Source organism: Bactrocera oleae, chromosome 2 (assembly GCF_042242935.1).
Source record: "Bactrocera oleae isolate idBacOlea1 chromosome 2, idBacOlea1, whole genome shotgun sequence".
NCBI classification, from domain to species: domain Eukaryota; kingdom Metazoa; phylum Arthropoda; class Insecta; order Diptera; family Tephritidae; genus Bactrocera; species Bactrocera oleae.
In genome coordinates, this window is record NC_091536.1 from 6088658 (window position 1) to 6145151 (window position 56494).

The 56494-nt window shown below is 33.4% G+C and overlaps 1 protein-coding gene across 1 annotated transcript; it reads left to right on the forward strand.

Annotated features, from left to right (window-relative positions):
* Positions 1-298: 298 nt before the first annotated feature.
* ich (zinc finger protein ichor) lies at positions 299-35164 on the forward strand. The gene is made up of 3 exons (XM_036373409.2): positions 299-998; positions 2958-3149; positions 30233-35164. Exon 3 carries the CDS (start codon positions 30443-30445, stop codon positions 32180-32182), a length of 1740 nt encoding a protein of 579 aa, XP_036229302.2. The 5' UTR covers positions 299-998; positions 2958-3149; positions 30233-30442; the 3' UTR covers positions 32183-35164.
* The last annotated feature ends 21330 nt before the right edge of the window (positions 35165-56494 follow it).

A 56494-nucleotide genomic window follows, 5' to 3' on the forward strand; every position in this document is an offset into this window, starting at 1 on the left:
GGTGCTATCAAACAAAAAACCAGAAAAACGTTTAAAGATAGCAATAAAAACACAAAATACAGCCGCAAACGGGATACCCAACGAGTGAAGAAATAAGTGCAAATAAAGCAACACCAGAGCAAAGCAGGAAATACAATTTTGAAAAAAGTTTAAAAACTTAAAAACCTAAAGCCAACTAATCAAACGCAAAACGAGTGAAATTACAAAACAAAAAAAAATACGAAATTGGCGAAGAAAAAAAAATTATTTAAAAAAAAATTATATAAAAAATTTGTATACAAAAAATATAATACATATATTTAAATAAAATACAAACAAATTTTTTTTATTTTTAAATTTGCAATCAAACTAAATTAAGCCCGTAACTCGCTCTATAATCAGCACAGGATCTGTCATAGAAACTGTTGTAAATATTTCCATGCATCAAAAATCCACAAGACAAACAATAAAAATAAAATTGAAATCAAACAAAAAATCTCAGCGACATTTTTTTCGGCAAATCCCGGGTGTTGGCGATAATACCTCAAATATATAAACACAAAACAAAAGTATCCAACCGTACCAAAACTCTACACCCCAGCTCTCCAACCAACTGCCTGCAAGCAACCAGTCCAACAATAATAGCAATATCGCTATAAAACGTTAATTGCTGTCATTTATTTTGAATTGTAAATATTTTTACTTCCATTTCCTATTTCGCTACTCACACTAACACACATATTGACATATTGACACACTAGTACCGAAATTTTGCACCCACTAACAAAACCCTAAAGTATTAAAGAACAAATAATAATATAATATAATTATTAAATAATTTTCAAAGAAAGTTGTAAAAATATTTAAACACTTTAATATTAAATTTTTTGGCGTTTATGAAAATTTCGTCGTTTTGCGTGCTGTGCTCCTTAATTTTTTTTGTTATGAATGCTGTCGCTGTATTTATATTTTTAACAAGTATTTTTTCTACATACACACAAAACGTACACATATTATTTGTGAGTATAGTATATTTTTAAAATTATATATTTTTTTGTGCTTACCCAATTTACATGTCTGTTTTATATAATTGAGATTAAGCGAAGTTTTGCACAAACATTTGAATTTATTATTTAACACAAAAGCCATTCTTTCTATCTTTTTAATTTTTTCACAAAGAGAGTATATACAATTTTTAAAACAATTTTTTAAAAGTTAAGTATTTACATATAGAAAAAAACAAACAAAAATTATTTAAGTTAAATTTTTACTAAAAAAATTTAAAATAAACTATTTTCAAAATTAAAAATTTATAAAAAAATAACCTTATTTAATTCTAAAAACACTTCAACTTTGCACATTTAAAAATAAAAAACATTCCAAGTTATTAATTTTTTTTTATTTCATGCGTTAGTGTAAATAAAATTCTTACAAAGACAAAATTTAAAAAAATATTTTCAAAACTAAAAATTTATTTACAAAAAAAATTTCTTTCTTTGATGGTTTTATATAATTTTACATTCTATTCTATATACTTAGATTAATTCGTAAAAAATTAACCGATATTAAAATATTTCAAACTATAAATTTTCATTTATTAGATTTACGTAGTGTATATAACATCTAAAAAAAAACAATAAATGTATACATTCATAAAAATTCATTTAAACAAATTTTAAACAAAAAAAAATTTAAATTGATTTTCAAGTATTGCTTCAAAAAATGTTTATTTATTAACATTTTATCTAATTTTTTATTCTATTCATCATGTATCATGTTTATTTATTTGCAAAAAATATTTAAGCCATCACATTATAATAAATTTCAAAAAAATGTATAATAGAATGAATAAATGATTTATAGAATATTTATATACATACATACGTAACATATAAGTATAAGTCAGATAAAATTTTCATTAAAAATTAAAAATTAATACTTCTTAATTTTTTTCAATATAATTTTTTAAATTTTTCTGTTATTATTATTTTTTTAAATTTGAATGTAATGATTATTTCTGTTCTATCTATTCCAAAAAAATATGTATACCATTATGTACATATATATATATATCATTTTTTTTACAACTTATATGATTAAAAAAATTTCAAAATTTTTTCCAAAATACATATGTATGTATTATTGCTTTCTCTAAAGCTGTTGTTTTCTGTTTTTTTATAATTTTTTTTTTTAATTTTTTTGTTAAAAAAAATATTAAGTGTCAAATATTAATGCAATTATTTAAGCAATATGAAAGAATATGAAAAAAATTGTGAAATTATTTTATAGTTGTAGAATATTAATGCAAATACTTAATGAAAAAATAGTGAAAATATACAAAATTTAAAATTATTTTAAAATTTGAGAATTTTTTTCAAATAGTAAATACGTTTTTATCATTATTTTAGTATTGATTTTATCTATCATGATATTCATCATTTGAAATGAAAAAAATTGAGATTACTGATATAATTTTGATAGGCAGTTTTCTTATTCATGAAAAATATTTTACTCATTTAAAGCTCTTTTATTATTTACGTAGTTGAGTTTTAATTCGATTAAACGTTTCGTTAAAAAATATATTCACTTGACCCAAAATTTAATATTCTGTTTTAATTTTATTAATTTTTTGGGTTTTTTTAAATTTTTTTTTTTAAATTAAGTTTATCACAAATTTTATATTTTAGTCATTTGCTTCTTTCTCTTTGCTATTTCCTTCAATGTCTGTGACTTCTTACCATAACCCATTCGCATGACCACAATTATTCAGCTATCCTTATTTATGTTTCAATATTTATTTCATTTCATATTTGGGCTTCCCCTGACTCTTTCTATGTTTATCTCCTCTACTACACTCACTTTTTGTATTTCTTTTCCTGTTTTTCGCGCAAAAAACATAATTAAAAAATATTCCACGGAAAAATTGGCAAATCATGAAAATTTCCTGCAAACCAAAAAAAACAAAACAATATTTAAAGTGTTGCCTGCACGCCAAGGACACATACAAACAAACACATACATTTGTTGGGATATAACAAATAATTGAATAAGAACAGCAGCAGCAAAGCATTAGCGCGGCGTTAAAAAAACCCACTAAAGCTACAACAACAACATCTAACACGGATTACAAGGATATTTGAAAATGTTGTGATTTCTTCAATGCAACACGTGTAAGAAATTATTATTGTTATTGAAAAAATACCATATTTTATTTATTTCTTAAAATACTTGCTTTATAAAGTGCATACTTGTGCTCAGATTATATAAAACAAACACTTACATTTTCTTGGAGAATTTAATTTTCATTTTTTACACCTCTTAATAAGGCTCGTGCGCTAATTTTATTGCACTCATTATTGCTAATAGGAGGCAACTCTGTGCCAATATATTAAAACTACAGCCTCTTTAAGTACTTTATTGGCAACACTACTAAATAATTATTTATTTTCTTTTATGCCTCAACATATGTTTTGCAATTTTTTTAGTATTTTTATCAGTTTAGATTTTTTAAATTTAGAGCTAACTTTATATACTATATATATATATGTTAAACATATTTAGTTTATATAAATATATTTTATTTCCTCCCCCGCTATTGAATATACCAAAACATTTCTATGCATTACACTTTTCTCAGCACTCATACAAAAGAGCACCTGCTCACTAATTGTATGCTGCTTCCTGTAATCTTTAATTTGTCAAAATGACATTGGGGTTTTCTGCGAAATTCGAGACTCTGTCATTTCCATCATTTCGTTTTCGTTTTCGGTTTCATTTATGTTTTGTTGCTTTATATGATTTTCACTTTCATTGCATCGATTGCTTTGTTCGTGTCCCAGGTGTAAACAACAACATTTCAATGTAAACAAAATGAGTCATTGATTAACAACAACAATAGTAGAAGTATTTTGCATGGAATGCAAAAACACCGCTGACCCAAATAAGGTATTTGGATTTTGAATTAAGAAATTTTCGAAAATTGAAGTTTGGATCATCATTTTGAAATTTGTTAAGTTATTTGCAGAAGAGATGCTGAATTTGCCGAAGTGTTAATTTCACTTACCTAGTTTGATTATTTTGTGGTTAGACTGTAAAAAGGCGCAATAATCAATAGTGCAGAATTTAGCAGAGAAGAGAAAACGTTTTTTGTTATTTTTTTGTTATTTAAGGGACTTAAAGTAAGTTACTCGATGCCAACTGAGTTAGGTGCAATTATTGTCTTCTTTATTCAAATATGGTATATAATGCAATGAATATTATCGTCGCAGGAGAAAGTTTGAAAGGTATATCTCAAAGTTTTTATTTTTTTGTTGTTCCTGACCAAATTTTTTATGTTTTTTACATGTATAAGAAAAACCAATAGGTTTTTTCTTTTGAAGCAAGAATGGGTAGAAATAATATGAATTATCAGGTGTCGGTTGAATTCGGAGCTGATGGTTGAAGCAGGGATTATACGTTGAAATTACAAAACAACCGTTAAAAACTCCCTCCGCATTAAATATTTAATTTTCCACGTTTCGAGTCCGCGATTGTTCGTATACTATCGCTGCGAAGCATGTTTGATGCCGCATGCCGCTACTTCTCATCCTGCACGCGTGGAAAGAAGCCCACTGTGCTAGCCGCAAACACGAGAAATATAGTTTCAAAACCTGAATTCCTCTCTGAAATTTATAAATTAGTCATTAAAGAAATGTACATTCTTCATTAAAAAAAAAAACGGAATAAAAATAGAAAAAAAAAAATGTGGAAAACGGTTGGCCTCAAGGGCCATCCCTGCAACTTCCCTCTAATTTCATACGCTAACGTTCAAATTTCGCTTTTTTCACAGCTTTTGAGCTCTTCGAAATTTTTCGTTTTCGATATCTAGCAAGTAAATCAACCGATTTCGACCCGGTTTGCGGCAAACGATGTGTTTCTTCAAGGTTTAGAACTGATTAGTTTTTGGTGTCGATCGGTCAAGTCGTTTGGAAAAAATTCGAAAACGATTTTTCAAAATTTTTATTTTTGAGATTTCTCGAAATCTACTGGTCCGATTGGGTCCAAACTTACACGAAATTCAAGTGCAATGAAACCCTTTGGAATGCCGTTTATTCAAATCGGTTGAGCAGTTTAATAGTTATAAGAGGGTCACATACATCCACACACACACACATACATCCACACATACATACAGACATACGGACATCATCGTAGAAATGTTCGGGGAAGCTTCCTCGACCCTCAGAACGTCGAGATCTGTTGAGAACTCGATTTTTGCAAAATGGGGTGAAACCAATATCTTCCCGATTTTTAGAAAATTTTCCATTTTCTTAGCGGGAAGTTAAAAATTATTTGTTCCATTCGAAAAAATTCAACATTTATCTCATTGGAAAGCAGAGAAGAAATCGTAAAGAATAGGCCGGTTAGTTATTTTTCTATAGAAATATGTTACTTTTCTTCGTATATGCAAATGTTTATAGGTACTTTTTCCCAAAGTTGAAATCTTGAAAATTCATAACTTCAAATATTTCATATTGAGTCGAAGAATACAAAAAACACGAAAAAACGTTAACTTCGGTTACACTGAAGCTATAATACCCTTCACAGATACAAAAGATTCCATACAAAAACTTGATTCCGATCTAATTTCGTGAAGATGCCTCGTCAAATAAAAAAAGTTTTCCATGCAGGCACTTTACTCCGATCGTTCAGTTAATATGACAGCTATATGTTATAGTCATCCGATCTGTACAATTTCTTCGGAGATTACACTATTGCTTTAAATAATAATCTATGACAAATTTCGTGAAGATACCTCGTCAACTGAAAGAGCTTTTCATACAAGCACTTGCTTCCGATTGTTCAATTTGTATGGCAGCTATATGCTATAGTGGTCCGGTACCGTTTCAACAAATGAGCAGCTCCTTAGTAAGAAAAGGACCGGTGCAAAATTTGCATATATACAGACGGATAGACGGACGGACGGTCAAACAGACGGACATGGCTAAATCAACTCAGCTCATCATGCTGATCATTTATGTATATATTTTATAGGGTCTCCGACGTTTCCTTTTTGGTGTGGCAAACTCAATAAACCCTGTTTAGGGTATAAAAAAATGTTAAATGTAAATTTTCGATGGAATGACCCATATGTGTGTATGGTACTTCCCATAATTGAACTTACTGATGACAGAAAAAAAATTATCATTAAATTTAATTCTTTACATATACATAGTATATACATACATATTGGTGTATTGGCAGGAGAAACCATATTAAATTCCAAATAGATATTGATACCAAATTTGCAAATATTTAGAAACAACAATTTATAGCTTTAGACATTTTATCACTTAACTGTTTTAAAAACACGCGCTTTTATATACCTACACACATATGCATACACATACTTGTACACTCCAAAAGTTTCCTTTCAAATTAGTAGCACCTTTTAAGTTACTCATATATCTGCAGATTCTGCTATAACGGCACGTGTAGTTAGCTACTAACGCCTCCTTAATAAGTAAATGCGCGGCTAGCGAATATACTTGTACAAACATGTGTATGTATATATGTATGTATGTGTGTAAGTCCATTGGGTCAATGCACTGCGGACTGACTGACTGGAGATTGAATGAAGCGCTGCGTCATCGCATCATCGTTAATTCTCGACTAACTGTATTCTAGCAGCGACCAATATTACGTCACTTCATGGCATCCAACTTTTTACCGCTTTTGCCAAAAATTGCGAAATACATTTGACTACGTGATTTCGGTCAATGGGTGTGTCATGCACAGCATATTTTTTTACTGGTTAGTGGCTTTGAAAGAGAATGGCTTGGAAAAAGTGTTTAATGGCTAATTAAAACGTATATTTGGGGGTTAAAAGCTAATTACAAATTGCAAAATTTCGGATACATACATATGTGTATATAGTTAGTTGTGCTACAAATATCTAGGCGCTTGATACATATTCTTATGCTTATTAAGCTGTACGCTTTGATTTCAATAGAAAGTGGGGGATCGTACAAGCTTTAAGTTAGATCCAAAAGGTTTATGGATTTTATGAGAGGATTTTTTTCCAAAAAATATAATATTCTCGGATAAACGTTTTCGCCTGCTGAGAGAAGATCTATATTTGTAAGGTCTCAATCATCTTTCAAAAGACTAAACTTGATTCAAACAAGATTAAAATCTAATTTTGAACTATTTTGGTAAGAAACATTTTTGTTTAAAAACAAACTCCTAACTGAATGTGTTATGAGCAAAAATATAACGTAATTTTTACTTTTTCGCGGCACAAAAACAATAAAATTTGTTATTCGGATATCCGAATATTAATAAATAATTTGTTTATATTTAGGGGGCATATCTAAAGTAACAGCTGTATCAGCTGTTTTAATATTTATACATATTTTTACAATGCACAGTAAAAATGTTGAAGAAAAAGATTAAACATTTTTCGAATTACACGCGACCTCTGACAGCGCTAAAAAAGCATTTCCTGCTGCAGTAATTCCTATCCCAAAAGAATTCTTTACTAGATATAAAAATTGAAGCTATCAGTTAATTAATTTCAAAAGTTTTTCGGCTTTTTTATGAATAAAAGGATTCTAGGAAATCTTCCAAAAAATTAAAAGTCCAAATGAAATATTTAAAAAAATCAAACACCGTTAAATGACATAGTAAATTGCTTACATAGTCTTGCCATTACTCATGTGGCGGGCTTAGTAACTAAAAGTAAATGAGCCAACAACAACAATGACAGCAGTACATACAGAAGCAGTTAAGCGCAGAGCAAAATACACGCTAGTAACTCCAAAATGGGGAACACAAAGCAATAGGCAGACAGGCAGACAGACAGACATTAAAATAAAAATTATTAAACTAACCGAAAAGAAGGCAACTACAGTGCTAACTTTGCCTGGAAAAAGTGGCAAAAAATAGTATTTTATTCACTTTTCTAACATTAATTAATTTGATGTTCATGTTGTAGTTATTGCTGTAATTTACAGCTGCTGCCGCTGTATTTTAGTCAAAAGCGCATGCGATTAATACTCGAGCATGTGTGTGTTTTTTTCAGCTGCATACAGACTAAAATGCAACAACAGCAATAAATACTACTGTTAGTAGTGTCTTAAAAGAGTAACAACTAGTCTACAGAACGCCAGCGCAGCCTCGAAGCGAGCAGCGACTAGCGAGTGAGCGGATTGAGTGCGCTACAGAGGCGCGCAAAATCAGTCAAGTGTACGAAATTCAAGCGGTAGCGGCGGCAAAAAGCTAAACACACAATCTATAAGCATAGTTAGACTAAATTGCTTCAAACAACAACAAAAAACAGCAAAGAAAAAATGAAAAATTTAGCAACGTCGCGCCGTCGCAGCGGCTGCGTTTGTTGAAAAAGGAACAAAATACATTAAAATAAATATTCGAAACTCAGCCGAAGAGAGTTCGCTGACCCGCTGCTACTCGCCTAACGTTTATTTGGCTGTCTAATAATATTTGCCGCTATATTTGTTGTGTATAGTCAAGCGTAGTGACCAAAAACGTATTAAAAAAATGCAAATAAATAAATAATCGCAAAACAAAGACGCTAAAAGCCTGAAATATGACTAAAAGGCGATAAATTCGCGCAGCACTCGTCAGTCGCTTGACTATGCAGGTTGTCAGTGGGCACTACAGGTATTGTGTTTGTAGATAAAAGTTATGTTTTTGTATTAAATTTGTTATATAGTGGCCGATGACCGCTGGCCTGAGAGCGTTGGGCATGTGAAGGTGTGCAAAATATTTTTTTATACTTATATTTATATGATAATAAAAATAATATATATATTTTTTAATTGACTGTCAAATATATTAAGGGTCACACCTAGTGTGACAGCCTAAAAACGTAGATTTTTGGGAATTAAAAAAAAATACTGTATCGATTTTCAGGATGTATTTATACATGTTTCAAGAACACACAATATAATAAAAAAAAGATAATATTAATTAATTTAATTAATTTAAATTAAAATTTTTTTAGTTATACGAGATCTCCGACGGCGCTAAAAATAAATACTTCTCCACTGCTGCAATGGTTCCGGCATGTGTTTTTTTTTTCAGCTTTATAAAATTTTTTTTTTTTGAATGTTAGCCCAGTTTTTTAGGCGATTTTGGCCTGACCAATAGATCATTATATGCAGAATTATACTATGCAGAACAGGTAGAAATAAATTTCATGATGATCGGCTCATTTGTCTTCGAGTTATCACCTTTAATAAAAGCAAATATAATCAAAATGAATGAGTAAAATGTCACACAAGTATATGTATATAAAAAGGTGAAGGTAGGTAGGTAGGTAGAGTGGCTGTCTGACGACGCAGCTAGGCTCTTAGCTATCTTCTTGTGCAACCTCTGAAACATCATCAAGAAACCCTTTTTTCGATTCTTTTCCTGTAAAAAGGCTTGCATTCGCATAGAAGATGTTTTTTCGTCTCCTCTTCTTCTACCTTCTGACAGCTTCTACAATAGTCTAAAAGTGGCCAAATGCATATGTAGTCCTTCTTTTCCGGAGCCCCATTGTAGGGTGGTGGCTGTTCCGGGTACTTCATCTATTTTACAGTTACCAGGAATGTCAGCAAGCACTGGAACCAATTGCAGGTTTATCGTGAAATAGGATGTTAAATCCACTAAGAGCTCTAAGCATTCTTTCACTATCTTTGGCGGAACCCTAGGAGACTGTAGGGATTTCAAAGTTGCTTGGCTATCTGTATATATAAATATATTCCTTGTTGTGATCACACTGCTTGTCAGAACAACAAGACTTTCGTTGATTGCTGTGCTCTCCGCTTGGCAGACACTGCAGTGTTCTGGTAAACGGAAAGCGATTTTTGTATCTAATTTGGCTGAAAAAACACCATTTTCCACCTTATCCAGCTTGAACCCATCTGCACAGATGCTTATTCCTTCGTCTTTGTCCACCTTGCCTCTTTCCCTTTCTTATCTGGAAGGGAAGCCTCTATTCTGTAGGATTTCGAAAATGAGTGGTAATGAATTGAGAATTGGGAACTTACTAAGTATCATAGAATGTGCCTTATTACAGACGTCCAATTGAGAGGATTCCCTTAGTCTTAGAGCTGACTTCGCTGCCAGTTGCTTACAGAAGAAATTTGTTGGCGCTGTGCTAAGAGCTCCACTGATGCAAGTACTAGCTGCACTTTGTATGCTTTCCATACGCCCTACTGCGTATTTCTTGTCCATTATTGGCCACCATACCAATGTACCATATGTCATATTCAGTCTAACAACTGCTGTGTAGAGCCAATAAGCTACTCGAGGCGTTTATTCGCGTTACCTTTTGCAGGTATAAAGTGCTGTAACTGCTTTCTTCACCCTTGCCTCTAAGTTTGGCAATCAGCCTTTAGAGGGCTGACGCTATGTATACTGAAAGGCGTGCTGAAATTTTTTTGTGTGACTAAATTTCGTTGCAATTGTCCCCTTTTACAATAGTATCTACAAATTATGTTTCATTTCAAAAGAAAAAAAATGTTAAACATGAGGTACTTTTGTTTAAATTTTAATGAAAAAGTTTGGTTACCAATTTTGTTGAAATAGTGTTGTCATACATGATTTTAAAATGGCAAACATATTCATTTGTTCGACAACTACTATCATTGAATTTGACATAATGAAATTCACACATACATATGTAAGTGCTCGCTGTGGATTTTTTAAAATTGCATGTATAATATACATATATTTTCTTCTATATACTGTTATATATCTCAAAATAGCGTTGCATTATTGCAAACAACCGTTAGATTAACAAAAGGAGCACAGTTTTATATACACTGTAGTACTCAGGCATAAAAGTACCAAATATCGTCAGTGACGACAGGAATTAAGCACACAAAAAAAAACTACAAAAACAAAAGCAATTACAGCATATTGTAGCGTAATAACTGCCAATGAGAACGACAAACGCAATTAAGTCACAACAAATAATGCGACTGTGACGCTTTGCTAGCTTTATTGTTATTGTTGCTTGATTTTCGTAGCGTCCAGAAGCATATACACACATACACACAACTACATCTACTATATTTGGTATGTGTGTGCACGTGTGGTGAGATCTGCATGTGCGCGCAAAAATGCCATTCACACAATTCGTAATTCGAATATTTTATGAGCCGGGCAAATAAAAAATAGCGCACAGTAATATACATACATACATACATATATTGAAGCAGTTTATGGTGTGCTCAGCGCTGCTCCTGGATGCGCGCCGTTTCATGCATAAAATCTGTGTCGTTATTCAAATCTGTTACTACTTGAAATACTATCCGCAGTCAGTTTTAGAGTTTATTGAACTGTGCTGAGTGGTGCTGTTGTCTTTATTATTATTGTTGTTGCTGCCCGGTTTTTTTCTCTACAAAAGAGCTGAAAATGCAAATAGGATTCATTTGTTTCCGCAAACAAATCGGAAATGAATGTTTTTTGAGCCAATTGCTTAAATTTAGAAAAAATTTATGCGAATTTTGTGTTGTTGTTGCAATTTTTCAAGATTTTAGTTGTGTGAATTGCTGAGAAAGACAGATTAATGTATATATTTTTTAACTGCACCATAATTTTTTTTTAACGTAGAAGGCTAACATACTTTCGGGATTGCATTCATCAGAAAAGCCTAAAGCAACTCCGCTCAATGGTCTTAAATAAACACTGAACATTTAATGATATTTAGAATGCCATTAACATTTCGATTTCCATTTTTTTTTTTTTTTTGTATTGAGTATATGTGTTCTCTTTCTTTGATGAAAAAAATGCGAATGAATAAACAAATTAAAATGTTAAAATGTTCATCGTTCTTAAATTAGTATGAAATAATTTAGTTTCAATTATGTACTGTATCGTGGATCCGATGAAAGTTGTTTTAGATTATTGAGGATCTGTCTATATTAGCTAGAATTAGTATATAATAAAACACAGTCAAATTTAGCTGCTGCTGTATTTTCCTCGCAATTTTTTTTCATAAGTATCTCTATAAGAACTAAAACGAACGAGTTTTCAAAATAAAATTTTCCAGCCTATTTTTGGCTTAAACAATTGTCTAAACATTACGATAGAGCTGAAGAAAGGTATAGGTATATGTATAACGCAAATAAGTGTAATGAACGATTATCATTTATCATTTTATCAAGGATAAAGAAATCAGTAATAATAGATTTATTCTCTTTCAGAATCAAAGCGACATTTTTACAGCCTGAACAGCAAACGTCGGATATCCTATTAGGTATATACGAGTATGTAAATGATCAGTATGTCTGCCTATCTGTGCCTTTATACGAGTATATGCAAACTAGTCTCTCAGTTTTTGAGATATTGATTTGAAATTTTACGCATGTCTTTTTTTCGCAAGAAACTGCTCTTTTGTCGGAACCGACGATATTGGACCACTGAATTATAGCGGCCATGCAAACAGACCAATCAACTTCAAGACAAATATCCTTTTTCTTTATTAGGTAACCTTAATTCGGTTTGCAGATTGTTTGCATCAAACAACGTGGCTAGAAAAAACCAGAAAAACGTTTTTCGTTGGTTGTAAACCATTGGCCGGTAACCTTTTCAGATTTAGTTATACAAGGTGTGTCTTAAAAGTAACCGAACTTTGTGAATTATTATTTGTTCAAAATAGGTTGCATTAGAACGATCAACCAATGCATGCATACATTATTTTATGTCATTTATAGGAATATTTTTCTTCAGTTATGGCTGCTTGAATGGCTAGAATATCATCATAAACTGCTGCTTTTATGCTGAATTTCAGTTTTCTGTTTATTACAAGTATCTAAGGCAATGGTGCAATATCCAAAGAAATTGTTTAGATCGGATGACTATAGCATATAGCTGTCATACAAGCTGACGGATCAAAATTAAGTTTTTGTATGGAATCTTTTGTATTTATGAAGGGTAGCACAGCTTTGGTGCAACCGTAGTTAACGTTTCTTCTTGTTTCTTTATTTTGTTTCATTATGCTCAGCAACCAATAATAGTTTTTCAGTTCCTAAAGATTTGAAAGGAAAATAGAAGATTGAAGATAAGATAGAAGGTAAAGGAAAGAAGAAAATTTTCTATCGGTGTGATAACGTTTTAAGTTAAACTGAACTTAAATTCCATGCATTTGTACTGCTTCCATCCGATTGATGTAGATCAATTAAATATGAGTTCCTTCTTACTTTTATAAGCACATGTTACAGCAACTTCCATCTCATTCGATATAAGTATAATTCTGATCATCCAGCTCTTTTTACTGAGCCATTTGTAATTCAATAAATATGAATATTGTCCCTTAAAATGCGAGGTTTGCGATTTAAATTAATTTTGAAACTGTTCAACAGTTTGGAATATCATCTATCGATTATCGATAAATATTTTTCGGGAAAATTTCCGGTGTAGAAAATCGCAACCTTTCAGGAGACGATACAGAGTTAAATGCATCATAATGTAGACTTCCTTGGATTCGCTAATGATTCTTCAACACAAAACCAATATTACTTGATGTGAAAATTCTATTCAAAGTTTTCAAAACTCCTGATATTTTGATAGGCGGGATTAGCATTCAGCAAGACAACAGTATGCGGAATTTGAAAGACATACTGAAAAAATCGATAAATTATCAAACTGTATTTGTCGGTAGATAAATTCGCCCCAACCTTTTGTTGGATTTTGCTAGATAGGGAGGCAACTAATTACACGGCGTAAACAAGTGCAGTAAAAATTTACTTATATTTTATATGCACACACAAAAAATGCCCTCATTTACTAGTCATTGGTAGCCGGCTTATCAACACACATAGTAAATACTCAAAACGGTGGGCGCATTTATTATATGGGAATATGCGCAGGCGCATGACACGCGACCAAGCAGCGGCGACGGGGCCATAAATAACACACACAAGAGATAAGTAAGTCAATAAAGCACTAAGCACACGCGCTAAATGAAAAAGGTAAACCAAAAACAGCACAAAAAAAAACAAAAACATTTGCATGTGGCATACAACATTAACAACAAGTGTGACTGTGTGTGTGCGAATGGGAATGCATATATTAGCAAGTTTTTCTGCAAACTCATACTCACACACATATATATAAACACATACAACTTTTGTATTCATTGAGTTTTTGTGTTGCAGTTGTTGTTGTTGGCGTAAGACTTTTCGTTTTCCATTGACTTGGCCGAGTTTTCACATGAAACCGCGAAGAGATTCATTGAATGAAAATTCCAGCAAACAAAACACACACATGTACATATATGCGCCAATGAAGCTTTATGCATTTATGAGTGTATATATGCATACATACATATATGTAAATATATACATATGTATATGCACGGCGCTATAAAAATAGTCATCCAAGTCGTCGCGTTGCTGTGGCACGTGTGTCATTGGCAAGCAAGTGCGCGCATGCGCCAGGGCCACACTTATGACTATGTAAGTACGTATGTAGTATGTGGTACGCGTCGCGGAATTAGCATTGCTGCCACAGTCGCCGCTGCCGGCCAATACCTGTTGCTGCAAGTAAACAACTTTAGCCTCAATTTGTTGCTGGCTACTTGCAACAGCTGCACAACCTTGCCAAGTTTTTCGTAGTACAAGCAACAAACGCTACTTACCGCTATTGTTGTTGTTGTTTCAGTTTATTGCCGCCACACAGCTAAGTGTGGCCTCAATGTGGTCACATGTGTTCGTTTTCTTCTTTAGCCACTTTGTTTTTATTGCAATTGCATGCTTTATTGCCATGGTTTTTTTTTAATTTTTAATTTTGCTATGTTTTTCTGCTGCTGTCGCTTGCATCTTCTCACGTGCGCTGCATAAACATGCAACGTTCGCTAATTGCTATTGCTATTGTTGTTCGTGCGGTTGTTGCTGCCATCTGTTTTCGTATTCCGCACAGCATCCGCCACAAGCCATTCAATGCCATCTGTGTTGGGGCCAAGTCATGGTTGTTCTGGCCAATGACTGTCCTTAATTTCTACACTTGTGTTCGTAGCGGTAATATCTTCACTTTTTCTTTCTCGTTTCCGCACTTCCCGCTGTACACATGTTGGCGCATTAACTTCTTTGAACTAAACTCAAACGAACGGCTCTCAGTCTGTATCAAGTATTTGCTTAGAATATTATGAAGTAGCGAAAACACTGGATAGCGGTGGTAAAAACCTAAAAATAATAAAAGTTATGAATCCATCGAAAATATATTAAATATCGATAGCCCGGCGACTATTAGACTGCCTACATGTCCTAAGGCTTGGAATAACAACTTTCATTATCGATAATCGAAATTTTTTTTAAATCGATATAAATTACACAATATCAAACAATTAGGCTAATAAATCCCAATAACGAATGTTTTTTTATCTCTCTAAGTCTTCAAGAAACTCGTCTAAATTACTTTAAAATAATTTTGAGAACTTCGTCTAATTACTTAAAAACACAATTAAACCAAATTGCATTATTCCTTCAGTCGAATAAGTATTTTATTAAAACACTGTAACTACAGTAATTGGTCGAACAAAATTCGGTAAGTACGATCGGTAAACATTACAACTTTCTGTCCTGTCAGATAAATAGTCGAGCGCTTCGATGACAACTATTTAAAGGTTTCTTTGAAGCTGCCTCTGAAAAGCTAAACAATTTTATGAGATGCTTTTATGAAACTTTTTTAAAGCACTCTAATTAATAGTTTGGTCTTCCAAGCACTCGATTCCAGCAGCTCATTTCCAAAAATTAAAATAAAACGTAAGGTACTCTCTTAGTTGTGATACTTCGATGGAACTGTAATATATATATACAAATTTATATGGTCGAAAAAATGTCGAATATGCGGAAAACGTTCTATGATCCTTCTGATCAATCTCGTAGGCCATCTCAGAGTTGAGCATTATTTGTGTAGAATTCAGACGAATTAGTCTCTCTGTATCTGAAATGCACAAGTGCTTTCTCCCAAAGAAGCTGCTCATCTGTCGGAGCCGTTGATGTCGGGCCACTGTAGCATAAAGCTGTTATACAAACTGACCGATCAAAATCAAGTTCTTCTACTTTTTTATTTGTAAAGGGTATTATAGCTTCGGTGCATCGTATACCTTTTTTCTTATTTGTACCGATTTTATTTATCCGGAAATGTTTTCGGTTCTCATGCTATCGTCTTACAGTACGTTTGAAATCGTTATTCGCATCATTTGATCTCTTAAAGAAGACTAAAGAACTTAATGATTATCTTAATTATGAGCTTAATACGATAGTAAGTTAAATGATCATTTAAGAGTTGTTCTTTAAAACTAACTGACTCGGCTTTGTTCATTCCTAGGCAATTTAGACAATCCTTGGCGGTAGCGCATCCACCTAATATGAATATAATAATAAGAATTGTTGAAAAATGTTTAATAAAATACCCCTTTATCGCATATGTATTTATTTTTTATTGTTGTGTTGGATAATTTCAACCTTAGCGGAACGCTTGCATTAACTTAGTTTGATGAGAACTTTTTAGGCGCACAACAACAATGTGAAGCAAGAATTTTCCCAGCCTTGACATTCGGGCTAGTAGCTGCATTTTATGTTCTTAACTATATACATAAATATGTACATGTATACATACCCTTTTTATGTTCCACTTGCTCATTGTTTTTCACATAATTTTCCATTTTGATTAGCATATGTGACACGTTTTTGCTTTTATACTATATATTCTGCTTTTAAGTGTGTTTATCTTTTTACAACAACATTTAACTCGTTTGCTTTTCTTAAGCTGGCCTTTGCTTACTTTTTCTTTGCGGATCTTTAGCTGCTTTTATTGCGTTTGATATTCATCTGCATTTTTCTTGAACTCGACCCAGTTTCGCGTTTTCACCCCACTTCTCACACAAATTCAAGTACAAATGCACATATTAACATTCACATGCTTACTGGCTTTAGTGGGATAGTATGCAAATACTAAGTACATATGTATGTATATGCCAAGATTTTTTTTGCTTCGATCCTATAGTACTTGCAGACTTGCTTACTTACATATTTAATTACTTACGCGTACTTATACACATACTTGCTGACATATTTCCACAAACACACTTACAATTGTTTTACGAGTATTTAATTATCTCATTATAAAGTCGATATGCCAGCGGAAGTATAGTTTTGAACTTTATATACCACGAATAGGCAGAGAATAAAATCGGTCAAATATTTAGAAAAGCCTTTACGCGCTAACTTTATACATACATACTATATTTGTATAGATATTTAATATGTAGAAAACTAACATCTGCATTTCTGCTTGGCTATCCCCTAGAAAATTTAATCACTTGATCTCATATCAGTTATCAACAATTTTTATACTCTGAACAAAGTATGTTAAGTTTGCCATGAAGTTTGTAACAGTAGAATGAAAGAAAAGTTTATGTACCTATATGTATATAAATGATCAGCATGACGAGCTGAGTCGATTTAGCCATATCCGTTTGTCTGTGTGTCCGTTCGTCTGAATGTATATATGCAAACTAGTCCCTCAGTTTTTGAGATATCGATCTTAAATTTTCCTTTTCCTCCCAATAAACTGCTTATTTGTCGAAACCGTCGAAATCCGACCACTTTAGCTACATACCTATCATTCAAACTGACCGATTATAGTCAATATCAATTTTTATGTCGTTTTAAGGTATATGAAATGTTAAAACTTAAGATTTTTTATTGTTTTCACTTTACTTAAATTGCTTTTATGCAAACGGATTCGACGCCAGCAACATGTTAATTATTATTTTTGTGCATTTTATAGTAATTAAAGTTAGTGACTAATCTTAATTATAATTTTATGTAAAGTAATTATTGAGATCAATAAACCTTGTTTTTAAAATATTTTCTAAAAGAAAAAATTATGTAAGTATGTTTATTAAGTTTTACACTCAAAAATTTATAATATAATAAAAATTCACTCATAATGTCTGCTAAAAATCAAATAAAAAAGTCCCACACAATTTAGTACAATTAAAATGTAACAGTCCTCTAAAATATTACACTATTAGCCAGAACACAAATTGTTTCTAGTTAATTATTTTCTATTGCTTATAATACTTTTTTTTGCCATACTTTTTGTTATTGTTTGTCCGAACAATACATATGCAAACTGACCTGACGCACAAAGCACCTGTTCAACCCACGCACTTTTGCTGTGTTCATACCGCGTAAATTCATGCAAATACATGAACATTTTTGTTTTCTGTTAGAACATTGCGGTTGAGAGACGCCAACGCGCGCCACAAGCGATGCGCCGTTACAAATGAAATTGACCTCATTTTCGATTCTCTCACTCTATAACCATAAAATGACAATAAACATTCATAGGGCACAACCATAATACACATTAAAAATAATAACAATAAACAAGTAAGGAAGGGCTAAGTTCGGGTGAAACTGAACATTTTATACTTTTGTAACTTGCGTCACACACAATCTTTAAGAAAACTTGTTCATTTAATTTTATTAAAGTATCACATATTTTGTCAGGAGAAGTTATACTTGAGATCATATTTTCAAGCAATTTTATAAATATATAATACACACATTGAACAAAATATTCGGCATAAGGTTTGTTAGAATAACGAAAATCAATATGAGTAGTATTTGGGAGTTGGGTTATTCGTAGACTAAACTCGCATGCATTCAGTTAATTTTGCTAAGATATCTTACATATGGCACAAGGCCAAACGGATGTGTGACAATCTTGGTCCGATTTTGACAATTTTTAGATTTGAGAATTTGAGATATACCTCAAAAGCACTATTTTTGTAAAGTCTTGTCCTAATATATACTTTGGTGCTTGATTTGTATACTGGTAAGTGAAAAAATCATATAGAATTTAAAATTGGCGTGGTTATAGTCGTCGATTTCGTTTATTTTCTCATTGTGAATGCTTTTAGTAGTACCGTTATATAGGGAGTGGGCGAGGTTATCATCTGATTTAATCCATTTTCACACTGCCGAAGTAAGTGTCAAAAATATTTAATCTGTTACAATCTTCTGTACAAAATGTACAATGATATAAGTATTAATTTAGTGCTTAGTTATGGCGTTTTATAAGTTTTCGATTAATGGCGTTTTGTGAACGTGGCAGTGGTCCGATTACGCCCATCTACCAAACCAAACTTCTTATGGTGCCAACGAACATGTGTACCAAGTTTCAGCAAGATATCTGAATTTTTACTCAAATTACAGCTAGTATGGACGGACGTACGGAGAGACAAACAGACAACCGTGTTTCAACTCGTTTCGACATCCTGATCATTTATATATACATAACCCTACATCTAACTCGATTACTTTTAGGTGATACGCACAACCGTTAGGTGAACAAAACTATTGTACTCTGTAACAACATGTTGCAAGAGTATAAAAAGGTGACCGGAGACAACAACTACAAAATGCGTAAACAAAAACTAAGGGAGATTGTGTATATGTATGTAAGCATGTGCTGCAGCGCCATTGTCAAAGTCATATAGTGACGCGTTTATAATGCCAATTGAGTGAGGAGCAGATCAGAATAATTTTTATTGTTTTTATACACTAACTAAATTCGTTTGTATGTACGTATGTGGGTATTAATTTTATAATTTTAATGTTACATTTGTCGCGCATAAATCTCTTTGAATTGTAAACGTAACAGTAATTTTTTATTATTATTTGCTGCACTTACATATATGTACATATATACTGATCTGCTCTGTGCTCGTATAATGAGAAAAATTAAGTTGTATAAAAAAAATGGATTATAGTATATTTTGAGAGTATTATCTGCCTGAGCTATACATTTATAGTTGTAGTGTCTCCTGGAGAGCTCTTAGTAAAAATTTAAAGGTTAGTTTGTAAAAGATGTAGAGCGACAGGTGAATCATTAGGCAAGTAGATCTAAGTTGTTTAAGGAAAAAATTAAATATCTTAATGAAATTCGCTACCCATCTCAGAAAGCATATATTGAAATATTTTTCCAAGAATAAATTTTTATTCAAATAAAAATAAAAATTAAATAAAGAATTACAATATTATACCATCATCATTCATAAAATATTATAAATATGTACAATATAGTATTTCAAAATATTTTAATTGTAAATTTAAATGCAATATATTAATACAAATGATGGCTTGAAGGATTTCTCATTTTATTACCACTTTCTTTTACTTACATTTTTATATTTAGTTTGCCACGAAGTTTGTAACACCCAGAAGGAAACGTCGGCTCAGCATGCTGAGCTGAGTTGATTTAGCAATGTCCGTCTGTCTGTGTATTTGCAAACTAGTCCCTCAGTTTTTAAGCTATCGATCTGAAATATTGTACCTGTCCTTTCCTTACTAAGAAGCTGCTCATTTGTCGGAACAGCTGAACGATCGGAATGAAGTGCTTGCATGGAAAACTTTTTCATTTGACGAGGTATCTTCGCGAATTTAGGCTTGAGTTATTGACTAAGGCAACAATGTAATCGAAATAAGGTTCTTGTTTATTGTATTTGTGAAGGGTATTATAGTTAACGTTATTTCTTGTTATATTTTTTTCATTGCTTTATTTCTCCTCCTTTAACACATTGACTGCCAAGCCAATTTTTGTTAAATCTATATTATCCTCATAGTTTTTATCATAAAATCTGCGAAAATCATAGAAGTCACAGTGCCTTGAAAAATTAACCAAATTTTTAGCAGATATTGGTGTCCCGAGAAAACATTATAAAATTCATGTCGCGTCATGTTGCGTTGCACAAAAATCATGATAACTTTCAATGTCGAACAATTAATTGGCTTCAAAAATATTCAGAGCCTTAGCGTGAAGAAGTTTTGCAGAAACCTCTTTCTACTTTTGTCGGAAGGCTATAAAATTTGTTGTTAATAGATCTGAATCGACTCTGGTCTATTATCAACAATGTGTTTTATTTTTCATGTACCTTAAGGAATATACTTATTCTTAATAAATTCGGCATTTCTTTCAAAAACAGCAATTAAATTGTATTGAGCGCCGATGCATAAAGTTACTAAGAGTCTCTACTAACTTCTGGCTGAGAAGAGTTTCTTTAATAATTGATTTTACTTATTCTTTATGCTAGCGGTGTTAACAGAGGTGAAAAACTAGCATGAGATAAAAACAAAAGCGTGTCTCATAGAATGCCATGCTTTCATTTTTGAGAAAAAAGTACTTTTAAACTAGTTTTACAATATTAAAAAAAAAATTATTGTAATAAGTTATGAAAAAACATAATAAATTCTTTAAAGAAGTCTAGTTTCAGTGTCGAATATTATTTTTTTCTATAGTGAAAATGGCTCTAGTATACTTCTATCATAAGCTAAGTCTAATAACTCTCACACATGTGCAGTACATGTATTTGCTAAAGTGTTTAAATCCTAATTCAGACACGAGTTTGGTAAACAATTTTGTCGAATGGTATACATCCAGCTGCATTTCTTATTTCTTTCAAAACTCGGCAATAAAATCGATTATATAGAAAGCTTATTTATAGTAATTTTCAATAACAGTTTACAGCCTTGTATATTTTATGTATTATATATGTACCATATGTCTAACAAAGTCTTATCTACCTAAAGAACAGGGAATGGAATACTACAGTTAAAGGAAACTAAGCAGATTTTCAGAAAATATGCCATAAATTGTTCTAATTCATTTTTGCATATTGTTGGCAGACTTTTGAAATAAAATAATAATATTGTAAATCAAATTTTCATATTTTTCATTAATAATACACTTGTAATTATTTTTAATATGGATGGTTAGTAAAGACTGTTTTCGAAATTGAAATTTAGTAAGTAGTCTTGTTACTCTATGAATTTAAATCACAATACTTCCTTCCACGTTTTTTAGTATAAATATTTTGAAAATAACTACATATGTATATTGAAGGAGTCTAGTTTATTTTACACATATTCTTCCATTAGAAATTGTATGTGAAATATGAGCTCCCCTTTGAAATATTCGAATATCAGTTGCTTGCTTCACGTCTCTCAAAATCATACAACCATTATAGCACCTGTCAATATTCTGACACTCGGCAATAACGACACAAACATTATATTTACTATAAGCATAAAACTCTAACAAGTAAATCTTTCAAGTAATTGTAGGCCTGTAGTTCAAAAAATGGCAATAACTATAACATTTGAATGCCAAATAATACGCTAAAAGCATTTTCAATTGTTAGAAATTTTTTCAATAGTTGCCTTGCTACATATGTACATACATATATAGTATTCCATAATTACATATCCAGTAGTAATACCTACACTTATGCATATTCTATGTACTCACTGCTGGTATTTATAAGACATAAAAGAAATGGAAAGAGATGGAAAATATGTAATGAAATGCGAGTGAAAACAATGGCAAAAAACGTGCGTAGAAAAGAAATGAAAGCGTAATGGTGAAATAATTTTTTTAGCATTCAAAAAATCTATGCCAAACAGCAAAGTAATGACTAAAGACAGAAATGGCGTGAATGCAAAAAGAAGTTTTAGTTGTATATAACTAATAATGATGGTTGCCAGTAGTAGCAATTGTTGTTGTTGTGTTTTTTTTTTTTGTTATTGTAGTTTAAATGTTATTGTAATTTTTGTTATAGCAGTTTTAGGAGTAGTGGTAGACACACATACAGCAATGGTACAAGTGAGTTTATAACAGCACGCAAGCAAAACATATTCTTCATACGCACAGTGCGTTATTTCGATTATTATTTTATGGATTGTGCGAAACTTTAAAAAGGAAATAATTACTTGTAAATTGTGTGCAATAAAAAAACTATTGAACTAATTTGCAAAGTACTTTTTTACAGTTGTTTCAACGCTTAAAGCATTTCAAAGCTTGTAGCGTAATCAGCGTGACGAGCTGAGCCGATTTAACTATCTCCATCTGTCTATCTGTATATACGCAAAATATTCCTTCAGTTTATGAGATATCGAACTAAAATTTTGCACCCTCCTTTTCTCCACAAGATACTGCTAATTTGTCGGAACCACCGATATCTAAACACTATAGCATATAGCTACCATTAATCGGAATCAAGTCCTTGTGTGGAAACTTTTTAATTTGGTAGAATATCTTCACGAAATTTGGAATTGGTTATTTTCCAAGGCAACGGTACAATCTCCAAATAAACAGTTTAGAACGGAACACAATAATATATAGCTGCCATACAATCTGATCGATCAACATCAAGCCCTGGGATGGAAAATTGTTTTATTTGTAAATATTATTTTTTTTTTTTAAATTTTCGATGTATTATTTTTTTTATTTTTTGGAAAATATAACCAAATTTACTATGAATACATTTTTTTAGAAATATCTGAAAAACTTTTCTGCAAAAATTCATTATTCCTTTCGAAAAATATCAGCTTCGCTTTTATAAATATCAGTTAAAGTATCATAGTTTATTATACGAGTAAACCTACTCCCAAAACTTTAGACTACAATATGCACACGAATTGTGCACTCGTTACTTTGTCAAGCTTTTGATTTTATACCTGATTTGCTAGATATAGATTTTCATATAGTGATGTTCTTTCACATATAATTATAAATTTATCAATAACTTATTATTTTTTCACGCTATTCCTCTATTATATTCAAAACAACTATTCTACTGCCGAAACCGACCCACTGTACCCAATCGGCTGTGTTCGTTTATAGCGCTACAGTAAAAAGAGCGCACAGCAACAGCATCGCACTGGGCGAAATTAAAATCCAACAACCGTAATACGCATAGACATCGTGCATGTATGAATATTTGATACACTTACAACAAAATTATGACGCTTATAGCGGCCAATGTGGAGCTTATGCCGTGCTTATGCATCCAAACTCATACCCATTTGCCAATAAAGCTGCTCTCTATCACTGTACATTGCTCATGCATCAGCTACAGATGAGTCCAACAACTCAAAGCGCCGGCCAGCAAGCGACAGCTTCGGCTTCAACTCGAGCTCAGCCATGTTGTGTGCCCCAACTTGCTTTTGACTGTGACTTCAGTCTCGACTTCGTGTTTTCATTTATGCTCGGCACTCGTCGGCTTTAAATGTGGTTTGCCGATTGCGGAAGTATGTCAGCAGGTCTTTCGAATAACGGTACATTGGCTATATGTGTTATTGTTGTCGACAGACCATTGCTACAATGCTGATATTACTTATATGCCGTTGGATGTGTTGCTGTTGTTGGCAGACAATTCTGCTTGTGCTGACTGATGTTGCTGTTGTTATTGGTATAACGTGTTAATGACAGTCAACGTCGAGTTGCTTTAATGGATCCGCGTTCATTTCTCTAATAAAGTGTCTCTCATGAGGAGAATTGATGTTTTTATGCTCTTTTTCCGAAAAGAGTTCTTCCGCGTTGCTCTGTCTATACTTTTCTACCTGTCTCTCTTGCAATTTTTCTCTTTCAGTGCACCTTTCTTTCTTCTGTCACAAAAACTTCACCGACTTCGTAGCTTCGGAGACAATTTCTTCAACTTACAACATATTCACTACAATCAGCAACATTCCGACACTCTCGCTCTCCATTTAGTTTGCTCTCTGCTGAAAATTCTCCGCTTTTAGTATGGCGCAACATGTTGCTGCAACATTACCTAATTTTCCCAGCAACGTGTTTTTCACGTTCCTCAGTTGTAGTTTGTACATGCTAGTTGTTGTTGTTGTTATTATTTTTCTTTGTCTTCTTCTGTGCCATTTATTTGCCAAAGCTATTTTCGCATTTATGTGATTTATTTCTGTTGTTTTTGTTGTGGTTGTGGCCCATTCTCATTCTTGGCTAGCGTTTTGGTTTTACTTGATTTCCATGTTGCCAAGGCAAATCGTCCGAACGTCCGAACGTCCGGGGTCTGCCCGTGTCCGCGAACTTGTTGAAAGGGAAATTTATTATGATTTTACTGCTGGCAGCGTTTTTGTGCGATTTGCCTTATTTCCATCGTTTTTCCATACACATACCACATACATACATACATACATACATATGTGCATACTTAGGTTGTTTGTTGGCATATTTGTGCTGCAACGGACTGTGAATTTCTATGCAGCCTGCATACTTGGAATTACTATAAGCAAAGAGCACTTTCACACAGACACACATACTTACAAACACTTATGTACTTAGTTATTTATATATTGTAGATACATATATGTTTGCGTCTGTTCCCTTAATGTCAGCTATGCCGCAAGTGAATTGTTAAAATTTGTCACACTTTAAACTGAAAAGTAAAAATAAAGAACTGTAATGTTCAGGTCCTACAGTAAGGATATTTAATAGAAATGCTACAAACACCAAATACACAGTGAAAATTCAATAGTGATTATTATGCAAGATACACACACACAAAACTTAAGCCACAAACTTGGCGTAAGGAATTAACCGTCTAACTTCATAAACTAAAGACTTAAGGCACGAACCCGGTACCAAACTATTACAGTTGCGGTATGGTTATAAAAGATTTAAGGCACAAACTTGAGTCCACATGTTTAATGTATACAAAAGACTTCAGACACAAACTTCAAACAAATATTTACACATTTATACAGTGACGGTCAAATAAATAGCAAATATGCAATATAATATAAATTAATAATTCAGCTATTGCAAATTTTCCTTCAAAATAGTAAAAAGCATTTGCAATGCATTTTTAAACAACGCAAAATGTGTAATTTAAAAAAATATTTCAATCAATATTAAACTAATATTTTATAATAAATTACAGGAATGCTATATCTGCTTTTGGATTATCGAAATAAAACAAATTTTTTATTGTGAATATTGGTACGAAAATGTACTACCCAACAAAACACTTAAGACACAAGGTTCAAAGAAACAAACTATATACATTGACGGTCATAACAAAATTACTTATGATTGTGAATATCTAATATATAATAATATAATTAAAATTATTTCCTATTTTTCTGTAAATACAAATATTGCGTAGTAAAGTTCTCGGCATTTATTAAATATATATTATATGAATAGTTTAATTTAAAAAACTTTTGTTTTTCGAAATTTTCTTCGGAATAACAATTTATGACCAAAACTTAAGACACAAACTTGTTGTGAACGGTTCGAGATCAATTCAAAAAGATCTCAGACACGATCTTGGAAAGTAGTAGACTCAAACTTTATATAGACGCCCATATATATATCAGTGACGGCCGTCGTTTTGTTTATCTGGATATCAGAGCACTAGTCCCTCAGTTTTTGAGATGCGAACGTCTTTTTCTTCCAAAAAAGCGTTTTTTATCATATACATAGATGTCATACAAACTGAATGCTCAGAATCAAGTGTTTGTATAAAAATCTTTTTTATTTGGCAAGATATCTTCACGAAATATTGCACAGATTATTATCTAAGGCAACACCAAAATAGTGCAATATATTGTTCAAAAGCACTAATGAATGTAGCTGGCATTCAAACCGATCGATCAAGATAGCGATTTTTTTATGCTCTTTTATGCTATGCAAAATACACCTGTGAAAATTCCTGGCAATAAATCCATTGGAAAAGAGAACTATGTTTAAAACGCGACTTTAAAAGGTTCGCTTCTTTATCTATGCTTATATTTCTACTAGAGTTTTCAAATATTTCATGCCTACATCACCTGTCTTTTTGTACGCCCATCCGTCCACTTAAACTTAAAAACAAATAACAGTTTTCATTTAAAAATAAAAACAAAAAACAAAAGCAACTTCAAAGAATAAACACACCTACTTTTTGAACATATTTCGACTTGCCAAACCCAAAAAAAAGTTCATAGGAACAGGTCTATACGCATGAAAGTACATAACTGTAAACGTGTAAGTGTACACAAGGCTCAACTGTTTTTTTACCTGTTCAAATAACGTTTTCGCTTAAAATATTCTTCACATTTCTTTCCACGCTTTCTTCCGACTTCGTGTAAATCTTGGAGGTTTTTGAAGCTTTTGGCATTGCTTTGGCTTTCTTGCTTTTATTAAAGCCGCTTTTGATTTTCTGATATGCTCAAACACTTGTCCAACCACCTGTCAAACTGCAATGTATTGTGCATTGTTAATCCACCGATTATTAGTGGTAATGGTTGATGGTGATTTAACATCTTAAAAATATGCGCCGAATTGTGTGTGTATATGTATGTATTGTAGCACATAAATTGGTTATAGATGAATATATACTCAGGCATATACATACATATTTACATAAACTTTTATGTATAATTGTGGCTTAGCACTTTTGCTGAGCCAAATTCCTCTTCTCATTGCTTTCAATGTGTAATAACTATGCAAACATGAGTATATTGTATTGTTGTATAAGTAAAACAAAATATTATAAATTCTTGCAAAACAACTTAAGCTGAAAATACACGCATTTCCCAGCTTCACTTTGAAGCAACATCTTGGAATCTGAAGTCATCTGCACTAAAGGCGTATCTTCTTAACGCCGTTTGCCACTGAGCGCTTAAAATTTACTATAACTACCATTAGCGCTGTTTCATAGCGGTCTTTGCTGTTATTGGGTGATTTTTTTTTTGTATTTTGTTATTTTCCTGTTTAGTTTTTTGTGTTTTTAGTTAGTGATGTTTTAAGTTAGCTGTGTTTTCTATTTATATATTTCTTGCTGCTTATGCCCTAATCGATTTTATCTAAAGTTAACCTGTCTTTGTTATTGTAGCAATTAAAAAAATTATGTTCTTGCCTTAATAGCTAATCTTAATATATACTACTATTTTTGGATTTTTTTCTACAATTTATTTGCTTCCAATACGTTTCATATACACATATACGAGTTTCTATACTCGTAAATACATGCATGATTATATGTATCTACGAGTACATATACATGTATAAATTAAGCGAGGATTTTTCTAAGCTATTTGTATGCTAATTCTGGAGATTATTGATGTTTTAACCCAAATACCGCATTGAAGTTATTTCTTGTTGCTGTTGTTGATGCTGTCGCTGTTATTCCGCTGCAAACAGTGCAAGGCAAAGCATGCATATTTATGTACCTATATACACTAGGGTGCTTCAAAAATATTACATTTGTTTCAACTCTTTTTTTGTTATTGTAAAATAAATAAAATCTTCACTAAACAAGAGCCGTACGCACAACTAAGAGGTCGCTAATTTTATTTTATTAGTTTCTCTAATAATTAAAATTGGAAAAATTTCTTATTTAATTAGAATTGAACTTACCCATAAGTAGCGCAATTTTAAACAAAAATAAATTTGTATTCTTAACGTTGAGCCCTGAGCTGTACTAAGATCTGAGGTAAAGTGTGATTACTTTTTCAAGAAAAGTAGTTACAGCCATTTAAAAATTACTAAGTGTTTTTCAAAAATCAAACATTTGGATAAGAATTAAAAAAAAAAATATTTGAAGCACCCTAATATACACATATACATTTGTAAATATATACATACAATGCATGTTTTCATATACATAATGTAAAATAAGTTGTCTCTCCTTTTTGAAATTATTTTTGATTTTAAGTTTTATACATACATATACATATGTGTGCGTCTCAGGCACAGGAATTTTGCTGTTTTAATTCTAGAAACAGATTTTATTTTTTATCGGTATTTTAAGAGGTAGAAAATTCTTAATATAAATACTTTACGTAACTAGATTAAACGACGGATATGGGCTAACTATTAATTTTTCCATCCAAAGATCTTTGTAGAGAATTGTTGAGCTTCTGTTAAGGCGATTTTAGTCGACACTATGTAGACATATATTATAATATTCTCAGCTAGCTATTCTTTTAAAAATAAATATCCCTTTATTAATTCTGAGTTAAATTTAGTATGCACTGGTACTTTCGAAATTGTATTAACAAAACATACACAAAACTCCAAATATGAACCTGCGGCGTAATCGGCCCACTGCCACGCCCACAAAATGCCATTAATCGAAAACCTAAATGCCATAACTAAGCCCTAAGTTAAGATATAAACCTGTTATTTGGTACAGAGGATCGTAGTAGTAAGTAGCACCTGTGAACGAAAAATTTTGAAAAAATGGGCGTGGCCCCACCTTCTAATAGGTTTAATGTTCATATCTCTCAAACCACTGAAGCTATAATAACTAAGTTCGCTAAGGACAAATCCTATAAGAATTCCTACCGACAGTGTGAAAATTGATGAAATCGGATTATAATCCTGGCCTCTCCCCATATAACGGTTTTGTTAAAAACCACTTAAAGCGCGATATATCAATAACTAAATGCGTCAGAGACATTAAATTTTACAGGATGATTCAAGAGGGGTTTATAGGTGCTAGGGTCAAAATTGGACGATGGACATGACACCGCCCATATTTAGGTGAAATTACATATCTCGGGGCTTACTCCACCAATTTAACCAAATTCGGTTTATAACATTATCCTGACAATCTTATGTCACGTTGTAAAAATGGGCGAAATCGGACTGCAACAACACCTACTTCCTATATAGCACTATTTTAAATGCCTTTTAGGTATCAAGAGTATAAATTGTTCGGTTGACCCGAACTTAGCCCTTCCTTACTTGTTTAATTCGATTTAATCACATTTTTCAGTTTTTGTTCCGCCAAAAACTTGGCTCAGTTGACAATAAATGGTTTTCTAATATTGTATATTATTGTTGTTGTTCCCAAGACATTTGAAAAGACTCTTAGAATCAACAGACTATTACAATTAGTAGGCCATACACTCTCTCCTAGATCTGTTAGCTCGTGGATTTAATAAAAAGTTCTTAGGATTAACAGACTTCCTTTCGGTAGATTCTTTAGGAACTTACAAAATTTTTTCTTCAGTTATCAGTATTGATTTCAAATATGCCTTCATTACACTGGTGTTTGTCATAAATTGTAGAATTATTTCCAACTAACTGAAAGGTTCTAACATCAATTTAGATTCGAAAGTCTCTTAAACTAAGCTATCGAATAGACAAAGAAACTAGAACCTTGAAAACGATTCTTAATACAAAACATTCCTTGACGAGAGAAGAAAACCACTGAGAAAATTCCCTCTGGGATACAAAACATTCCTTGACGAGAGAAGAAAACCACTGAGAAAATTCCCTCTGGGGCCTCTCTTAAAATATTAGTAGTTTCTTAAGAGTTCGGAATAAGTCTCAATATTGAATTAGTTCGTATGTAGTCATATACATATATCGTAGTAAACTATTAAGTATTTTAGTAGAGAATTTTGCAATGCATAAACGAGCACATATTTCAAACCCATTTTTATTTCTATATTTCCAGTTAGCCACAACAGGAATCAACAATTTACTTAAAACCCAATTTTCATTATTGTCGTTGACTTATGGTCCTCCCAAGTTATCCAGCTGCATACCCGTCCAACTAAAATTATACTAGAATTTTCGAATATACACACCCAGTCCTCCTTGTTCATCATCTTGCGTTCACACGAACCGGAAGGAAAAAAATTACTCGTATGCACCGTAAAATACAATGAAGTTTTGCAGCATGAACGGACCAAGTGAATCTGAAGTTGAAAGCTTACTTATGAGTCCATGCTGGGGTCCCACACAGAACGGCAGCCAAGATCAATATCTGCTCGATGGCCATAAATTACTGCTGGAGCACGATCTGGATTCGCTGCCCAGCGACACGGAACAGAAAAATTCGCTAGATGTGCTCGATAATCTGCTCTTGAATACATCATCCCTGAATGCGCTCTCCGACCTGAAACCACTACCACCGTTCACTGGCTATACGGGACACTTGTCCATAAATGGCATCTCGGGACATCATTATCACGCGATCGCACAGAGGCTACCTGATGAGAGTAACAACAATTATATACAAAGTGCCTACCAGACGAGTCACACGTCACCGACCGGCAATGGCACCACGAGCATACAATTGGCGGCGGCGACGTCGGGTACATCACCGTTACCCTCGATGTCAAGTGGGGGTAATGGTGGTGGTGCCAACAGTCATTGCTCTTCGGGCGATCACAATATTGTTTCCTCGTCTACATGCTTGCCCGAGAGCGTTCTGAGTCCGGACGCGGACGCCTGCCTTAACGATGTGAAACTGTTCGCTGATAGTCAATTAGATAGTAAGCTGTACTCAATGGCCGATAGTTGTGTTATGTCTGTAGGTGGCGCGGCTGGTATTGGTGGTGGTGGTGGCAACGGTGGTGCTGGCGGTGGCATAGTCAACAATGGCAACGGTATGGTGGGTGGTGGCGACCAAGGCACGGATTCGTTGCACAGTAGTGTACGCATTTATACCGACGCAAAAGATCTGTCCGAATATGTAGATATGAACTCGATAGACGATATTGCGGCCATAATTGGTTCAGCGATAGCAGATACAACGGTGCCCAATCAACTAGATAAGGATGATGGTAATGATACGCGCGATTCCTGGATGGACTTAGATGCGTGGATCGATGGCAATTGCATACAGCAAGATGGTAAGCTGCTTGTATCACAACAGGATACGCTTAGCGAATTTATCTTGCCACACTCACCTGTGCATCCGAGCTCGACGCTGCAGAACTTGCTCACGCACGGCTACATGCCTTTCCTGCAGAACCGCCTACAAAATGGTCCACCACAGCAACAACAGCAAACGCAACAAGCAAATACAGCCACAATGAAAAGTGAAGCGCCCAGTTCTACCTCATATTGTAACGAGCTGCCCACAGCAACGTCCACCTCGAGTCCGCCAGGTTCCGTTGTCTCGACCACGGACAATCTGATGATTAATCCGCGCTATCTCACAAATCCACAGCAGTACCAAGTCTCCATGTCTTCAATGAAATCCGATGGTCTCTGCAGTCCCGACATGCTAGGAAATTATCCACATACGACGACCATTACACCCACCGGTACGCCGAAAACGAAACGTTCGCGCTCCCAAAAGAAATCCAGTCAACAACAACAAGCGAATGCCCAATCTAACAGTAGCGGACTTGGACCACAACAACTCAATGCAATTTCACCATCATCGGTCAACTTCAGCGCTAACGATCTGTCCGGTCTGCTAGGGAAAGAGAAGCCCGTGCATCGGTGTAGTATATGTAATCGGGGTTTTCTCAATAAGAGCAACATCAAGGTCCACCTGCGTACGCATACGGGCGAGAAACCGTTCCGTTGTGATGTTTGCGCCAAAGCGTTTCGACAGAAGGCGCACTTGCTCAAACATCAACAGATACATAAGAGAATTGGGCGTGACTGACACGATGCGCGCGAGGATCACGAACAACATAGCAGTGTTGTCATGATGCACGCCAATATGCGAGCGTTCAAGCCCAAATCTACAAAATCGTTGCGTCTGAGAGTGTCCTAAGTGTGTGCGTGTACGCGTTTGCGTCGAGAGCGTGTATTTGAATATCCTGTATAAATTCAAGTACTCCAAAGCTAGTAATAGAGTGGTTAGCTGTTTTGTGGCTATCTCCGGAGCTACTCCGACAAGTAGCCACATTAGGGCTACACCAAATCCGCCACACAACAACACTCTCAAAGGCAGCGTAATGTTTATTGAAGGCGTTGAAGTGCTGATATCATTGCGCTGAGCGTGAGAGTGGCTATTCAGTGAGAGCTTAAAGCTTACGCTCAACTACTCAACGACTCTGTGTAAGTGTTACTCAATTCAATGTTCTTCAATGAGCGAGTGCGTGTTTCGAATTCCTAAATGTATGCCTTTATATATATATAGTGTGGTGAGTATTTTCTATATATTAATTTGACTACATTCGAAAACCATTTATATTTCACGTAATGAGATAATCTTTTGTAGTTTAGTTGGTAACGAAAATACTTTAACATTGAAAAATCATATATTTTACTGGCTATTTTGGAATACGAGACACGCAGTCAATATTTGTTATTCGTTGTTGTTGGTTGCTTTTGATCTCTTTAGTTTTACTCAATGTAGGTTTTAGTGCCTTTTTTAACAAAGATGGTTTTAATAAATTAATTATAGGCATTTAACTTATCATTCCTTTATACAATTTCTCAAATACGTAATGTAGAAACAATTTCGTTACGAATTTACGAGATAATTTTTCGTTTAAGATTTCACCAGTTTTTGGAAACAAATTCAATTGGCTCTTAATACTAGATTAAGAAGCATACATTGCAATAATTTTATTGTAAGCTTAGTTTGCAAAATATATTATAATAAATAAATGAAAATTCGGAAAGTTTTCATGCAAGCTTTTACCATTTTGAAAGTTTAAAGCTCTTTATGTTCAAAATTGAATTTAGAAGAAGATGGAGTAGAAACAATTTCATCCATCCATCCATCTATTTCAAAGAATCATCCATGCAAGTTTTTTTTATTTTTTTTTGGGAAACAAATGTAATTGGCTTTTAGCAAATACATATTAACAAGCGTACATTGCAATATTTGTAATTGAATGAAAATTTGGAAAGCTTTCACTCTTTTGTATAATTAGCAGCTTTTATAAATTTCTATTTATTTCTCCCAATTTCATAACCAATTTACCTGAAACTAATAGTGAAAGTTATTAGATGTTTCTTTAAGCTCATGTTTGTTGTTTCGTGCTTCAGAATGTCTGAACTTTGGAAATATCTGCTTAAAAAAGCTTCTTATTGAAGCTCGCAAGCTTTCATCAAAAATTTGGTTAATTTTTACTTAGATAATGAAGCATAGAACATATAAAAATCGAATTCTCTTTAAAATATAGATACTTTTATAGACAATCGCAGTTGAGTGCAATTAATAATGATTAAACTCAATGTCTGGCATTTTTTCAAATGAGAAATCTACAAATCCGAATTCGTTAAAGAAATGGCATTGACATTTTGAATAATCTGTCAAAATACAGTAAACAAAAAATGTAGTTAGCGTGTGAGTGGTATTAGGCCAGCTTGTTAGAGCAACGCAAATGAGCGACTGTCGCAAGCGAAAACTCAAAGAGAGCACAAGCAATGTAAGAACAACGGAGCGTCCAATTGTCTTTTTGCAACTGTTGTTCCGTTTTGATGCAAGTGTGCGCTCTACCAACGAAACAAAGCTACAGTTATATATAAAACAATGTTTTTAATATTTTTCATATTTGGAAATTTAGGCAAAAACTTAAAACAATAAAAAATTATGAAAACTTTTTTAATTCTAATATCTATTTAAAATTAAGTTCAAAGAACAGCGTGTAAAAATAAAGTTAATATAATATAACGGTAAATTGAAACAAAACTGTGTGCAGCAAACTTTGTAAAATATGCATATGGCGTAAAAGAGAGCAGAGAAATTGTACCTCAAAGTGGAAAATTATTTCATACGTGTAATTTAGCAATACAAAACATTACAAAAAAAAATTTTAAGTAATGAAAAAATATTTTATTAAAAAAATCGTATATAAATAAGTTTAAAAGCAATAATGTACAAACGAATATGCAATAAAGTAGTGAGTTGAATAAGCGAAATGCAGTTGCAATAAATGGCGGAAATTAGTTTAATCAATTAGTTTAGTAAAAGTAAAAAGTAAATTTATTAGTATAAAAATAAAAATTATGTTTATGAAAAAAAAATTATGAAAATTTGTTGCAATCTCTAACAGCCCTGGCGGTGCGTTAAGCGTTTTTCTTAAATTCGAGAGATTTACTTCAATAAAATTATTCTAAATTGCTTAAACAAATATTTTTTTCTTTTAAATTTTAGCAATATATAATTAAAATTATTATTTTTTAATAAATAAGTTTATTCAAATTGACATTGTAAAAAAAATTAAAATACATTGCTGAATCCATGATGCTTTATTTTAGTTTAGATCTACTAAATTTTAATTAGGCTTAACTTATAAATTATAATTGAATATTAATAAAAAAAACTAAAGCGCATATAACGTACTGTAAGTATGTAAAGCATGCAACTCTAAGTAGAAAACTAACGGATAAACGCACACACACACATAAAAGCAGCAATTGCTCAGTTAAATAATTTATGTAAATTAAATTAATGTAAAATATTTATTATTTATTTTTAATTATACACTTTTGTGCAATTATTTATTTAAATGTGTATACTCCCACCATTCCTCTATCCAACAACAAAAGCAATTAGCTGCCTTTACCTCTTCATCCCTTATGTTTATTTAAAAAAATAAATTAAAGAAATATAAATATTAAAAAATGTAAATAGTTTATTGTATTTAGTGTAGTTATAAATTAAATGAAATTATATTAAATATAAATGCGTTGCAAATTGTTTCTAAAAATTTGAGAAATATAAATATTGTTTGCTTAAAAAATCTCCGTTCACTTTTAGTTATACGAAAAACATGGTAAGTAGATTTATCGATAAAACTTATTTTCACTTAATTGTTTCTTTAAAATATTTTGTGATTTTTTAAAACAAAAGAAATTTTGCAAAAAAGTTATGGCAAGTAAAATATTGAAATGAATTATTGCTCGTAGAGTTGCCATCCAAAAAACGAATTTTTTTTTAATTGTTACGTTTCTGTGAAAATGAAGAGTTTCAGTAAGAGAGAGTTTTAAAATTATTTTTTTAAATAAAGAAGTTGTCGTTAATTCCTATAGATACACATAAGTTTATATGTTTTTATTATATTATAAGGTATACGCCTAATTAAAAATCATGAAGCTAGAGCAAGTTTCGTACTGCGATCTCTAATCTGCCATATATTATACATATTGGGTCGTTCAATAAGTAATTTCGTGTTTTTTTAGTGCAAATTAAACACGATTTTTTTACTGTGTAAGACATTTTATGAAATTATATATTCTCCATTTGAATCCAATACCTTTTGCATTGTTTCGGGCAAGAGATTCCATCCAAAAGATTTTGCAGAGACAAGTAATAGTCCGAAGGTGCCAAGTCTGGAGAATATGGTGAATGTGCTAACACATCCCATTCAAGCTGCAAAAGCTTGTATGAGGTTTCGCATTATTCTGATGGCACACTACAACTTTTCTATTGATGAATTCTGGCCTCTTCTGTTTGAGTGCATCACTCAATTTGTTCAACTGATCACAATACATTTCAGAATTAATCGTGGTATTGTCGGGCAAAAGCTAAAAATAAACGGTACCTTTGAAATCGCATCAAACAGACAACACAACCTTTTTTTTGATGACTACGGGCTTTCGAAGTAATTTGAGCTGGTTCATCCTTATTAGACCATGATCTCGTGGGCTTTACATTCCTTGAAACAACCCATATTTCGTCAGCAGTAACAATGCTTTAAAAATGGATCACTCCTTTGATGTGTGATAAAAAAGTCAGTTAATGATCTTCAAAAAAAATCGTTGCCCTCACATAGCCAGTACTAAGCTATTTGAAAAAATAAGTCATATAACGAAGGTAAATAGTAGTTTTAGGACGGACATACAAAATAATAAAAATCCCGTAAAATAAAAACTTATTTTATTATACACTATTTGCAATGTGTTCTAAAGTAGTACTAGGAGATAGTCTTATAACTTGACTATTATTTTAGGCTATGTTGAACTTTTTCCAAATTAACGAATCGAGAAAGCAAATATTTATTTTTTCTTCTCATATACATTTTCTAAAGTATTGGAAGAATATTAAAAAATTATGAATTGAATTATATTATAAAACAGTTAAACAAAAACTTTTTGTTCTAAAATTTTATCACCATTTTAGAGGTTGACATATTTACTCCATAGCATAAAATCCTCGATTAATAAAAATATATCTAACAAAGTGACCATTTACTTTTTTCTTTGCTTTCAACGATGCATAGTTGCTTGTAGATATGATCTATGGTATTCTGAGCACACTTTTGTGGATTACCAACAATTTTTTTATAGCGCTCCTCTTTTCAAACATGATCAAGTGCCTCTCCATCATAACTTCTTCTAAATTTCTCTCAATCATACTTCGGCAATCAGTTCAAAGTAGCAGCAACTAACAACAATTACTTGTGAACTGTATATACATTTAAGTTTATATTGTATATACAATATATATGTATACACATATGTTTTTATTATGTATGCGTTTATGTATGTATGTATGCTGAAAAATTCCACTAAAAATACAAAACACGTTTGTAAGTGTGGAGAAATTACAACAAAAAATCCGAGTGGAAAAAGTTAGTAATAACAAGAATAATAATAGTAATAGCTATAGTAATGGCCAACAACTATTTTTAAAATGGTACACATACATAGTTGTTGTAGTTGCTGACTGCAAACAGAATACAAATATCCATAATGAAAAAAAGAGCTAAAATACACACATACATACATAAATATATACATTTAAACAAGTATGTGTATGTATGCATGTGTGTGTTCTCAGTGTGTGCAAGTGTGTGTGTTGCTTTTTATTTCATTTGAATGAGTGTATTTGAGTTTTATGTGTGCCACTGACCTAGTTCCGTTCATCGTTCGCTTGCCAACAACAAACCACAACAACAACAACAAGTAAACAGCACACAAAAGCTGCAAAATACCAGCAACAGCAGATGGCGACTACCGTACTACAACAACTACAACAACAACAACATTGGATGCAAACACTAGCAATAACTTGTCTAAGAATTCATGATGAAAGCGGTGCAGCGGGCGGCGGGGCACACCATTACCAGTGCTAGTAGAAGTGCTAAAAGGAAAAAGCAATAAAGAAAGTAAGCAAAAATACAAAAATAACAGAAACGACGAAACGTAAAAACGAAGAATTGCTGCTGAAGCGTTGGCTGGCAAAACTTCATTTACCATTTACCTGAATAATAGCGAAAACATAAGCAGCGCGCAAAAAGCTCAATCGTATGTACATATGTATGTTTGTGTGCAGAGGCTTATGTATTTATGTCGTGCGCAGAAAAAAGTATAGTATTTTACAAAATTGAAGGAAAAAGTGTTAAATAAGTCATAAGCTTTATTAGTAGTTTATATTATTTTCTTATAAACAAAAATACATATGTTGCAAATATATGTACATACATATGTACATACAGATTCAAAAATATATACGTAAATATATTAACTTGTGTCAATGGTGAATATTTTCTTTTATTTTATACTTGGATACCCATAATAAATTATTTTTAACACTCTTTTGCCAAAATATCAATGCGCATGCGCAAATATCTGCAAAGTCTCAGTACATTATTTTGTTCTATAATCAATAGTATTCGCAGCGCACACGGTGTAAGGAATTTTTAGGTAAATTTTTTATATCTCGGTTTTAAATAAATATATTCAAATCCGTCAAGTAGTTTGGAAGTCTTTTCAATGCAAAAAAACAAACAATCAAATCTTTCTCTTTATAATATTAGTATAGATAAGATCCGTTGCCACTTTGCCGATTTCAAGTCAGTTGTTGCAAGCACAAGTAAAGATTTTTATGAATAAATTTTAGTATAGCTGTGTTATGGTTTTTCCTTTTGATAGGTAATATCTCGAAAAATTTAACAAACCTGATGAGCACCTCTCTGTCAAACTATTAGAAACTATAGAAGAATGTTGGAGTGAAATGAGGTATGAGTAGAATGCTATATAATGTCATTACAAAATACAAAAATCCTTCTGAATGCCTCATGTATAAAGTAAGTAAACATTTCCCTGGCAGCCAACAAATATTGAAGAACTGTTATGAAACAAGTCACATACGCGAAGATTTTTTAAATACAGTTTTAAGTCACTCCTTCACTTAATAGTTTTTATAACCTTTACAAATTTAAGTGTGTATGTTAAGCTTCTTACAATGAAAGTGCAGTAAGCAACTTACTATACTTTGTGGTTAGTTTTGAACATGCTGTATACAGGGAAAGTGGCGATTAAATGTATATTTTTAGAATTTTTTTATTTTACTCTCGTTTTCTATAATACTAACTGATCGAGTGAAAATTTTTGACTTTGATAGAATAAGCTTATATTGATGGTGTGGTGAATCCAATCGTGGTCATAGATCACTCCAAGATGAATTTCATGAAGGTCGTTCAAAATCAGTTGTTGTTCCGGAAACTATTGATGTTGTGCGCAAACTGAAATTGCAAGATCGTCATGTGACCCATCGTGAGATTATGAGAACTATAAGCATTAGTGGAACTAGCATAATAATATTCAACATTTCATGATCATTCGACTGTAAAAACAATTTTTTCACGTTGGATATTTGTGAATTACTCAATGGTTCGTGTCGAGAGAAAAAAAATACCAAAGCGGTGCTTCGAAACACGTCTATGATATCGTGATAAATGATGAATCATGGCCATATCCAGTTTTTCTAAAAAAAAAAACAGGCAATCATTTGCTTGGTAGTGTTTCGTGCGCGAACAACTTTTGTTGAATTCGTCTCATCTGAAAACACAAAATGAACGTTGATACATGAAAAAAATATTCGACAAAATTTTGTTTGTTTCGTTGTTAGTCGATCATGATTGCAAACATTTAAGCACTTTGAAAAAAGTGAAGCAGAATATTTGACTAAAAAGTTTCAGATTTTAAGCAAACGACGGAGACTTCACCACCCAGAAGATACCTCAAATTTATCCGCCTAGATAACTGGCTCAGCGTTAAGACCTTTACACACACATCTTTGAAGTATTATTTATAAAATTATCCGAAAAATGGAATGAATGGGTATTCTAAAATAAAATTTTCTTTTAGTCCAGACAGAACATTACCTTAACCTACCCACACTGGTGAAGCTCTCAACATAGAATTGCAGTATGTTTTATTAGTTCCATATATAAATATGCTCTGCTATATGTGTTATATACAGCTATATTTTTAGGAAATTAATGCGCTCGGTTGAGAATAAATTTTTACAGTTACATCTTTAAATGCCGCTTAAAGACTCTTACCGACTTACCTTTCCCCACAATCGTGTTAATGAGGAAAGAAACACTTAAGTATTTAAGTCTTACAAGGGAAAGTGAACAATTATCGTAATTTAACGAACAGTTTTAATTAATTTAAAAAACACATACATACAAACAAACGGCTAAATAAAAGCACAACAAAGAAACTTGAGGCGAACAAGAATCAAATGGCAGCCATAAAGAAATTTAATATCAAAATACAAAGTTAAGACTTTACGAAATGGAAAAAAATAAAAGCAAATACGAAAGAGCGATGATAAAGAGCTGATGAAGACACTGAGATTGAAGTTAAATTGAAGTTGAAGCTCAAGTTGAGGTTCAAGTCGTAACTACCGTGAATGGGTCGCATGGGACAAGCCCCATGTCTTAATTGTCGGGTGATAAAATTGATTTATTCTGTTATTCCTTTTGTTGATACAGAAAAATTTAAATCACATTTACTTATAATTGGAGAAAAAATGCAACAAAGTATAATACTCTTACAATAAGTTGTGGTGAATGAATCATCGTAAACGCTTGGATGCGCTTTTAATGATATAATTAAAGCGGCCAAATGAAATTTTATTAAAAAAAATAACAGTTATAAAAAATTTAAAAGTAAATGCTAAAGAGGAAGAAGAAGCAGAAAACTGTGTTAAGAATGATTGAAATGTGTGATGGCGTCAAGCAAGAACTCAGATAAAGAAAAAAGAAAAGAGGTTACTGGATACGCATTTAATTTGAGGTTTGTAAAATTAATAAAAGCCATGAGAGAATATATAATTATCTCAGAGTGCAATAAACAAAAATTTGCTTTTCCATCATTGCTGTGGATTTAATTGTAGTTATGTAACGCAAAAAAGATATTTTAAAAGATATTTCAGCTCGGATTAAGCTAAAAGCATTATGAGAAACTCGCAAAGATATATATACTTCTATATTTGGTGAGAGAAGGACCAATATATGAAATTGCATTCGAAGAGTTAGGCGAACAGTTGGTCATCAAAATCGGGTACTAAAACTGTTATAAAAAAACCTATTAGACAAACTTTTATAAATTTCCATAAATTCATTTAAAACAATGAAAAATAGTTTACTACCTAAACTTTTTGAAGCTATCATCACTGACCATATAACCTTTTCGATTTCTCCGTTAATTTCCTCATCTCAGCATGGATTTCGTAAAGGGAACTCGACTATAACAAACTTACTTGAATTTGTAAACCATGTATCATTGGGTTTTAGGGAACATAATCATACGGATGTTATATACACAGACTTTAGCAAAGCTTTCGATAAAGTAAATATCTCGATTCTCATACATAAACTTGATCTGCTGGGCTTTCAGCCAAGATTCCTTCAATGGGTATCCTCCTTAACTTTATAATAGAACACAACGAGTGATATTTGAGAATAGACCTTCAGATACAATTAATGTTTCTTCTGGTGTTAGTAGTCATCTTGGCCCGATTCTGTTCTTGTTGTTTATTAACGATATCTCTTCAGTAATAGAATTCTCAAAGATTTTATTATACGCTGACGATGTAAAGCTTTTTAAATCATACACTTCAACTGAGGAAAGGTGTCTGTTGCAAACAGACTTAAACAATTTGGTTTCATGGTGTGATAGAAATGATTTGCCATTGAATCTCAATAAATGTAAGACGATGTGCTTTTCCCGTAGATCTGTGCACCCCTCTTCTTATGTAATAAAACACCATATTCTAGAGCAAGTTTTTAACTATGTTGATTTGGGAGTTAATATGGACATACACTAGTCGTTTAAAACTTATTAATCTACCTACACTTTCTAGTCGTAGGGAAATGCTTGGCATAACATTCTTAGTGAAACTTTTGAATGGAACTGTTTTGCAGTTCTTTTCTCCTGTCTGAAATTAAATTTAATATCCCGGTTCGCCTTTCGAGGCAGTTTAGACCTTTACTGCTAAAATCCTGTAAATCAAATTTTGAACTAAACGAGCCATTCCGCCGTATATGTCATGATTTTAATTCTCATTCCAGCACACTTGACTTATCTGACTCACTTTTCAAAATTAAAAAGACTTTATTGTTTTCTCTTAATTAATGAAAATGTAACAATTTATTATATTGTAACTTTAGATCTTAGCTGTTGAAATTTTTGTTTCTGTAGCTGAGCAGTTTTAGATCTCAACACTTAAAAAACTCTCTTGCCTTTTCTGACTCGGCTAATTGCACGTATGCGGATTGCGCCCCTCGCGTCGGTTGGGCGGGAAGAGGGTAATCGTTGGGTTATTAAATTAAATTAAATTAAATTAAATTAAATAGTTTTGGACGTTTTGGTGTGATATGTTCTCGTTTTGATTCGACTGAAAACTTGACTAGGGTTGGAGATGTATACAGCCAGGAATTTTTGAAACCTGTGTCAAAGTGGCTTAAGAATAGACCGAAGGCTTTCATTCCAATTCGAATCTAGCAAAAAATTTCCTGAGGCCGTCATTTTGTTAATTTTTGAAAAAACAAAAAAGTTTCGATCAAATCCAGGATAATCTATTTATAAAACTAATTTTTTTCATCGGATTATTTTTAGATGAACCTCCAAGGACTTATGATTGTCACCGCAAGGACCTTTTTTTTGGAACTGGGTAAACACAGACAGCTATAACTTTGGAAATTAAAATTTTTTTGTTTTTGCAATTTTTGTGACTTCAAATCAAAACATTGCATAGTAACGCCATATTACTACTTTTGTAAAATAACATGATTTAATAGTAAAAAAAATTGCTGAAAATTCTCATTTTTTCGTGTCTCTGACTACCCCTAACCACATAATGGTTTTGCTAAATACTACTAAAAGTGTGTTAAATCTATAAATAAAACAAAAACTCCACATCCTCCTACTTCCCATAGAACACAATTTTAAATTCCATCTGATTTCTTCACTTTCCAGTGTACAAATCTTTGAACGAATACCACCTTTGATATGTGCTCACCTATGGCCAAAAATTGTCTAAATCGGACTAAAACTATTCAAGCCACCAGATACCGAATATGTGGATCATAGTTTCTATTGCGAGTTTTTATCAAAAATATCAATTTCAGCAATTTGTGGATATATTATAGAAATTCGGAGAGAAACATTTTCTAATAATAGTTTGCCTATAGGTCAAAAAATGGGCTGAATCGTGTTCATATTTCCCATTTCCCATTTAGCCGCCATATAGATTAGAAAGATTTTCGAACTTCCGGCTGACTTTCTACCGAATTTGTCGACAATTATGTGAGTTATCTTCAAAAATTGAGAGATAGTACTTTTCCAATAACAGTGAATCTTTGTGCCTAAAATGGATAAAATCGGGTGAAAACTTGCCCCATATAACTAACAAACCTTATGCAGCTGAAGGTATTTTCCCGGCTTTGATCTTTCGAAATTGCAAGAGTATAAGATGTTCTGTTACTTCCGAACTTAGCTCTTCTTACTTGTTCTTATATATGTATATAATTGTACATGCATGTTTTAGATACATATGCCACTGAACGATTTTTATGTGGTATGGAGGTAACAGAAAAATCTTAAATTCCAAATTTAACAAAATATGCTTTCATTATTTAATCAAACTGGTATTTTACCAGATGTAAAAACATAATTCTTTAAAATAAAAATATTAATTATAAATACTGTAAAATATTAAAACTTCTAAAATACTCAAAATTTACCGTTACATCTATGTATACCTGTGCATTGGGAAGTGTTGCAATCTCGCCTCCATTATGGCGGCCTTCGCAGCCCAGAACTTCGAAAACATGGCTCATTGTAACTGCGCATTATGCGATTTTACACTTGGCTAATTATTTTGGCTACGCAACCGCTAATAATCCAAGTCAACGCGTCAAGCAGCTAAACTAACAAAAACAATTCTATGCGCACTCGGTCAATGAATTTAATTGAGCTTGGTAAAAATTAATAAAAACATTAATTCTTTATTAGACGCAGCGGCAATATAGTAACTTCTTTGTAATTTGTTGCATAATTAAAAAAAACAGTTATATATAAACACATATATGTATATAATTAATGAAGAACAAAGGCAAGCAAAAAACCAGTTTAAGGCCATGTTTAGAGAGTGAAAAATGAATTAATGCAAAAATTTGACAGAAAAAACACAAATAATAAAAATAAAAAACTTGTGCTCAATCTGGCAGTTAAATACAAAAAAAATGCAATACGTTTTTATTTAATCGCCACACAAACTATTTTCTTAATTCTAAGCGCCTTTAGTACGTGGTAATTATAGCAGCAAATAATCAGAGCTGAGCGAGAGATTATGCAATAATTGTGTTGCCAAAAAACGCGTTAAAAAATTTCGAAATTTGTGTATTATAGAGTAAACTTGACTAGAACATAAAAATTCATGCCGATTGACCCTTGAAATTATGATTAGTACATGATTATGAAAACAACTCTGCCATATTTACATTTCCTAACTATGTTTAAGATGTCAAGTATTACAAAATTATTTCACAATTAAACACGTTGCGTTTGTTCAATTTATTAAATATTGAAGGTTCTCATTTTCGAAAAACTTTTTTGATCCGTCTCTTAATTGATTGTAGCGCCTCTGGCTTTTTTACAAAACAGTACCTACAATATAAATGTTTCTCCTTCTAAATCCTCATTATAGTAGGAACTTTACATTTCTTCTACCATAAACTTTGAGCAAAGGCGATTATTTCTCAGACGAGAGCTGAAATACAAGAACTTTTTTTCGTATTCAAGACTTTGCATATTTTTATTTCTAGTATAGTGTTTTCTAATATATTTGCTGGGATCTTTTTGAAGAAAATAGTAACCAAATATCCCTTAACCTATCTAAACTGCTAAAAACAAACACTTGTGAAGTTCAATAGATCATTTTCGATTTACCAAAAAGCCAAAGAAACTACTACTCCTGCCCATTCTGCACTTAGTGAGACTGAAGTACCTGACCTAGAAAGGCCATCCGACTTGCAGGTTTCTGCAATTCTGCGGTTCCCACAGCAGTTTAATTATGAAATAACTGATTGCCAGAGAAAAGGAGTCAACGCTTCACTAGGCTTTCGAGACAAAGGTTTGTATCGCCGTCCTACTATCATAGTGGATAGTCACCATTCTCAAAAAGGCTGTGCTCCAAAGCAGTAGATCTACTGATACCTTAATGGCAGAAACTTCCGCTTGAAAGTCGCTGCAATTATCAGGAAGCCTGCACTTAAATTGATAGATATTTCCCGACTCCTCCACCAATCCTCTCCGCAAAATTTATTCTATCTATAATAAAGATCATGGCTAATTTCTTCCAGCGACTTCTTCCTTCCCTTGAAGGTATTTGAGCAGAAAAATACCAGAGCTAGGCTCACGGACTCAGGGATTGATTCCACAAACAGACAGAAAGATAGGAAAATGCTACAGCTGCAGATGGGCTAAATATCCACTCGACTCAGTTAGGAACAAATTTGGAAAAGTAGAGAGTCAAAAAGTACAGCTTCCTTAATAACACTAACTCTCCCACAAGTTTCTATATCTCTGAACACAACTAATCACCGTAAGTGCTCTGTTTACCAAACACTTAGCAGATTTTATGCTCGCAAATTATTTTGAAATACTAAAAACAAAAACTACAAACTAATAGGAGCAGCAAAAGCATCCACAGAACTGGAGAGAATATATAATGGAAGAGGCGTTGAAGGCAGGAATTGAGAGCCTGACAAAAAATAATTTAAATAAGGGAAAGTGACGTAAACAAACAAACATATATGATTAAATATGGATGGAAGTGATTCGTGAGGTTAACGAAATTGAGGGAAACCAGGATAACAAGAGCATGAAAGTATGATTTTAAATAACCAAGCCAAGGCACACTTAGACAAAACTGGATATAAACGACTAAACACGTTAACTTAGTTTGCACCGAAGCTCTAACAACCCCCACAGGTGCATTTATTAAATCAAAAAGGAGTATGAAAAGATTTTTATCTTGATTTTGATCAGTCAGTTTGTATATATAGCTATATACCACAGCGATTCGATCTGATAAATTTAATGGGAAAATGTAGCATTGTCTTGGGCAATAATCCATGCAAAATTTTGTGAAGATATATTGTCAAATAAAAAAGTTTTCCATACAAAGATTTTTGACCGATCACTTTGTATGGCAGCTATATCTTATAGTGGTTCGATATGTGCGGTTCCGAGGGGTCAATTAACCTTATGTTTACATTTCATGGTGTCAATGATCTTTTCGAAATCCTTAAATGAAGTCAACATTCTTACATTTTATGAGGTCAATGGCGCTTGTGTTTACAATTATGAGATTCATGAGCCCTTTGTTTAGATTTTACGGGATTATTAATTCTTTTGTTTAAATTTAGCCAAGTCAACGACCGTTGTTTACATTTAGCGAAGACAATAAACTCTCCTTACATTTAGTTACATTTACATTTAGTCAACCTTAGATTACATTTAGGTCAGTAACGTTTTGGTTTACATTTTATGGAGTCAATGGCTCCTTTGTAAATTGTACTATACTACTACTACTATAGCATAAATTTGCTCAACAAACTGACCGATCATAAACAAGTCCCTATATAGAAAACTTTTCTTATTTGACAAGATATTTTCACACCATTTCGCATGGATCAGGGCAGCGCAACAATCTTCGAACAAATTGTTCAGATGGGATCACGTCAAATGGAAAAGTTTTCCTTACAAGCACTTAATTCCGATCGCTTAGTTTGTATGACAGCTATATGCGATAGTATATATACCATAGTCCGATTTGAACAATATCTTCGGAAAATAATACATGCTAAATTTCGTGAAGATATCTTCTCAAATGAAAATGATTTCAATACAAGCCCTTGATTCCAATCGTTCAGTTTGTATGGCATGAAAAGGAAAATTTCAGATCGCTATCAGATCTATCTCAAAAACTGAGGTACTAGTTTGCGTATATACAGACAGACGGACACATGGACATGGTTATATGGACGCAGCTCATCAATAAGCTTAATATACCTTGTTCAGGGTATAAAAAAATTGTCTAAACCTTATTCCAAACACTCCTGATTTCTAACTGCTTTAGTATGCACCTACACATGTATATATCCGCCTGATAGCATCCGTATTTTCAAATTACACCTACAGCAAATTGTTGCTCCACAAATCCATAGTTGCATTGTCATAGCAATAATCGTGAATGCAGCAGAAACAATGAACAGTGGCAATTTTGTGTCAAAGCAACACGACGTCAATCACAATGGTGCATGCGCATGCGCAACACCAGCGACAACCAAAGCGCTTGCATATTGCACGGTTGAATAGTGGTCTTAACACGAGCTGGAGCTACAATTTTTTCTCTCGCTAATTTTATTCGAATCGGGCAGTTGGTTAGTCAACCATTCGGCTACATAGACAAAGATTGGGTGAGAGGACCACTGACAGCGTCGACACTCGGGCCATCAGTAAATTAGCAAAACCAACAACAATATGGACTGCTGACTGTTTGCTTCCACTATCGGCTGCTAGCGTCAATGGTGGCCTCGGACGCTGCCCACCAACTGTTGTGTGGCTACTGTTGTCATTGTTGATGTTGCTGTTGCTGCGCAGCTTAAAACACAATGACCTTGGGTGAAAGTAGCAACGCTCTCCATTTTGCCACTACCATTTTTTGTTTTTGCTATTTTTGTTGTTTTCCTCACATTGTATCTTTTTGCGATTTTGCTGTCATTGGCTGTGTAAGCTTCTTTTCGTAGTCACTTTTCGCGTGGTTTATTTATTTTTTCTTGGTTTGGAATTTTGCACGACCCCTGTCGCCCCGCTTGCTTCGGCCACCACATAATAATGCCGCCATGGTCAATATGTCTATTTGTATGCATAGTTTGTTTGCTTTTGTTGTGATTGCTGTTGTTGTACCAACTGCTGGTGTTGTTTGTGCTGTTATTGTATTTTTATGATTGTTGTATTTATATTAGCTACCGTTGTCATTTGGCGCTCATAATGACTTTTCTGCTTTTATTGCAAACGGAATTTTTTCTCGTGTATTTTTTTAATAAAAAAAAAAAAACATAAATAATAATATTTGTATGTGTAAACTGTTTGTTACATATTTAACTATTTTAATTTGCGTTCGTGTTATTACATACTTTCCTAATATTATTTGCTTCTAAATGCGAGTAATTTGTTTACAGTTCATGTTTATCATTTTGATTTGCTTTCGCAATGGCCGCAACTACCGTTACTTTCTATTAGGGAGGCGTAATCGCTGACATTCTCGCTATTTGTCACTGCTGCCACACGCGTTTGTATAGTAGTGTTATTTTGTGGCATGCCACAATTGGCAGTAAATGTGTTGCAGTTAAGAGAGTGACAGTGTTTTTTAGCGGTGGAAATCGAAAATTAAGTAGAGGATTTTTGGAAAAATTGCAATAAATTTTAATAGTATATATAGTTAAACAAGCTAAAATGTGAATTATTCAAATTAGTTCTCATTAATTTTAATTCGGCCTGTAGAAAATATAAGCAATATTTTCCCAAAAAATTATATTCTTACCTTCAAAATTAGATCTTTGATAAAGTCAACGAATAATCTACTTTATCTACTACGTCAGCCATTAGTTTTATCAGAGAATATCGTTTCATAGCCTCCACAACTTTATTGTGCATTATCCGGAGCCCAACAACAGAGAAACATCATATTGAGTTAAATCAAGTGGCTGAGTTTCTTAGGCGACGACTTTTCTTTGCTTTTGATTGGCATTTGGCCATAATAGCGAACTCTACTTGACGTCATTTTTAAAATGGGTCTTCAACAACCAAATAAAATATTTTGTATAGTTCCAAAAGAGGTGTTGAGAATACCTGCTACATATTTAATGTCAACACGACAATCCAGATCTTACAACACTCACTAAATTGTCTATACCAAAAATGACATACATGACCGTTTCATGCCGTTGTTCTTTTGAAGTGAGTTTGATAGAAAAATGCATTATCTCGTGACGTCATAAACAAAATACTTACATTTACTAAAAGTTTGATAGCTCGTTTCGTTGATGACATATCGTGACAATTTTGTATGTACTATTCTTGCCTTACATCACTTCAATAATTATGTTTTCTATAAAAAACACACCGAGAATCTCAATGCAACATTTTCAATTCGAAGTACAAAATTTCTACGAATCAAGTTTTCCTATAATAAAACTCATTAGTTATAATTCTGCTGCTGGCAGTCACATTTCACTCGGGAGGACAATACCTACACTGGTTAAGAACTGAATTTATATGGGTCAACCTAAGTAAAATCTGGTGAAGATAATATTTCAAAACTTAGCTGATTTTTTTTTTGAACCCGGCGCTTTGGCTGGAGTAAATATTAGCCGGCTCAATAAATTTGTGACTGACTTTATACGACGGTCGTTTTGATCCGTACTTAGGAATTGTGGACATCACATTTGTAAACCGACAACCCAAGGTTATTGGAGTTTTACATCTTCTCCGAATAGTGATGCATTAATGAGAAGCTTCTGATTTTAAGATTTGTTTTATTTTTCTGTTATTATAAATTTTATATGGCGCAGAATTTAAACTTATGACTTTCCGTGTTAAAGAAAGAAGTTCGATCGATGTCCTTATACAATTATATATAGAGCAAGTAAGGAAGGGCTAAGTTCGGGTGTAACCGAACATTTTATACTCTCGCGTGGCAAAGTGATATACGGGATTTTCGTATACAGGCAAGAAGATACACTATTTTTCATTAAGATTATGTAAGGCCGATAGATGCGGTTTATATATTATATATTTATATCAGGTATATAGGGGCTAAGGGAAGTATTGATCCAATCTTACCTATTTTTGACACAGAGCATGCTACTATTTGGAAGGTAAGAATGTTGTTCAAAATTCAATAAGATCTTAACAGTTCCCCAAATCCCATGTGGTAAGCAAATCGATACTAACGAACGTCAATACTATACGTTAATAAAATCACTTTTGCTTACTTTCATTTTATATTGATCAATGTAAGGAAACAATGAGTGACATTATAAGCCGTGCTAAAAACTATCAAATACAGTATGTTCAGCTGTAATTAGACAAAGCTATACAAATTAACATAACGCTAAATAGAGAGCAGACAAAGCTATCAGAAAGTTATCAAACAAAGCAACAAAGTAACCGAATCGTGCCTCTAATTATTGGCGATCTTGCCTGGGCATTAATGAACAATAACGTCCACAGCAGAAACAGCATTGCAGCCAATGATAAAGCTATCATATATGTAAAACACTACATCATATTCTGATCTCATCCTTGTAGACTGTCAGGAGCCAAATCCAAGCCAGGCAACTAAGAAGGACGAAATATATATCATAAGAGTGTCTCGATAGTATCGCTTGACTTCGTACTCATCAAACAATCGACCATACCAAAAGGATAATTCAAAGCGAAGGAAGTTATCATTTTCAGATGATACCAGTTGATTTTCACCATGAGAATTAACAGATATCTTAGAGTCTTTGTAGTCTGAATTCAAAAAATGCATGTTTTCATCATGGCATTATTTTTTCTTTCAAAAAATATCGTATATTACGCGGGCGGTAATTATTTAGTCTACAAAGGATAACAACAATTTGAATTTTACCTGTGGTTCACTAAGTGAATCCCAGAAACTGGTGGTTTCTGACCAAAAGGACAGTCTCTACTTTCTTCGGAGCAAACTTGGAGGATAACGTCTGCAGATTCGACTGGTCTCTGGTGAATACTAGAGTGTCCATGTTTTGTCGATAGTCACGAAAAGGCGCAGAAATTCCTTCGGAGATGTGGGCTCGCTGTTGAGCTGGTCGCTAAATATTTCATGCATGATGTGACCCACTCTGTATTTTGAGATGTCTGCCATCTCAGCTATTTTGGCACCTTCAATCTACCCATACTCGATGGTAGAGTTTTGTCGCTTTATCTTCCGTGGTAGCAATTCTTGAGAAAGTGTGAGTGGTTCATCAAAAACCGATGTGTTATCACGTTGAAACTTATTTTACCCATTTTTGACACATCCATCCAAGGTGAAGGATATTTCGCTTTTTCTTCAAAAATCAATAATATAATTATTGACCCATATTGATCAAAAAACGATTGACAAATGGACATTGGCAAAACTTCAGGTCGATATCTCAAACATTGAGAGACCAGCTCGCGTATAAACAGACGGACGCAAAGTCCGGGTATGAAAATGTATGAAATTAATTCAAAATTTCTCATGTTCACAGCAATTTACAAGAAGTAGCGGTATTGATTATCAGAAAGCGAAAATTATGACAAGCGAAATTACAGAGCAATTTGATTACTACAATTTTCGAAATTTACATTATATATAATTCATGCGATAAAATAGCGATTTGTTGATACCGATATCCGAAAATTCAAGTAATCAATGCAAAGGGCAGCGACAGCGACTGATGAAATAAATAATAAACTCTTGGCAATACTTTTTACTCTGTCATATATAATTATTTTGTTGAAAATTTCAGCGGAAAATATGCAAACACACACACAAGCACATACAAAATATGTGTGAGCATTACAGCAAACTGCAATTGGCAAACAAAAGACTTAAGCGACAAACTTGCTGAGCGCCACTGAACAATTCCTGCTCACAGGATTGCAGCGCGCTCATATATACGCCTTTTTTTTGGAGGTAGGGGGGAAGAGTCACAGCAAACGGCAGGCAATCAATTGTAATCACTTTGTAAAACCAGCCAGTTAGCCAGACAGCCAAGCAACTAACAAGTCGCCGCATCGCCAGCGTAGTCATCATTCACTCATTCAGTCAATTGGCAGTTTAACCTAAATTGCGTGCTGGCTCCGCGTCTTCGCCGCTGACTCGGCCGTTCGTAAAGTATGTGCGCGCGCATTCAATCACGATGTAATGATGTCAAGCAAAAAGAGAGTGAGTGTGCGGCAGGCAGGCAGGCGCTCCCAGTGTGTGCAGCGCAACGGCAAACGGTGCACTTGAACGTGATGGCGTTACAACAAAAGCAATAACAATAAAAATGCTGTGTCCGTAACAGTCACGGCAATCGAGTTATAAAATAACCAGAACACACCATCAGCAAGTGCCGCACAACCACATAGCAGGGCAGCGTATAGCTTGGCATAGCGTTGGTTAGCTGGTGAGGGAATGTGGGGTGAGCGACGGCGGCGCTTGTAAGTCAGGTGTGGCGGTGCGGCAGTGCGGCCGGTTGCGCGTGCACATTTTTAAAAGTGAAATTCAAAGTAGAACAACAATGCTGACTGCCTAACCGCTGCCTGCTGCCTGACTGCCTGCCTGCTTGGCCATTGTGTCGGCTGGCGTTGTTTGCTGTTGTGAATGTTGCTGTGATTTTTTTCTTTCGATCTCTATATATGGCGGCTTGTTGCTGTGTGCGCTATCTACTTTTTGCTGCTCTTACTTTGCTTGTTGTTGTGTTTATTTGTTTTTGTTGTTATTGCTGTTTGTTTTGCCTGCTTGCCTCATTGTTGTTCGTCGCTGCCAACGTGTTGCTGTTGCTGGTCATACGGAATGAAATGAGGTCGCACGTCGTATGTTCAAATATATACACAAAAAAAAAACAACAACACACAACGGCAAAAATAACAAACAACAACAGCAATAATCAACAAGCAGCAGGCGTAAAGGCAGCAAAGCGAAGTAAGTAAGTAGTGAAAGAAAGAAAGAAAGAAAGACGTCGTAAAAGTGTTAAAGCTTACAATTATTTTGAAGAAGAATTTGAGTAAAAAATATAGTAATTTGTCTCTTCAGACAATTGCAAGTTTCAAGGGGCGGTAGTGGAACTGAAATTGATTATGTTTGGATGTAAGGAATTTTTCAAAAATTCATATGTAAGTCATCAAAGGTTTGTATTATGTATTATGTATGTAACAATAGGAAGTAAAATCGAAGACGGCAACTCTAGGAATTTAGAAATAATGTTTTGAAACACGAGATCCTAAATATTTTAATAAAAAAAACTTCTGAAAGTAAAGAAAAACTTTTTCGAATGGAACCACAAGTTATATGTAGAATGTGTTACTAAAGGTCTGCAAAGTAGGCCTATAACCCACATAAGTGAGTGACTTTTCAATTATTGGAAACGAAGATAAGTTACACGGAATCTATTCCAAAGAATACAATGGTTGGGACCATTACCTAAATCAATCAATATGGCTCGGGCGATGGCCGAGGTGTGGGTTGGTGCATTGTAAGTGGAGCGCCAAATTGAGCTATGTTTTCTACATTTCAGCGTTGATTTAGTTTGGTAAATTGCCTTAATAGAGTTCTTCTCCAGCTGGGCGATATACATCGCACCTTGTGAATCCCAGAAACCGGTGACCAATACACTTCCTGCCGATTGGTTTATCTTAACCTTCTTCGGAGCAGGTTCGCTGTTCCTTGGTTCCTAGATATGAGGCTGAATTAAGATTTAAAGCGCTGTAGTACTGAAAATTTTGCCCATGCTCAAGAATTAGAATACTGTACTAAATTTACTATTTAAATCACATAATAATAACTTTTTCAGGAATTGAAAAATTTTATTTCTGAAATGTATGATTAGTGTTACTATGAATGAATTTACTACTATGATCTTTCTTTAATTGTTACACTCAAAGTCGTCTATTAAAGTAAGACTCACTTCACTTTCTCTACTAGCTTCTAAAAAGTTTTTGCCTATTTTCTAAACTACAAACAACCATAACCATTAACATAGTGTTATTCAAAGTGTTGCCCATCTGAAGCTGTAACATTTTTCCATCTCTCTGACAATTGTTGGATTTCATCCCAAAAGAATTGCGTCGGCTTAGCGGCTAAGAATGAATCAAGCCAAGTGTTGATAGCCTGTTCTGATGTGAACCGTATTCCCTTGAGGGCGTTCTGCAGCACCCAGAACAAATGTTAGTCATAAAAGGAAAGATCCGGGCTATATGGCGGGTGAGGCAAAACTTCCCAAATGGTTTTTACCGATTGTGCAACAATTCTGGGCGTTTTTTGGCAATCGCACGATCGCCTCAATTTGATGAGCTGTTGTGGTAACATTCCCCATAAATGGTTTCACTCAGTTTTAGAAGTTAATAGTCTCACCAAATACCGATAATTACCTTTTCGTCATGTATATTTGTCTTTGCCGTAGATTTGGCTGGTTGTGTAGTTTTCACATATGATTTTTTGACTTTAGGGTTGCCATAATGGATCGATTTGTCATCGCCAGACACAATCCGATGCAAAAGGGACTTCTTGAGTGACTCCCAAAAAATCTGCAAGCTCTTTTTGTGTTTGGCAACAATCTTCATTGAGTAATGCTTCAAGCTCTGCATCTTCAAACTTTTTTGGGCGCCCAGGGCGTTCTCGTTCGTCTTCTGAGCCACATTCAACACTTTTGACATTCGTGCAAATCACTTTCGGCACGTTCGTTTAGCTATAGCATCTTTATGAGATTTTCTAATGAGTTTATGTAATAAATATTGGAATGCGAGGGATATTGCGACTGTAGCACCATCTATACATCTAATAAATTTTTATTTCATATGCATTAACTGAGAGGTAAATGCGAACTAAATCGGACTCAAAGTATGATTTTCAGAAATATTTCAAAGTTAGCGCCAGATATGTATCCTTTTGTTCCATGCAAATTTCCTAGCAGTAAAAAAATCACAGATAATTATAAACATTTCTCAAGACGTATATTTTCTAAAATTTTCTTGCTTAAACTTTATAGTTGCTCATATAACATGTAAACATTAAAAATTTTATATATTAAATATATATATTCTTATTTTCCATATATGTACATATATACGTGTATTCTTTCTTTGCTTCTTCCTCATTATTCTGCCATTAAAGTTTTTTTGTTTTATTCATTTTTATTACATTTCTTCTACCACTTCTCATTTTGTGGTCTGCACGTCAGCAAAATTTTCGCTTTCTTCCACCCTTTTTCCTCGCCTTCTCACACTTCTCATACCTTGCTTCTAGCAGCAGCGTGTTGTTGCTGGATTTTCGTCACAATTGCACTTTCTTTTGCGCGCGCTTGGCCTTTGTTGCGTTGAGACGACGACATTGTCGGTCGGCAACAACGAAAACAATAACAACACAACAGTGAACCACAATCAGTGGCAGGCCAAAGTCAAAGCCAAAGTCAAAATTAGTGGAAATACACGTACGACCAACCGAACACCGACCATGTTTCGCGCAGCAATAGTGGCGCATGCGCTGTACATACGAAATAAGCTTAGCGCTACTGTTGCCTTTTGGCTGCTAGTTATTCTTAATACCACAAATAGTACACGTATTTACTTGCAACAGCATTTATAATTTGTTCTATTTTATTGCACGCGCTTCATTGCCTCCCCCAGCGGCACTGACCACGTTCCTCACCACAACTCCATTTTTTCTCTCTCTCTAGCATACTCTGTCATTTGGCATGCAAATGGTAATTTTTGCTTTTTTACTTCCCCCTTTTTTCTCTTTACCCCTCTCATCTGACCCGTCACATGGCTGCTATTGCTTGTACTCGTAAATATTTATACTTACACTTCAAATGCTACTGTTTACTGCAGTCACTTGTTGCATGTTGTTGTTGCTGTTGTAGTAATATTAAAATTCATAAACACGCCGACACTTTTAATTTGGGTCTCCAACGTGATGGTCATGAATCAGCAAACGCCAGCAACGCTCAGTAGACGATACTTTGCATTTTTCGCCACAAATCGTTTTTGGGTTTACTATGTCCTAGGTAGGTATGTATATATGTATATAAAAGCCACGTCAACATTTTCTATATCATTATTCTATGGCGGAATTCCATCCAGCCCAATGTCGTTCATTGGTTGGTGGCTGCATAAAGCCTTCTTTACTTGACTGTCAGTCATACATTTGAAGACTCTTCAAGTTCAAGTTTTTGCAATTTTATTATGCTGTCATTCTATCTTTGATTTGCGTATTTACAACTATACACTTTTACGTAAAGATCTTTATTAACGCCTTCAAAATAGGCGAATTTAGTTTTATCGGTTTCGGTTCATTTTTGAAGCGGCATTCACTGGTTTCTTGGACTGTTTCGAAGTAATATTCATAAACCCAGGACTCGTCAGCAGTAAAGATGCATTTGCTTAATGCAAGGTTTTTACCCACGTTATCAAAGTTCTCTTTTGCGACTTCTACTCGACATGGTTTTTGCAAAATATTCAGGTATTTTCATATGAGTCTAGTATTGACACGCTACATACCCAAAACATTAACCAAAATAGTTAAAACGATTCATTAGGAATTTTGAGATCCTCTGCTAGCTCTCTAAAGCCAACACGACGCACTCTTTTTTTCAACTTTTTCGTTGTTATAGTTATTAACAGAAGGGGATGAATAACGCGCATGTGTTAAGTTTTTGGTGAGATCACGACCTTGTTTGTGGTGAAGTAGACTCCCCGAAACAACTATTTCCACACAAAATTTCAGGTAAACACATTATTCCATTGTTTCTAGAATGAAGACTTCATTTAGGGTATTTAAAAATCAGTCCATCTACCACATAACAAATGACTGGCAGCTAGGCCTCATACGTATTTTATTTACTCACTTCATAACCCCAATTTTTATACTCTCGCAACATGTTGTTACAGAGTATAATAGTTTTTTCTACCTAACGTTTGTTTGTATCACCTAAAAGCGCGATAAATCAAGCACTAA

Bases quoted from the DNA above. Each gene is read 5' to 3' on its own strand.
- ich (XM_036373409.2), top strand. From the start codon at position 30,443: ATGAAGTTTTGCAGCATGAACGGACCAAGTGAATCTGAAGTTGAAAGC.